The sequence below is a fragment of the Bufo gargarizans genome, chromosome 1 (assembly GCF_014858855.1).
Source record: "Bufo gargarizans isolate SCDJY-AF-19 chromosome 1, ASM1485885v1, whole genome shotgun sequence".
NCBI classification, from domain to species: Eukaryota; Metazoa; Chordata; class Amphibia; order Anura; family Bufonidae; genus Bufo; species Bufo gargarizans.
In genome coordinates, this window is record NC_058080.1 from 560917885 (window position 1) to 560989973 (window position 72089).

Consider the following 72089-nt stretch of genomic DNA (forward strand, 5'->3'; position numbering starts at 1 on the left):
CCGGCATACATACATAATTCCTCTGGGTAGCCATCTTATATGCTTCTGGCCTATGTAAAAAAACTCTGAACTCTCATCTTCCTGAAGCCTGGGTCACCTATGATATAGATGTGTAATATAAAAGAATCCGCAGCACTCGTCAATTAATAGTGAATAGAATGGATTTATTCCATAAAACAGCAAGGAAATGCGACGTTTCGACCGTTCCCGGTCTTTTTCAAGGCTTGAAAAAGACCGGGAACGGTCGAAACGTCGCATTTCCTTGCTGTTTTATGGAATAAATCCATTCTATTCACTATTAATTGACGAGTGCTGCGGATTCTTTTATATTACTAATTGATGGTGGATCAACAGCCAGGATCCCGATCTGCTGGCACCAATACTACCGTGACTAAGGTATAGTGCATGGACTTTCCAAATTGGTTGCTTTTTGGACATAGGAGTGCTGCCGGACCTATCTATATTGTTACTATGATATAGATGGACACTTTTATTACCACTACTCTGTGAGGCCGGCTATAAAAGGTCATAAAGGCTATACCAGGCCCAGCTCATCCTGTCCTATAAGATAAAGATCAGCTCACTGTCAAGCCTGGCTGGAGCGTAACATCATTAATTTCCAGGTCTGGTTTGAGGAGAGCTAATAGCCCCTTAATTAGCTCTGGGCATAAAACCAGTCCACTTTCATATCTCATTTATGAATCAACTTATGCCCTTTCTGACACCAGACCCAGGCTCTACAGAGTATTGTGGTTAATTGGGTATCAAATATGACTAGAGGATGTGATTCCGTAGCTGACCTATGGGTGGTAGAAGAACTACAGGTCCCAGCATTACCGTGTGTGGTCTCATTCTGTAGGTAAATAAATAAGGATCGCAAATATGTATTCTGTATAAAAATATGCCAATGTATCAAGGAGATACGGGCTTAAGTATAATCCTCATTGTAGGAACTGAACTTTGATGGGGTCATAAAACACTTGGAGGCCAATCCCTAGGCTTCACAGTCACTCTGCTGCCATTGGCTGACAGGAGTAAGTCTCCTGCCCATGGGGGAGTTCATAAAAATCCGTGCACAAGGACAGAAGAGAGAGACCCATGGAACATCACCAGACACTTAATTGGAAATTGACAGCATATCCCTGTATCAGAAGAACTTTGAGGGTCTCCCCTGATACATACTGAAAAGGGGTTTGCAAGGATTCAAAAAGGACATATGAACGACCATCTGAAACCCTCCAGAGAAACTAAGTATTCTTTCATCTTTTTCCCTTTCATTTGAACTGTCGTGATTATTTATATTGTGGTCAGGGCTAGGATGGTGGAAGTGGGAAAGGGGAAACCCTTAACCCTGAACCTAGAGGCTTGGGTGTGCCGGGAGCCACGGTCGCGGGTACGCCAAGAAAAGGGGGCATACCCAAGGTGAGAGTGGAGAAAAGGGGAGGGAGGGAGGGGCACGCCGCTGGAACGTCAGGCTGGAGAGGAGGTGAGTGCCGGCCTAAGTACTGCATGCCCCTCCCACAATTACAGGCTGCGCTGCAGCCTTAACTATTTGTGGTCAGGGCTAGGATGGTGGAAGTGGGAAAGGGGAAACCCTTAACCCTGAACCTAGAGGCTGGGGTGTGCCGGGAGCCACGGTCACGGGTACGCCAAGAAAAGGGGCCAAAGACTCTGAATAGGTGACATAGTTTTATTGAATATCACAAGCCAGTGTACGGAAGGCCTGAGAGATTTCTGCCTGGGGATTTGGTGTATAGCGGGCGAAACAGGACGAACGCCAACGCCCCATGCAGCGGATGACATGTGCGGGGACCTGATGCTTGGATGCTGCCGACGCAGCCCCAACGCGGAAGGAATGACCTGAAATGGTACTGGGGTCGTGACCCAACCCCTGCATCAGGGACCGGACGAGGGACATGAATTTTGATGTGGTGAGTGGCTGACCCACGCAAGGCAGAAGAGGGGAGTCTGGTGGAGAGACCGTGAAGCAGTACGATAATTGCCACAGAACCTTGATGGGCACCAACGGTTACCTGAAGGGAAGAACTTAATCTCCGTGGGAGGACCAGACTGGTGGTTTTGGAGGACGGGAGATGGAGGACAAAATGGTCTGTGGACCAGACTGGGTGGCGTTTCTGGAGGAAGCTATGACGCCCGGAGCCCGACGTAAATTCACCAGGCCTGAGGAAGCCGTAGAACCCGAGGTAAATAGCCGCCTTCAGAACCGTGCTGAGAGAGGGCCCAAAAGGACTGCTGTCTAAGGCCGAGGATAGGGCTCTGAACAATTCCCCCGACACCGGCAGTCTACGGGTGCGCGGACACTTTCCCTTCTTCTGCAGACCCCTGAGTGTTGCCTTGACGGCTTGTGAAGCAAGGATGGAACCCCTATCTGGCTTGGCGATCATGCGATAATGCTGGAGCCCTGCTAAATATAGCTTGATGGTGTTGTGCGACAAGGAGAGGCGAGTGTGGCAAAAATGCAATGAACGCCAAGACATATGAGGTTTCCTCCAGCTGACCCCTTGGGAATTCTCGAGCAAACTTGCTGAAAGCTGTGAAGCCGGCCCGATAATTCCTGGCTGTGCTGAGGGAAAGAGAACCCTCGACCAGTCTCTCTGCCTGGACCACCAGGGATGCTAATCCAGGATGAATGAGCTTAGTGGAGGAACCTGCGTACCGGGATGATCTGCTTCGGGCATTTCCTGAAAGAAAGTGGAAAAACAGAAACGGGAGAGGGCGCCAGCGGCAGTATTGGAATCCCCTGGAATGTGAGCACAACGGACGTGGAAGTTGTGGGTGAGGGATAGCCACACTAATTTCCGCAGTAGAGCTATGACCCGGAGAGATCTGGACCTGCCGGAATTGATAATATCGACCAGGGACTGGTTGTCCGTGACGAACAAGACTGGCAAGTTGGACCAGGAGCTGCCCCAGACTAAGGCGGCAGCCACGATGGGATATAATTCCAGTAAAGGAGAAGACCCGATGGCAGCTGGGTCTGCTTGGATTTCCGGGGGCCACCTGGCCACCAGCCAGTGGGACCTGAAGATGGCGGCAAAGCCGATGGAACCGGCTGCGTCCGAGAAAATAATCGGGGAAGCCGAGTCCCGACGGGGAACGAAGAGGGAATGCCGTTCCATTCTGAAAGGAAGGTGTTCCACATGGCAAGATCCGAGATGGCGTGGCGGTCGAGGTGGACAACAGAATCCTGGTCACGAACTGTGGAAAGAAGATGCAACAGGCCGGCCAGAAAAGACCGGCCCTGGGGCATGATCTTCGAGGCGTGATTCAGCAGACCCAGTAAGGACTGAAGCTTCCGCCTTGGTCAGGGACAGAGCGCTGACCGCCCGGGAGATGGCAGAGCGGATCCTGGTCAACTTTTCAGGTGGCAGACTGGCCTCCATCTTGACGGAATCTAATGTGATGCCCAGAAGATCACCCTGGTGGCAGGGCCCTCGGTCTTGGAGGAGGCCACGGGCACCTGGAGGAGGGAGAAGAACTCCAAGAGGGTAGCGGGAATTGAAGGGACCGGATGAGGATTCTCAATGAGCAAGAAATCGTCCAGGTAATGAATTACCATGGGAAGACCTCCGTGATGCACCAGGATCCAATGGAGAGCCCTGGCAAACTGGTCGAACAGCCAGGGGCTGCTCTTGGACCCAAAGGTTAAGCGGTTGGCAAAATAACCCTGTCCGACCAATTGATACCATAGTAGCTCCAAAGATGCGGGTGGACCGGGAGAAGCTTGAAGGCATCAGCTATGTCTACCTTGGCAAGCCAGGACCCAACCCCCGACTGGAGAATGAGCTAAATGGCTTCCTCAACTGACGAGTATTGCATGGAATACTCCTCAGAGGGGATAAGGGAATTCAGGCTTGGGATGGATGACATATGAGGCGCTGACGGGTCGTAGATGAGGCGTTTTAATTGGAGGATTGTTTCACAACCAGCCCGATGGGGTTGATCCGCCAGGACTGAAACGGAATGTGGAGAAAGGGACCGATGATGAAACCCTTTTCCACTTCGGATCGAAGGAGGGCATCCACGGCCTCCGGGTCACCGACCTGCGGAAAAATGTAAATGAGAGGAAAAACGAAGCTGCGGACGCGAAGGAGCAGCCGAAAATGAAGATGAAAAGCGAGGGAAACGAAACTATTTAAAATACTTACCAGAAGACGCCCAAGACCAAGGAAAAGGAGATCTGAATCCGAATGCGAACCGGTAAGCTAAAGAAAAATCCAGACCTGCAGACGAGAAGAGGAAAACAAACAAAAAATACGGTCCTCAGATGGACCGAACAAGACCTGAACTTACCTGAGGAAAGATTTTAAAACCTTTGACTGACGCGAGCCGAAAAAAAAACGGACCGAACCTGCGATCTGAAGATAACGCATATGAGGACCAGATGAGCGACAGCTGGGAAGCGAGATGGGAGGCGAACCCCCAAAGGAAGCAAAGACAGGTAAGACGCCAGAAGAGGAGCAGTCGACCAGACTGGCCCAGGAGATGGGAGAGCCTGAGACAGGACCCAGGGGTACAAGGGACAGCCGACTGGAAGCAAGAAGTATGGACAACCCACACCCGTGAATAGCAGAGAGACCAGGTAACCGAGAACTGAAAAACAGAGCTGGGCGATCCAGGAGGAAGGAGGAACCCCGGGCGAACTAGGGTAGAGACCTGGGCGATCCAGGAGAAAGAAAAAGAACCCCAGGCGAACCAGGGTAGAAACCTGGGCGATCCAGGAGAAAGAAGAACCCCAGGCGAACTAGGGAAGAGACCTGGGCGATCCAGGAGAAAGAAGAACCCCAGGCGAACTAGGGAAGGGACCTGGGCGATCCAGGAGACAAACACGCGAACCGGGCGAACCGGAAAAGAGACGACCCTGGGCGATCCAAGGCTTGAGACAGGATGAACACCGCGAGAGAGAGAGCCCGGGGACCCGGGAAGAATAAGCCACGACAGAAAATAAGGCGAGAACGCTGTGATGCGGAACACTCGGAGAGACCGAGGGCCGCGGTGTAATAGAAAAGGTGGTGTGATAGAAAAAGGACAACCAGAGATGAGGCCCAGAGACATGAACTAGCGACTGCGGAGGCCGACATACTCGGAGCATGGAACAAGACTCCGCAGTGGCTGGAGGAAAAACTTGCTGCAGCTGGGGGACGGCTCGATGGGTTAGGACCTGAGCATTCATGTTGTGTTCTGTAGGCGCAAGCCGCAGGCGTCCAACAGGTGCAGCCTCAGAACAAGCATGCGTTTATTGTTGTGCGCCCCACCAGACTATGGGAATGCGCGACAATAGCCCCAGAAACGCGCAAGTACCTCCAGGGAAGCAGAGAAAAAACCAAGCCCCGGTGGACAGAGGGGGGCAGACAGAAAAAGATGAGGGAGGGTAAGGGACAGGCATTCAGACCAGACAGACGCGGGAAGCGAGTAGTGATGAGCGGCAGGGGCAATATTCGAATTTGCGAAATTTCGCGAATATTTTGGACGAATATTCGCCATGTATTCGAGAATTCGCGAATTCATGATCTCCAGGCATTATTTTCTTGATTTGCGAAAATTCGCATACAAATTTTTTCGCATAAAAATTTGCATGAACTAGTATTTTCGCAAAAATCGAATATTCGCAATTTCGAATATATTTTGCGATAATCAAAATATTCGCGAATTCTCGAAGTGCCGATATTCGCAATTAAAATTCCCAACTCGAATATTCGTGATCAACACTGGAAGCGAGACCCTGGCGGCCGATTCACCCAGGCAGCGTGAGGTGGCAGGCAGGAGCTGCGCTAGACATACCTTGAGATGCCGGGAGCGAAAGAAGGCCGACGCTGGAGACGCAGCAGGAGGAAGCTGAGGGGCGGACCTGGAAGTGAGGAGGCCACAGCTGAGGACCGGAGCGCACTGCACGCGTGGTGTCCTTGACGCCGGGAGCTGAGGAGAGCTGAACGCTGGAGAAGCAGCAGGAGGAAGCTGAGGGGCGGACCCGGAAGTGAGGAGGCCACAGCTGAGGACCGGACCGTACTGCACGCCGCTGGAACGTCAGGCTGGAGAGGAGGTGAGTGCCGGCCTAAGTACTGCATGCCCCTCCCACAATTACAGGCTGCGCCTATTATTCTGTAGATTTATAGTCATTTTCATTAGACTTGTATGCACTGCTTTTTACCTCTTATTAAAGATTATAAAATCTAAATGGCCAAGTCTTCCATATTCTAAGCTGCTGAACAACGTACCTTGCCTTTGAAGAGACGTTACCAGTTAGTTAGTTAAATTGCATTTAGGAATTGTAGCTGGGGGTGATTGACTGCGGTTGGTCAGTAAGTGATATCCGATTCATCCACTGATCTGTGTGACAGTGAATGACCCGGATAGTCGGCTCGTGGACCGGGAACCCACGTGGTGGCAGTTACCGAAGTGTAGTGGCGGGGTGTTAGCCGAATGGTAATACCCCGGTCACGTGAGGTCTCTGTGTGTGCGCAGACTCCGTCACAGACCACTACGTCACAGCTGTGGGATCCGGAGCGATCGGATCCATAGTTCGTGACATTTTTCTGGTGGCAGCTTACGGGATTCTGTATGCTTAGAATATTAGTGCATGAAGTTATGTCCATAAATCTGTACTAAAGGATTGAAAAATTCTGGAAGACGAAGCACAGTGCATTAGTTTTGATAGAATAATAATTCACGACAGTACCCTCCCCTCTCTCTTGTTTTCTGTCCTATCTTTTATTTGGCAATAATGTCCGAATCCGTGAATTATGACGTCCTGAGCGTGTCTGATATCACAGCTCTGTGTGAGCACAAAGGCATCCAAGTATATGGGATAAATAAGACTGTCCTTATCCAGGAGTTATGTGCACGGAGGAGTCAAGAGTCATCCCTGCAGGATTCAGAGAATGGAGGACACTCAGGGGCCCATGAGCCAGGTGCCCCCTCCCAGAATGAGGATGATGAACTGGGAGGAGGACAGCCTGCTGGGGCTTGCAGTCCTCTAGCTGTACATAACTCTGTCTCTATGCCATCCCAAAATGGTCTGGACCAACTAATTCTCAGTAACCCGGACTTATATTTTCGGCTGCTGGAGGCACGTCGGGCAGAGCGCAAGGCTGAGCACGAGGCTGCAGAACGAGAACGGGAAGCTGTCCGCAGGCATGAACTGGACCTGGCCCGAGTACAGCTTCAGGGGTCCGACAGGCATGCTACATCCACAGGCCCATCCCTGATGGTCAAGCCAAAACTGCCTGTGATGGAGTCTGAGAACTGTGACATTGATCTTTTCCTGCATGCTTTTGAAACCTCATGCCAGCAGTACCAGGTACCAGAGCCGCAGTGGGCGGGACATCTAATGTCCGCACTGAAGGGCAAAGCTATAGAGGCCCTGGTCGGACTACCATTAGCAGAGCGTACCAGTTACGCGGTCATCAAAAAGGCTATTCTGGTCAAGTACCAGCTGACTCCAGAGACTTACCGTTTACGGTTCCGGTCCCTGCGGAGAGGGCCCGGAGATACTTTTATGGACCATCTGGGCAAGTTGCAGACCACCTTCCAACAGTGGTCTGATCCCCTCACAGAGGACACCAAGCAGTCCCTGGCGGATCTGATGGTCCGAGAACAGTTTGTCTCCAATTGCCCCACGGATGTGCAAAAATATGTATGTGAGCACAAGCCGAAGAGTGCGCGAGAGGCGGCTGAGCTAGCCGATGAATACGTCGCCATGCCCAGCACTCGGGCATTCAAAGACACTCTGTCCCGCCTGGGAGGAACCTCTTCATCTGCTTCTTCCTCCCGGCCAGCTTTGTCGGTTCCTGTCCAGCGACCCTTTCACAGGCCTGCACAAAGACCCGAAGCAGTCAAGCCAGCACCGACAGACGTGCGCAAGTGCTATGCGTGCGGCAAGCCAGGACACCTCAGCCACTCGTGCCCGGAGAAGAAGACAGCACCCCCTGGCAAGCTTGCCCGCAACCCATCATCTGTGCTGTTGGTGAATGGAGCTGCAAGACACACCGCAGACAACCTACAGTCGGTTACTGTGGGCAACCGCTGCACCACAGGCTTCCGCGATACAGGAGCCGAAGTCACACTAGTTCGGCCTGAACTAGTGGATGACGCAGACCTTATTCCCGGCAAAAGCCTCACCATCATGGGAGTTGGGGGGGTGAGCCCTAATGTTCCCCAAGCTCGTGTTTTCCTTGATTGGGGGGCTGGGAGTGGAGTAAGGGAGGTGGGAGTCTTTGCGGAGATCCCCACAAATGTTTTATTAGGCACTGACCTAGGACGATTGGTCTCGTGCTACGTGCCCCCTGGAAGCACACAGGACTCACCCGTCCCTATGGAGGTCCCTGGACTTACCGAGGTACTGTGCAAGGATGTTTGCGTAACATCAGATAACCTTGGGGATGGACCTCGAGAGGTGGGAGGTGGGGTGTGTGGGAGCAGTTCTCCTATGACAGGAGATGTAGAGGGGATGGTGGGTGTATGTACACAGGTAGCGGACATGTGTTTAACTGATTCAAGTTGTGCAAATGTTAAATGTGATGACATTATTGTGCCTGTGTTGCCCGTCACTCGCAGGGCTGCAAAAGCCGCAGCGGAACGCTCCATTGGGGAAGAGCAAGTGGAAGTGTCCCCTTCCACCGGTTCGGACCCCGTGGACTTAACCGCGTCAGAGCCTCAGCCACTGTCCCTGTTCGCCACAGGACAGCTGGCTGGGACTTGTAGTGCTGCCTTTGAGCAGGCCCTGCGAGATGACCCTACCTTGGAGCCGCTAAGAGGGTTAGCTGCCAGCCCTCCCACTGAGGGAGACAAATACCGAGTGTGTTGGGACAATGGGAAACTGTATAAGGAGGACATCTCCCACAGTGACAGTAGGGTGGGGCCACTCAAGAGGCAGCTCATTGTACCTGTGCAGTTCAGGGAACAATTACTGCAAGTGGCTCATGAGATCCCCTTAGCTGGTCACCTGGGAATAACCAAAACAAAGTCCCGGGTGATGCAGAATTTTTTCTGGCCTGGCCTCGGGGCAGATGTCGCCATCTGTCAGCGAGTTGGCAAAGCAGGAGACCGTCACGAGCTCCATTGAATCCCTTACCGATAATTGATGAACCCTTCAGGAGGGTGGCCGTGGACATCATTGGTCCACTGGCCATCCCCAGCAGTTCGGGTAAACGGTTCATATTAACCCTGGTGGATTACGCAACGCGCTACCCGGAAGCAGTGGCGTTATCCTCCATTAGGGCGGACAAGGTTGCGGAGGCCCTGCTAGGGATCTTCACGAGAGTGGGGTTCCCAGCTGAGCTTCTCAGCGACCAAGGACCTCAGTTCATGTCTGAACTCATGCAGGGGCTCTGTAGGAAAATACAGGTGAACCATATCGTAGCCAGCCTTTACCACCCACAAACAAACGGCCTCTGTGAGCGCTTCAACGGGACGTTGAAGCAGATGTTGAAGACGTTCGTGGAGGCGCAAGGGAAGGACTGGGAACGATATCTACCTCATCTGCTATTTGCCTACAGAGAGGTTCCCCAGGAGTCAACCGGGTTTTCGCCCTTCGAACTCCTGTATGGTCGACGAGTAAGAGGTCCCCTAGACCTAATCAGAGAGTCTTGGGAAGGCAAGGTTGCCAGAACTGAAGTCTCTGTAGTAGACTATGTCCTCAGGTTCCGAGACAAAATGGAGTCGCTTGTAGCTCTGGTACAGGAGAATATGGTGCAGGCCCAAAGCAAACAGAAGCAGTGGTATAACCGCACTGCCCGAGAGAGAATCTACCAGGAGGGGCAGAAGGTCTATGTCCTGCTTCCAATGCGGCAAAACAAACTGCAAGCTGCATGGGAAGGGCCGTACCCCATTGTCAAATGTCTGAGTAAGGTAAATTATGTGGTGGGCCTTGGAGAGGGAGGTAGGAGACAGAAGACGTTTCACGTCAACATGCTCAAGGAGCATCACGAGAGAACGCCACATGTTATGCCGGTTTGCAGCCTGCCCGAAAGGGAGGAGGCCGACCCCCTACTAGATCTGCTAGCTGACACTCGAGAGTTGGAGGTGGACTTAACCCTCAACCCTCAACTCTCGTCCCAGCAGAGATCTCAGCTCTTAGAAGTGTCGACGGCTCACAGTGACACTTTTACAGGGAAACCCGGGAGAACTCACCTTGCAGTCCATCATGTGGACACAGGTACACATGCTCCCACAAAGCAGTCCGCCTACCGTGTCTTAATGGAGGTCCAGGCAGACCTCAGGAGGGAGATCGAGGAGATGAAGCAGCTCGGGGTCATTCAGAAATCCCACAGTGCTTGGGCCTCACCGGTGGTTCTGGTCCCGAAGAAAGATCAGACAACCAGGTTCTGTGTGGATTATCGGAAACTGAATGCCATCACAACCTCGGATGCTTACCCCATGCCCAGGATTGATGAACTGTTAGATAAGTTGGCAGGAGCCAGCTACCTGACAATCATGGACCTGAGCAGGGGGTATTGGCAGATTCCCCTGACCTCGGAGGCTCAGGAGAAGTCGGCCTTCATCACCCCTTTCGGCTTATACGAATTTACTGTAATGCCGTTTGGGATGAAGAATGCACCAGCCACCTTTCAAAGGCTTGTGAATGACTTGCTGGAAGGACTAGAAGAATGTGCTGTCGCCTATTTAGACGACATTGCCGTGTATAGCCCCACGTGGAAGGAGCACCTGGTGCACCTGTCGCAAATACTGGACAAACTTGCTGCGGCTGGACTAACTGTTAAGCCTAGCAAGTGCCAGCTGGGCATGAATGAGGTCACTTACTTAGGCCACAGAGTAGGAGGAGGCACACTGAGGCCTGAAATAGAAAAGGTGAAAGCCATTACGAGATGGCCAACACCTCTCACCAAGAAACAGGTCATGTCTTTCTTGGGAACGGCCGGGTACTATAGGAAGTTCATCCCGAACTATAGCGCCCTGGCCAAGCCTCTGACAGACTTGACCAAGAAGAAGCTGCCCAGGATGGTGTCATGGACGCCGGAATGCGAGCAAGGCTTCCAGGCCCTGAAGGATGCACTAGCCAGTGCCCCTGTGCTTCAGGCCCCAGATTTCACTCGGAAGTTTGTGGTCCACACGGATGCTTCCGCCTTTGGTCTGGGTGCAGTCCTGAGTCAGGTGAACCAGGCCGGGGAGGAGCATCCTGTACTATACCTGAGCCGTAAGTTACTGGCCAGGGAGACCAGCTACTCCACAATAGAGAAGGAGTGTTTAGCTATTGTGTGGTCCCTGCAAAAGCTACAGCACTACCTGTATGGACGCAGTTTCACAGTGATCACCGATCACAATCCCCTCAGCTGGTTGGCACGTCTCGCAGGAGACAATGCGAAACTGCTGAGAAGGAGCCTGATTTTGCAGCAGTACAACTTCACCGTGCAGAACAGAAAAGGTAGTTTACATGGAAATGCCGACGCGTTGTCGCGGCAGGGAGAATCGGCCGGAGACGGCTGGATTGCTGTGGAATAGGCTTGTGGCCATTTCCCCAGGCAACCTTTTAAAAGAGGGAGGTGTGCCGGCATACATACATAATTCCTCTGGGTAGCCATCTTATATGCTTCTGGCCTATGTAAAAAAACTGTGAACTCTCATCTTCCTGAAGCCTGGGTCACCTATGATATAGATGGACACTTTTATTACCACTACTCTGTGAGGCCGGCTATAAAAGGTCATAAAGTCACTACGTCACAGCTGTGGGATCCGGAGCGATCGGATCTATAGTTCGTGACAGGGTCTTCTGGTTTACCTGATGAGGAGAGATTTTCCTCGTCTTTGTCATTTATTTTGTAAAAGATTCAGGGCAATCTGAAGAGGATGAGTGAGAGATATAAGCGTGTGGCGGATAAGAGACGTGTGCCTGGTCCGGACCTGAATGTGGGTGATCCTGTGTGGTTGTCTACAAAGAATATCAAACTGAAGGTTCCCTCCTGGAAGTTGGGTCCTAAGTTTATTGGGCCTTACAAGATCTTGTCCGTCATCAATCCCGTTGCTTTCCGTCTTGATCTTCCTCAGATTTGGAAGATCCATAATATTTTTCACAATTCCCTATTAAAACCTTATGTCCAACCCACTGTTCCCTCCTCTTTGCCTCCTCCTCCGATTATTGTTGATGGTAATCTTGAATTTCAGGTCTCTAAGATTGTGAATTCTCGCATTATCCACGGTTCTCTTCAGTACCTCGTTCATTGGGAAGGTTATGGTCTTGAGGAGAGGATGTGGGTCCCAGTGGCGGACATTACGGCCACTCGTCTCATCAAGGCTTTTCATAGGTCTCATCCTGAGAAGGTGGGCTCTGAGTGTCCGGAGTCCACCCCTAGAGGGAGCGGTACTGTCACCGCCAGTCCTGTGAGAAGGTCTTGCAGACGTTCTTCTCTATCTCTTGTATGATGTTCTTTGTTTTGGTTTCATTTTCTCATCTCCTTTCCTTCTGCCAGGTGCCACTTATTCAGACTAATACTTTTCCTTTATATTCCCTCCCATACTGCCTCACTTTGCGGTTTATTTTACTTCCTGGATGAAGTGGTCATTGCTGGAGGCTGTGTCTGCTGTTTGTTCAGATAAGTCCTTTACTTTATTGCGTTTCCTTGCTGGCTTGGTGACCCTGACTCCGTCCGTAATAAGTGCAGGGAGCCGGTGGTCGTGTCCCCTCACTATTATAGGGTTTTCAGACTTAGGTACGTGGGCATGCAATCGTCTACCATAAAGACCTTTGCATGGGCATAGCAGTCAGGGAGAGCTCTTAGGGTTTTATAGGGCTCACATCTGCGTTCTGGATTCCGTTATGGCTTTCCGTTATAACATGGTTATAATGGAAAATAATGGAATCCATAAGACGGAAGTCAAAACAGAAGCCTTTAGAGGCATTCCGTTTTGATCCGCCATAATAGAAGTCTATGGGAATCATAACGGATCCTTCTGGTTCCCCTTATGCAAGACGGAAAACAAAGTCCTGTTGACAGGACTTTTTTCTCCATTCTGCATAAAGGAAATGGGACGAATCCATTATGATTCCCATAGACTTCTATTAAGACGATATGCCTTTTAAAGGCGCCCGTTTTGCATTCCGTCATAATAAAAGTCTATGGGCAGCATAATGGATCCGTCCTTCTGTCTCATGGATTCCGTTATTTCCATGTTATAATGGAAAGCCATAACGGAATCCAGAACGCAGATGTGAACCCACCCTAAGTAAAGTCAAAATTTAATTAAAAGGGGATTACCAATTTTACCTTTGGGAATATTGATAAAATATAAGTGTATCGCTGAAAGGCATCTAATCTATTATAGTTTGTGAGCCAGCCTGGTTTTTCAGGGTAAATTCAATTACAGTCAAGTGGAATTGTCTTCCAAGCGCCTTTAACCATCATTGGGAATTTTCTAAAAAAAAGGGGTCGTAGTGCTTTCTTCTAGAGTCATGCTCATGTTTCTTCAGCTCCCAAAGCCATTTGCTTGCTTTACTCAGAAGACATGAGGATGACCCACTGGGAGTCATGCACATGACTCAGTATGTAAGAGAATAAACTTGTAACTTGTAGCCCTTGATATGCCCTGTATGTAAAATGGAAATAAAAGTTTAAGACTTAAGATTATGATTAAAGAGAACCTGTCACCACATATGCAGTGCAATCTGTAGGCAGCATGTTATAGAGCAGGAGAAGATGAACACACTGATATATAGTTTTGGGGGAAAACATGTAATTTACACATTTATATATCTGTCTTTTCTAAATTTAAAGGGAGTCTGTCACCACTACGGACGTAGCTAAAGGCTCATGGGCCCTGGTGCAAGAGTTGAGCTTGGGCCCCCCTTCCCTCAGTGTTTTGTGGCCAGGGGCGACTCCTCCCCAGCCTCTTTCTTTCCTCCTATTCCCTTGTATCATCCCTAGATCCGGGGCATGCACACTGCAATGCCCATTGTGGGCACGGCATTAATTCAACTAGTTCGCATGCCCCGGCCCGACGAAGCCTGGGTAGAGCAGCCTGGGCTCCTACACACTAAACGCCGCCCTGGGCACTTGCGAGTGAAATAAACTTTGTTTTTTCTGCTTCTGGATGTCTAAAGAAAATTAACAAAGGCACCACATTTATGTATAGATGGGCTACAGCACCATGTAAGTGTTGTATATGGTCATATAGTGGTGACAGACTCCCTTTAAGACCACCCAGTGTAGAGCTATCAGTGACTGACAGCTATCTCTCTATACACACAGGGAATGTTATCAATCACTGAAAACCATGAGTGCTGTTCCGAAGTGTTCACAAGTTAAATTAGAAAAACCCAGGATATAAAAGTATAAATTACAAGTTTTTCGGCTTTTCAGCTTCTCCTGCTCTATAACATGCTGCCTGCAGATTGCATTGCAGTCTTCTTTAAGTTAAAAGCTGATGTGCACTAGTGTCAGATCATTCCTCTGTTGGACCGGAGTAATCCCAATGTAACAAAGACCTTGAAGAGGTTTAGAACCATCAGATTACAGAGCTTCTGAGTAGACCAATCGGATGTGATGATTTCCTAGAGCGTGAACGTCAATTTATGATGGCAGAATCTCTGATTTTATTTGTCCTGATAAAATTATACTGTAGAGCTGAGTTTTTTTCAGTGTGTCCTTGTTACTTAAAAGGGTTATCTAGGAATTAAAGAAAATTGTCTACAAGCAGAAAATTGCATAAAGTGTAAAAAGAAACCGCCTGCAGCTTGAGCAACACCGCTCTGGTAGTTCCTGCCAGTCCTGCAATGATGACGACACATACATCATTCTTGTGAACACTGCTGCCAATCACTGACCTCAGCGGTGATACTTGCATATATGGTACATGACCAGTGAGGTCAGTGATTGACTGCAACAGTCACATCAATTATGTATATAAGGTCATCTTTGTAGAACCAGTAAGAACCACTGAAGTGGGGACCTTGGAGAGGCAGGGGATTTGATGTGTAAGTAATGTTTTTATTTTATTTTATACCTGCTCATAGGAGAAAAAAAATTCAAATCCAAGACAACCTCTTAAACTTGCTTAGCATTACTGGGAACATTTTGACAACTACATGGATAAAATGACTGATGATACATGTCTGACTCGAATCTCTGGCACCTAATAAGTAAAAATGTTATACTATAATCCTCAAATAGATTTGCATTTCAAAAATTCTATCAAAAATACCTCAATAAATATGGATATGAATATCAATGGCATACTCGTGTATCTCTAACTCAGAACTATTAAGAAAATCCATCTTACCTGTCTGATCTTATTACACGCTTTTTACTCTTTACATAGGACTTTAGTTTTTCTCTTGATATTTCAGTATTATTGCTTTAAAAAGATCACAGCAGTGTGGTATAGTACAATTTAAACAGAATCTGTTTCAACCACTATGCCAAACAGCCAACTTCACCCGGCAGTAATGAAATAGAATAATTTATAGCAGCTTGTGAATTTTGACCGTTCTAAAAAGACATATTTAAAGAGTTTTCCCAACGGAAAGGAAAGGCTTTCTCATGGATGCACATATTTTATTTATTTTTGAATCCATTTGGATTTTTGTTTTCATTCAGATATATATAACTTTTTTACATTTCTTGATCCATAAGTAAACGACTTTGCACATGGTTCTGCACTTGTGGTTCGAAGCCAAATGACACTTACTTCTAGGCACACATTTATTTGAATGCATATGTACAGAAAACGCAAAGCTGAATTGTTTACTTCTTTTGTGCATGATTTCATTTTAGAGTTCACATAACATATCTAAATGATAGATGATAACATATTATAATACACAATGAACAGCACAACATGACAAATTCAGCTCTGCTTCATCTGTATTCTAAATGCATGTCTTATTTACATTGTGTTGTAATTATTACCTTGTAGATAATATATATTTCTATATTCAAGAAACAGTAGAGGCAATAAAAATACAATTCTCTTTAATCTCCCAGGGATAGTTAGAATGGTGGCTAACCAAATTAATCTTTAAGGCCTCATGCACACGACCGTTGTGTGCATCCGTGGCCGTTGTGCCGTTTTTTTTCGCGGACCCATTGACTTTCAATGGGTCCGTGGAAAAATCGGAAAATGCACCGTTTTGCAGCCGAGGCCGTGATCCGTGTATCCTGTCCGTCAAAAAAATATGACCTGTCCTATTTTTTTGACGGACAACGGTTCACGGACCCATTCAAGTCAATGGGTCCGTGAAAGAACACGGATGCACACAAGATTGGCATCCGTGTCCGTGATCCGTGGCCATAGGTTACTTTCATACAGACGGATCCGAAGATCCGTCTGCATAAAAGCTTTTTCTGATCTAAGTTTTCACTTTGTGAAAACTCATTTCCGACAGTATATTCTAACACAGAAGCGTTCCCATGGTGATGGGGACGCTTCTAGTTAGAATACACTGCAAACTTTGTACAAGACTGCCCCCTGCTGCCTGGCAGCACCCGATCTCTTACAGGGGGATATGATAGCACAATTAACCCCTTCAGGTGCGGCACCTAAAGGGGTTAATTGTACTATCATATTCCCCTGTAAGAGATCAGGGCTGCCAGGCAGCAGGGGGCAGACCACCCCCCCTCCCCAGTTTGAATATCGTTGGTGGCACAGTGTGCCAACCACCATCGGCCCCCCTCCCTCCCTCTATTGTATTAAATCGTTGGTGGCACAGTGTGCCAACCACCATCGGCCCCCCTCCCTCCCTCTATTGTATTAAATCGTTGGTGGCACAGTGTGCCAACCACCATCGCCCCCCCCCCCCCTCTATAGCAGTAACATTGGTGGCAGTGTGCGGTCTCAACAGTAGAAGATTCATACTTACCTGCTTGCTGCTGCGATGTCTGTGAACGGCCGGGAGCTCCTCCTACTGGTAAGTGACAGTTCTTTAGCAATGCACCGCACAGACCTTTCACTTACCAGTAGGAGGAGCTCCCGGCCGGACACAGACATCGCAGCAGCAAGCAGGTAAAGTATGAATCTTCTACTGTTGAGACCGCACACTGCCACCAATGTTACTGCTATAGAGGGAGGGGGGGGGGGGCGATGGTGGTTGGCACACTGTGCCACCAACGATTTAATACAATAGAGGGAGGGAGGGGGGCCGATGGTGGTTGGCACACTGTGCCACCAACGATTTAATACAATAGAGGGAGGGAGGGGGGCCGATGGTGGTTGGCACACTGTGCCACCAACGATATTCAAACTGGGGAGGGGGGGGGGCTGCCCCCTGCTGCCTGGCAGCCCTGATCTCTTACAGGGGAATATGATAGTACAATTAACCCCTTTAGGTGCCGCACCTAAAGGGGTTAATTGTGCTATCATATCCCCCAGTAAGAGATCGGGTGCTGCCAGGCAGCAGGGGGCAGTCTTGTACAAAGTTTGTAGTGTATTCTAACCTGAAGCGTCCCCATCACCATGGGAACGCCTCTGTGTTAGAATATACTGTCGGATCTGAGGTTCACGAAGTAGCTCATATCCGACAGTATATTCTAACATAGAGGCGTTCCCATGGTGATGGGGACGCTTCAAGTTAAAATATACCATCGGATTGGAGAAAACTCCAATCCGATGGTATAAAAGAACTCCAGACTTTACATTGAAAGTCAATGGGGACGGATCCGTTTGAAATGGCACCATATTGTGTCAACATCAAACGGATCCGTCCCCATTGACTTGCATTGTAATTCAGGACGGATCCGTTTGGCTCCGCGCGGCCAGGCGGACACCAAAACGACTTTTTTTTCATGTCCGTGGATCCTCCAAAAATCAAGGAAGACCCACGGATGAAAAAACGGTCACGGATCACGGACCCACGGACCCCGTTTTTGCGGACCGTGAAAAAAAACTGTCGTGTGCATGAGGCCTAACCCGAAGTTCATCTGACTAGGTGTTCCATGTAACCAGGTTGTGCAGTTCTCTTGGTCTCTCTGCCTTGGGAGAGAAAGGCATGTCTCTTTTGACATCCTGTGCAAGAAACAGCAAGTATCATAGGTTGCACTATAGACTGTGGTTTTGTTTAAAAACGGCTGGGATTAGCTCAGTAGTCAGTTACCAATATTTGTTTAGTTAGAGCCTAAACACTTAAGTCTAGAAATGTTGCTTCAGTTTCCCTGGAGTGAGTTTTGACTGCAACCTCTGTGATAAATCTGAAGTGAAACTCAGTTTTAAATTTTTTTATGCAAGGGACTCCAATAAGTTGCAAATCTGATATTTTGGCAAGCTGGAAAAGGATATACAGAGAAGCAAAGGGCAACACCTCAGCCATGTACCTCCGCAGAGCTATAATAGCACTTTCCGGATACCAGGCCATATACTGTGTCTTACAGTGACTGGTAGTACATCTCTTAATTAGAAGAGTATATGCGCAACAACTATGGTGGTAGTACATATAACCCACACCTATAGGGGAATATGTTATATGGCACTATAAATTAGCCTGATAATAATCACCAGGCAATGTGAGATCCACAGCATAAGCCCCCAGTAACCAGTTTATATTAATATAAATGAGAGTTAACAAACTCACAGCCCCAGTATGTATCATAGGCCTAATATGGACACTGTGACATAGCAGTATCTTAATAGACACATCTAACAAGGGACATACCTGAAGACATGATCTGACCAATAGAGGAAAGGAAGCCCCAAGCGCAAGACCTCGATGTGCATTTCACCTCAACGGCTTCTCATTTTATTAATATACACTGTCTTTCATGGTTACTGGGGGCTAATGCTGTGGATCTCACATTGCCTGGTGATTGTTATCAGGTTAATTTATAGTGCCATACAACATATTCCCCTATAGGAGTGGGTGATATGTACTACCACCATAGTTGTTGCGGATATACTCTTCTAATTAAGAGATGTACTACCAGCTGACAGCTCATTTTATGAATGGGCAGAAGCAGTGCAAGGAGTACGGGTAGGAGCGCATATTACTGCTCCTGCCCATACTCCCCGGACAATTACTAACTCCTGGCGTAGCATATGGGTACCCTGAACCTATGTACTATCCAGGATTAGCTGAGCGGAGTGGGCTCCTGCTTCTGCCTGCTCCGCTAAACTAATAGATTAGGTGATTAGGTGATTAGAGACAACATGTTAAAAATTATTATAAAACTTTAGTTACTCTTTAACTGTATGTTTTCCAGCATCGCCAAAGACACATCGTTTTGCCACAGACTGTGTCTACTTGTGCCTTTTCTCAAAACAACAGTTGAAAATTTGATTGTAGAAATTCTATTTAGCACAGGCTAGTGTACCTAACCTCACGTATTGGTCTGTTGGTGCAGGCTGAAATGCTGTGCCTAACCTAGGGCAAGCTCGAGTAGTGGTATTGGTAACAAGGTCTCATGTGGTAATTTGTCTCTAGAATTCCAACTGTTATTTTATTGTACTCTGTCCAAGTGGTAATTTTTTAATTCATAAAAATTGTTTTCCAAAAACTGCATGTATCAGAGTTGTGTGCTTGACCTAACATACACTAGTCCATGTGCCTGTGGTGTTTAAAAAGCTGTCTAAAAAGTACCTTACAGCTGTTACAGCCAGGGACAGTTCTTTCAGGACACACTAGGTCAATGTTTTCCATGACAGAGGTGATGTAATACCAGCAGCGGTCCTAATGACACCTCCATGTTTGTGCTGGTCTGGTTTCAACAGCAGGCTCTTATCCAGAACTTCTTCACAGCAATCTCAATGGGGATCCTTCCATCCCCAACAGAAACAGGGCAGGGCATTGCTTCCACTCCCATTCCCTCCTTTCATATGTGTACACTGAAGCACTGTCATGCTGTCTTAGGATTTATGAGCCTGGGCTAGAGATGAGCAAACTTCGGAAAAATTCAATTTGGCAGTTTTTGCCAGATTTCACAAAGAAATTCAATTTGTGACTAATAACTTTGCCACAATGCACATTCCTTTGTATGTAGCAGACACAATGATGGGGAATGACGATCGCACTTTTTCACCCATTATTGAACCCCTCAGATGCCGCTTTTATCGCTGATCACGGCATCTGAGGCTACAATTTTGGCCTTTCAGGGCTTAACCAGGGTAAAAAAAATACGAGGCGTTCCGTTTTGCTCCGTCCAAATAGAAGTCTATGGGCAAGAATAACGAAACCGCCTGGTTTCCGTTATGCAGGACGGAAAAAAAAAGTCCTGTTGATGTCATACGTCACCCCGAGCTAGATTTCACGTGGTTTCTGCAAGGTGAGTATGTTTTTTATGCCATTTCAGGATAAATAGATTTGTTACCACGAAGCACAAGGAAATTTTGTTGATTCGCTCAATGAAACAAGCCACACAGTGAATCAGTAGCTAATTTGCATCAAGCCACAAATTTCTCACTGAATGACTCCCCGCCAACTACAACTAGGCACGGTAATCAGTGACAATGACAGGAACATTGCATTTCTGCTGAATTTGAGGGAAATAAAACACACTGAAGCACACCACCACCACAACAGGCAGCCTGAGTTATCTTGGTCTTTTAAATGTGAAATCTTTTTAAGAGCAACTCTAAGTGCACATATCAAACTATACCATAATGTAATATTATGGATGGAATCCACTCTGTCATCACTGCCTACTGGCCATGACCCATTTTTCTCCTCTGCAGGTATGTCTGTACTGAACATTACTGCTCCAACAAGCTTTACCCAAGTCTGTCCACATAATTAATCTTTTCTTCTTCTCATTCCCTGGTATGTCTGCACTGAACATTAACCTGTAGGATACCAGCACTGTATAAGTACAGCACTGGGAACTGGGTTAGAAATCCCAGCACCGCACAGGTACGGCACTCTGATCGGGCGGGCGCAGGAGCTGCGCCCGCCCAATCATCTGCAGGGGTCGGGCTGTCACTGGTAGCTGGACCCTGCTGTATGTGCCAGCATTGGTGAAAACACTGATGCTGGCGCATTAACCCTTGCACTGCCACGGTCAACGCTGACCACGACATGTTCGGTATCCTGACGGGTCCGCGTGTCCATCGGGTCCCCGCGCAGCCCCTGGATCTCATAGGCAGGAAGGCTGTAAGTGTATTACATAGGAGTTTATTACAAACCACCTAATATACCAGAGTCCACAGAAAATCTACTACTAAACAAGATAGACGATGCAGCGAATCATAATGAGGTGGTTATTATGGGGGACTTCAACTACCCAGATATAGACTGGGAAACTGAAAGCTGTACATCTCATAAAGGAAACAGGTTCTTGGCAATAACCAAAAACAATTACCTTACCAACCCCAACTAACCCTAAAATATTTTTCAATTATATAAATGGTAAAAAGTATAAATCTGAAGGTGTCGGCCCCCTACAGAGCAATGAGGGGGAAGTTGCAGAGAGCGACAAGGAGAAAGCAAAGCTATTAAATATATTTTTCTCCACTGTATTCACTGAGGAAAATAAACTGTCAGATGAAATGCAGAATGTAAAAGTAAATTCCCTATTAAAAGTGACCTGTGTGACCAAGGAAGAAGTACAACAGCGAATTAAAAAGATTAAAATACACAAATCACCAGGACCAGATGGCATTCACCCCCGTATCCTAAGAGAATTAAGTAATGTTATAGTCAGACCCTTATTTCTGATATTTACAGACTCTATACTGACAGGGAGTGCTCCACAGGATTGGCACATAGCAAATGGGGCGCCAATATTCAAAAAGGGTGCAAAAACAGACCCTGAAAGTTATAGGCCGGTAAGTTTAATATCTGTTGTGGGTAAGGCTACTTTCACACTTGCGTTCAGAGCGGATCTGTCTGGGGTCTGCACAGACGGATCCGCTCATATAATGCAGACGATGGGATCCGTTCAGAACGGATCCATCTGCATTATATTTTTAGAAAAAATTCTAAGTGTGAAAGTAGCTCAGACGGATCCGTCCAAACTTTACATTGAAAGTCAATGGGGGACGGATCCGTATAAAAATTGAGCCATATTGTGTCAACTTCAAACGGATCCGTCCCCATTGACTTACATTGTAAGTCTGGACGGATCCGTTTGCCTCCGCACGCCAGGCGGACACCCGAACGCTGCAAGCAGCGTTCAGGTGTCCGCCTGCTGAGCGGAGCAGAGGCCAAACGCTGCCAGACTGATGCATTCTGAGCAGATCCGCATCCACTCAGAATGCATTAGGGATGGACGGATCCGTTCGGGGCCGCTTGTGAGAGCCTTCAAACGGAACTCACAAGCGGAGCCCCGAACACTAATGTGAAAGTAGCCAAAACTGTTTGAAGGTTTTCTAAGAGATGCTATCTTGGAAGATCTCAATGAAAACAAGCAAATAACATCATATCATCATGGCTTCATGGGGGATTGGTCATGTCAAATTAATTTAACCAGTTTCTATGAGGAGGTAAGTTCTAGACTTGACAGTGGTGAATCAATGGATGTCATATATCTGGACTTCTCCAAAGCATTTGACACTGTACCACATAAAAGGTTAGTATATAAAATGAGAATGCTCGGACTGGGAGAAAACGTCTGTATGTGGGTAAGTAACTGGGTCAATGATAGAAAACAGAGGGTGGTTATTAATGTTACATACTCAGATTGGGTCACTGTCACTAGCAGAGTACCTTAGGGGTTAATATATTTATTAATGATCTTATAGAAGGCTTGGACAGTAAAATAGCAATTTTTGCAGATGACACTAAACTGTGTAAAGTAATTAACACTGAAGAGGACAATATACAGCTACAGATGGATCTGGATAGATTGGAGGCTTGGGCAGAGAAGTGGCAGATGAGGTTTAACACTGACAAATGTAAGTTATGCACATGAGAAAGAATCATGCAAATCACCCATACATACTAAATGGTAAAACACTTGGTAACACTGACATGGAAAAGGACCTAGGAATTTTAATAAACAGCAAACTAAGCAGTTAAAACCAGTGGCAGGCAGCTGCTGCCAAGGCCAATAAGATAATGGGTTGCATCAAAAGGGGCATAGATGCCCGTGATGAGAACATAGTCCTACCACTTTACAAATCACTTGTCAGACCACACACAGAGTACTGTGTACAGTTCTGGGCTCCTGTGAACAAGGCAGATATAGCAGAGCTGGAGAGAGTTCAGAGGAGGGCAACTACAGTAATAACTGGAATGGGGCAACTACAATCAGGGGCGTAGCTAAAGGCTCATGGGCCCTGGTGCAAGAATTCAGCTTGGGCCCCCCTTCCCTCTGTGCTTTGTGGCCAGTGGCAGGGGAGGAGAAAATTGAAATGGCACCACCCAAGCCAAATCTTGACCTAACCCCTTCTCTTTAGCCAGAGGTGTAACTTGACCAGCATGTGCTTTCTATAATACCGGTGTCTTCTTATGAAGCACAAGGGTCTTCGGGCCCCCTCAGGCTTCTGGGGCCGATAGTGACTGCTACCTCTGCACCCCCTATATCTACGCCCCTGGGCAGCTGCAATGCAGTAACGTCATGGTTCCTGCTGAGCTGAGAAGGGGGAGAACACAGGATAGGGGGAAGGTGTGCCCCAATCATCTTGGGGACTGGGATAGGTGAGTATTACTTTTTTATTTTATTAAAACTACAGGGCAGCACTATTGTGGGGGACACTAAGGGGGCAACACTACTGTAAGGGGGGCACTAAAGGGACCACACTATTGTATAGGTGGCCTTGTAAGGCTGCACGAAGGGCCAACACTATTGTAAGTGGCATTAAAGGGGCAACATTATTGCAAGACGGTCACTAAGGGTACTTTCACACTTGCGGCAGGACGGATCCGTCAGGCTGTTCACCCTGTTGGATCCGTCCTTCCGCTATTTTGCTGTGCCGCCAGACCGCCACTCCGTCCCCATTGACTATAATGGGGACGGGGGCGGATCTCTGGCGCAGCACGGCAGTTTGCGGTGAGAGGCCGTCGGACTAAAAAGTCGGACATGCAGTACTTTTAGTCCGGCGACCTTTCGCCGTGCACTGCCGTGCAGCGCCGGAGCTCCGACCCGTCCCCATTATAGTCAACGGGGGACGGAGCAGCGGTCCGGCGAAATAGCGGAAGGACGGATCCGACAGGGTGAACAGCCTGTCGGATCCGTCCTGTCGCAAGTGTGAAAGTAGCCTTAAAGGAAGCAAAATTGTGAGGAGGGCACTACTGAGTCAGCCTTAGGCTACATGCACACGACCGTATTTTGTTTCAGTGTCCGATCCGTTTTTTTTGCGGATAGGATGCGGACCCATTCATTTCAATGGGTCCGCAAAAAACAAGGACAGCACACAGTGTGCTGTCCGCATCAGTATGTCCGTTCCGTTGCTCCGCTAAAAAAATAGTGCATGTCCTATTTTTTTCTAGTTTGCGGACAAGGATAGGCATTATTACAATGGATCCGCAAAAAAAACGGATGCCATACGTAACATCATCCGTTTTTTTTGCGGATCCGCAATTTGCGGACCGCAAAACACATACGGTCGTGTGCATATAGCCTTAGGCCCCTTTCACACGGGCGAGATTTCCGCGCGGGTGCGATGCGTGAGTTGAACGCATTGCACCCGCACTGAATCCTGACCCATTCATTTCTATGGGGCTGTTCACATGAGCGGTGATTTTCACGCATCACTTATGCGTTGCGTGAAAATCGCAGCATGTTCTATATTCAGCGTTTTTCACGTAACGCAGGCCCCATAGAAATGAATGGGGTTGCGTGAAAATCGCAAGCATCCGCAAGCAAGTGCGGATGCGGTGCGATTTCCACACATGGGTTCTAGGTGACAGTCTATTCACTGTATTATTTTCCCTTATAACATGGTTATAAGGGAAAATAATAGCATTCTGACTACAGAATGCTTAGTATAATAGTGCTGGGAGGGTTAAAAAAAATAAAAAAAGTTAACTCACCTTATCCCCATGATCGCCTAGTTCCCGGTCGGTCTGTTCTTTAGCTGTGGCTAAAGGACCTGTGGTGATGTCAGATCACATGCTCCATCACCATGGTGATGGACCATGTGATTGGAGCATGTGATCTGACATCACCAAAGGTCATTCAGTCCACAGCTAAAGAACAGACCGGGATCTACACGATCATGGGGATAAGGTGAGTTAACTTTTTTTATTATTTTTAACCCTTCCAGCACTATTATACTAAGCATTCTGTATTCAGAATGCTATTATTTTCCCTTATAACCATGTTATAAGGGAAAATAATACAATCTTCAGAACATCAATCCCAAGCCCGAACTTCTGTGAAGAAGTTCGGGTTTGGGTACCAAACATGCGCGATTTTTCTCACGCGAGTGCAAAACGCATTACAATGTTTTGCACTCGCGCGGAAAAATCGCAGGTGTTTCCGCAACGCACCCGCACATTTTTCCGCAACGCCCGTGTGAAAGGGGCCTTACTGTGAGCAGCACTTATAAAGTGTGTGGGGCACAGCAATGTGTTAATAGTGCAATACTTCCAGCATTAACAAGGACAGAACATGCAGGACCAAGTTGCATCAAAGCCTCCCACTGAACTGGTGAGCACAAATGAAGTCACAGTCCAGCCAAATAGGTGTCAGCTATCCGGGGAACGAAACTTATGGGAAGAGATGTAACCACGCGCTGCTCCCCATACAGAGACAGCTCCTCACACACAGAGACCCCAACTCATATTCAGACAGCTCCTCATTCACAGAGAGACCCCTCCTCATACACAGGTCCTGACCGTGACCCAGAGAGATCTCCAAGTCTCTGCTCGCCACGCCACCACCCTCACCTCACTCACTTGCGAGTCGCATCTTCTCCTCCACGTCCGGCGCATCTTCTCCTCCACGTCCGGCCAGTACTGCCACGGGAGCGGGACCTCCCTCCTCTGGCTGAGCCTGCGCCTGCATACACTGCTCTGCCTCCGCTCCGCCCCTGTGTGAACTTAGCTGCAGCGCGCAAGTGTTGAAAACTACCCGGGCCAGGGCTTTATTGCTTATCTCCTGGGGGGCCCCGTGGGCCCCCCTGACTTAGGGGCCCGGTCGCAATTGTGACCGCTGCGACCCCTATAGCTACGCCACTGACTACAATACCTTGAAATATTATCAACATTAGGGTTATTCACTTTAGAAAAAAGACGACTGAGGGGAGATCTAATTACTATGTATAAAAAATATTAGAGGACAGTACAGAGATCTTTCCCATCATCTATTTATCCCCAGGACTATGACTGTGATGAGGGGACACCCTCTGCGTCTGGAGGAAAGAAGGTTTGTACACAAACATAGAAGAGGATTCTTTACGGTAAGAGCAGTGAGACTATGGAACTCTCTGCCTGAATTTCTGGAGTGTAATAATATTACAGGCTATAGCTATTAAAGAGAGGTCGTTGATCCAGGTAGTTATTCTGATTGCCTGATTGGAGTCGGGAAGGAATCTTTTCCCCCTTAAGTGGGGAAAATTGGCTGGTACCTCACAGGTGTTTTTTTTTTTGCCTTCCTCTGGATTAACTTGCAGGATAACAGGCCAAACTGAATGGACAAATGTCTTTTTTCGGCCTTATATACTGTTACTATGTTACTTACAGCCAATGCATTATAATACAGAAGTATTGTAATGCATTGTAAAGGAGATCAGACCCCCAAAAGTTGAAGGGACAAAAAAAAGAAAATTAAAAAGATGTAAAAATATAAGTTTTACAAAAAAAATTAAAGTTTCAAGTAAGAAAAAAAAGCGTGCTCTTCCCAAAATAAAGTAAATTATTATTTTTTAAATAGGGAAAAAGAGAAAAGTAGAAACATTGGATATCGCCGCGTCCGTATCGACTGGTTCTATAATAATATCACATGATCACATGATTTTATTCTGTTCAAAAAGACTTTCACTGTGTAAAGCCTCATGCAGACGTCCGTGGAACACAGTCTATGAGATACCAGACTGGCATTGCAGGAGCGCACGGCATCATTGTTTGCTTTGACACCATGCGCTTTGTGTCACCGCGCAGTACAGTAATACACTCGCATGATCTATACGAGTGTATTACTGTACAGCAGCGGCAGCACGAAGACTGTGGCGTCATAGCAACCACCTCCTGCAATGCCAGTCTGGTATCTCACGGACAGTGTTCCACTGACGGCTGCATGGGGCTTAAAACTTAACAAAAATAAAAATGATAGACGCATTAGGTATCGCCGTGTCCGTAACAACCTACTCAATAAAAATATCATATTATATGCCCCCTCAGGTGAATTCTGTAAAAAAATGTTTTAAAAACTATGCCAAAACAGCCACTTTTTTCACCTTGCCTCACAAAAACTGTAATACCAAGCAATCAAAATGTTTTATGTACCCCAAAATGGCACCAATGAAAAAGTCACCTTTTTTTTCTGTTAGCCGTTGTGAAAATGAAAAATTTGGGGCAAAAGCAACATTTTATTGGAAGAAATGAAAATTTTCATTTTCACAGCCAAGTGTTTCCAAATTCCGTAAACAGGGTCAAAGTGGTCAGTACCCCCCTTAATATATTCTTTAAGGGTATAGTTTCTAAAATGGGGTCACTTTTTGAGAGTTTCCACTGTATGGGGTACGTCAGGGTCTCTTCAAATACAAAATGGTGCCTAAAAACCATTCTAACAAAATCTGCCTCCAAAATCCATATGGCGCTCCTTTCCGTCTGACCACTGCCTCGTGCCCTTAGGGCGGTTTACCCCCACATATGGGGTATTTCTGTAAACAGCAGAATTACAGTAATATATATTGAGGTTTATTTTGCTGTAAACCCTTGGTATGTTGCAAGAAAAATGAATTAACATAAATCTTCCAAAAAAGTGAAATTTTGAAATTTCACCTACATTTTACTTTCATTCTTGTGGAACACCTCATGGGTTAACAAAGTTTGTAACATCAGTTTAGAATAATTTAAGGGGTGTAGTTTCTAAAATGGGGTCATTTATGGGTGTTTTCCATTACGTAAGCCCATTAAAATCACTTTATAACTAAATTGCTGCTCAAAAAAATTTTGGGGATATTTTGCTGAAAATTTGAAAAATTGCTTCTAAACTTTTAAGCCTTCTAACATCGTAAAAAAAAAATGACATTTACAAAATTATGCCAACATAAAGTAGACATATGGAGAATGTTAAATGATAAATATTTTATGAGGTATCACTTTCTGTTTTTAAGGCAGAGAAATATAAATTTTTAAAATTGCAAACTTTTCAAAATTTTGGGTAAATTTCTGATTTTTTCATGAATGAAGGTGAAATATATTGACTCAAATTTATGACTTTCATGAAGTACAATGTGTCACGAGAAAACAATCTCAGAATGGATTTTATAAGTAAAAGTGTTCCAAAGTTATTTCCACATAAAGTGACTCATGTCAGATTTGCAAAAATCAGCCTGGGATTTAAAGTGAAAAGGGGTTAATGTCTCTATTTCCCTGCTGTGTTTACTTTTTGTTTACACTGACTATTTCACCCTGTATCTGGTTCTGCTTTCATTAGGCCAAATGTAGCACTCTCCCCTCTCGTTTACACCTGATTAAACTCTAAGGCCTCTTTCACACGAGAATGGCGGATGAGGGCCGGATGCGTTGCGGGAAACCCGCACGAGTCCGAAAGCAATTTCAGTCAGTTTTGTCTGCGATTGTGTTGCGTTGTTCAGTTTTTTCTCCGTGAGTGCAAAGCGTTTTAATGTGTTTTGCATGTGCGTGATAAAAAACTGAATGTGGTACTCAGACCCGAACCGGCACTTCTTCACTGAAGTTTGAATTTGGGTTCAGTGTTCTGTAGATTTTTATTATTTTCCATTATAAAATGGTTATAATGGAAAATAATAGCATTCTTTAATACAGAATGCTAAGCAGCGCTCTGCTGTTTCCTGGCCGGGAGGTGGTCGGGACTGTGTCTCATCTCGAGATGAGACAACCCCTTTAAACCTCTTGCTTGCTTTCTGATTCCCTTTTGTCAATCTTTACTATGTATTCCCTCCATGATGCAAATGCTGCTGCCACTTTGTATAACACCACAAAAATTACAGCTCTCGCTTCAGACACCCCTCTCATATATAACAAAACTCAAAAAAATCAATGGAAGAAAACCCATTCTAAGGAGCACTTTGTCATATACAAACATTCCCTCGTCAACTTCAGGTTCCGCGCTTGCTGCAGCAAAACAGGCTTATTTCACATCTCTCATATCCTCCCTGTCTAACAAACCTAAACATCTATTTAAAACTTTTAACTCTTTCCTCCGTCCCCGTCAGGGCCGTCTTTAATATTGATTGGACCCTGGGCAAAAATTTACTTGGGCCCCCTGGATCCCGCCTCCCCACACCTTAGCAGGCAATCACGCCCTCCACCACAACACACACACAAAAAATCCACACATCTGGTAGAGTACAGTGAATGACTGTAAATACTTCCAGTTCTGAAGACTCCAGCGGCTCAGGATCAGTGTTCTGGGCAGCTGGGCTCAGGCTGGAAGTGGGCACCGCTCTGCAGGAAGGAGACCAGGGCTCGGCTCACCCTAGTGTTACAGTGCACCACAGCACCCCACAGTATGCAGTATAGCACCCTATAGAATACAGCAACCCACAGTATGCAGTATAGCACCCTATAGTATACAGCACCCCACACTATACAGTAACCAACAGTATATAGTATAGCAGCCCACAGTATACAGCACCCCACAGTATACAACAGTATACAGTAGAGCAGTATAGCACCTCACCGTATACAGCACCCCAAACTATACATGATACAGCACCCCACACTATACAGTACAGCAGTATAGCACTCCACACTATACATCACCCACACTATACAGGCCTCCCACACTATACAGCCCCCCCCCAGTATACAGGCCCCCCACACTATACAGGCCCCCCACACTATACAGGCCCCCCACACTATACAGCCCCCCCCCACAATATACAGGCCCCCCACAATATACAGCCCCCCCCAGTATACAGCCCCCCCAGTATACAGCCCCCACACAGTATACAGGCCCCACACAGTATACAGGCCCCACACACTATACAGCCCCCCCCCCCACACAATATACAGGCCCCACACACAATATACAGGCCCCACACACAATATACAGGCCCCACACACAGTATACAGGCCCCACACAGTATACAGGCCCCACACAGTATACAGGCCCCACACAGTATACAGCCCACCACACAGTATACAGCCCACCACACAGTATACAGCCCACCACACAGTATACAGCACCCCACTATACAGTAGTTTACAGTATATTAGCATAACAGCCCCTGAGTGTCACCTTTTTCTGATATAATCTTCACACAAAAAAGCTCTACAGTTAAGGCAAACCTCACCTGCAACACTCAAGGACCTGTGATGACCTCATAGCCATGTGACCAGTAATATTGCTAGGTTACTGGTCACATGGTGATGATGTCATTAAGGTCCTAGATCACATTCACAGCTCTAACACAGTACGATGCCGGGACTCACCCCCTGTGAAGCTGACAGCCTGACACCCGGGGCAGTGGCTAGCAGGGCTCAAGAGGCAGCTGCCTTGGGCCCCCCAGGAGCAACTGGGCCCGGGGCAGCTGCCCCTTCTGCCCCTTGGTAAAGACGGCCCTGGTCCCCGTGTGCCCTCACCCTCACCTCTCATCTCAGTGGAGGACTTTGCCACATACTTTAAACAAAAGATTGCCAACATGAGAGAAAGCTTCAACCTTCAACCTATCTATAACCACCTGTGTCTTCCCTCTTGTTTTAAACATGCTACCATCACACCTATCCTCAAAAAGCCTTCCCTCGACCCACTTAATTGTGTAGCTATCGCCCCATATCACTACTCCCATACGCCTCACAGTTACTTGAACAACATGTCCGCCTTGATCTGTCCTCCCACCTCTCTTTCTGTCCCCTATTTGACCAGCTGCAATCTGGCTTCCAACCCCACCACTTCACTAAAATTGCCTTTACCAAAGTAAAGAACAACCTGCTGACTTCCAAAGCCAAATTACATGACTCTGTCCTCCTCCTTGACCTGTCCTCTGCCTTTTACACATTTGACCACTCCCTTCTGCTACAAACTCTCATCTCTTGGCATCACAGACTTAGCCCTCTGCTGGATTACATCATACCTTACAGACTGGACATTTAGTGTCTCCCACTCACACAACACCCCCTCGCCTCATTCCCTCTCTTTTGGTGTCCCTCAAGGCTCTGTCCTAGGACCCCCGCTCTTCTCAATCTACACCTTCTCCCTGGGACAGTTCATAGAATCCCAGGGCTTTCATTATTACTGTTATGCTGACGACACGCAAATTTACCTCTCTGGTCCAGAAATCACCACACTACTATCCAGAATCCTACAATGCCTAGCCTCCTTCTACTCTCACTTTCTAAAACTTAACGTGGATAAAACAGAATTTATTATTTTTCCCCCATCTCACTCAGCCCCCTCATCAGACTTTTGTTTCGCAGTCAATGGCTATACACTCTCCTCAGTCATCCAAGTTCGCTGCCTTGGGGTAACCTATAAAAATATAAAATATATTTCCTGTGCAGTGTACACCATAATGGAAAAAGAATAAAAATATGTGATTCACCATTTTTGGTCACCTTTTTGTGATCAAAAAGTATGCACCCCAAAAATGGTACCAATAAGAGCTACAGTTCATCCTGCAAAAAAACAAGCCATCATACAGCTCTGTGGAGGGAAATATAAAAAAAAAAAGTTATGGCTGTCAGAAAATGACGATCCAAAGAAGATTTAGATTTTTTTTTCAAAGGTTTTTATTTTTGTAATTACTATGATTGCCGTAATCATATTGAACCACAGAATAAGTACATCATGTCATTCTTAGTGCACATTGAATGGGTTTTCAATTTAACCCCCAACATTTATAACATTTTTACTTTGAAATCCTTTCACAACTGCTTCCTAGCCCACAGCTCTTACTCTTATCTACAGATATCTCCTAACCACCCTATCAACTCCTCAGATGATTAAATCTGCCCACACTTTTGACAGATTGGAAAATGACTAAACCTAACATAATTAGTCCTTGCCATTTTGCTCATTACAAAAATGTCTTCCTATTTGGCCAATTAGCCTGGCATGATTGCAAGAACAAACCCACGGATGACTGCTCAGCCGAAATGCACTGATCATTATCTCATTGGTATTTTTTTTCCCATAATCTCCTATCCTGGGCTGTCCCCATTCTCTAGAATGCTCGTCATTCTTACCCCTACCTTATGCCTTAAAGAGATTGTCTCACTTCAGCAGCTGGCATTCATCATGTAAACAAACAAATGTATTGTGATCGTCGATATTGCCTCATTTGCTGGCTTGAATAATTCTTTCTTCGCATTATACACTGCTTATATCCAATGGGTTCTGACCACTGCTGCAGCACAGATACGGAAGGTGGCCAGGGTAGGAGCTGCTGTCCACCAGAGAGGCTAGCTCTTTTTTACCTAGTGTGCAAGTATGGCCACTGCTACTGGATTGCAAGTGATCATAACCCCTGGATATGAGCAGTGTATATGATGTAATGGAAGAATGAATCAAGCCAGCAAAGGAGGCAATACGGACAATCACAATACATTAGTAAGTGTCTTGTACTAACTTTGTCTACATGATCATTTCCATTTACTGAAGTGAGACAATCCCTTTAAAGGAGCCCTGTTACCTCGTCTCCCGTGCAGTGGGGAGCAGGGGCTTTGCTCTGACATGAGAGCTGGGTTCCTGCCATAATGACCCAGGACATTTAATACCTTAGATGCCCCAGTCAATTGCGACTGCAACATCTAAGTGGTTTAGAGGGAGAGAGCTCCCTCTGTCTCCCATCAGCAGCCCACAAATGAGATTGTGCGGTGCTGATGTCTGCGCATGGAACGTGGACAAAGGCTTTAACATGTGAGCCGCACTTCTGCTCTAACCGCCCTTAACCAGTAGGAGTGCTGATCCGGACCTTTTAATCCTTTACATGCGGCAGGCAATAGGTCCTGCAGCATGTATGTGGTTAAAGAGGGAGCAGACTCCCCTCTGTCTCCCATCGCAACCCGCAAATGAGATCACGGGATGCCGATATGAAGGATATATCTGAGCCCGAGCACCGCGTCAAGGTATCTCAAGTAGCTTGGGACCTAACGCTAACCTACCTGTGCCGTATGCCCAATACCAGGAGCCAGTGGGAGAATTTCAGGAGCGTAAGGTCTGACTCACAGCAAACTCCTAGTTACCTCCAGCATGCAGCCATGCTTGCAATGGGAGGAGGGAGGAGGCTATGAGTCCCGCCCAAGACTGACTGATAAGGCCCAGGCCTCATAGGTGCACCTAAATGTTGACTGTGGATGAAAATCAGGCACATTTAAATATGGAGTTTATATGCCTCCAAACATATCTATTGTAAGGGATCATCTCTTTTCAGGGGTCGCAACCACACACTTCTTCACGGACATCAGGATTTAGGGGCCAAACTGTGCTTTATTGTGGCACACAGCATAAAGAAAAGCATACAAAACCAAAATAAAACACTGTGCCGGTCTGGGCACTACCGAAACACATAGGTTTCCCCGACTCACCTCTAAGTACCGCTTAGGGTCAGGTTCTCAGGCTCCAAGCCTTAGCAGGTTCTACTCATCAGGAGTCAGTCCACACAAGGGAGAGATCAGGCTTTGCATAGCCTTGTGGCCCCTCAGTCCTCTTGACTGAGACCACACACCGAACCTCTGCTCCAGTATCACAGACACTCCCCCAAACTGACAACCTGGGAGGTGCTTTATGCCGGCCTGATTAGGGTAGGCTTCACCTGCGATCACCATCCTGCTAGGGAAACACCTGCCCTGGACTGGGGGGGGGGGGGGGGTAGGTGGATTGGGAGGTCCCACTGCTAAAACCTACCATCCCAATCCAAGTAAAATATAGCCCAGAATAAATAAAGAAAATAGCTCCACTAACTATATTTAGTGAAGCCGCATCATTCTGGATTTCACCCACATCAGCCAGTTGAGGAACCTGGGAGAGATACACCCCCCTTCTGTGACTTTCCCATGCATTTTACAGTTCACATCGCCACACTATATACAAACTACAAAAAATGGTGTGGTGTCAAAAGGCAGGAAGTGCTCAACCCCAAATGTAGTTGTACATCTATACCCAGGGGAGCAGATCTTGCGCTTGTGGCCCTTTGCTAATGGCGATCCCCAGCTAAAATACATACAGGATTCCCGCAGCGAACCACAAGTACCACAAAAAGACATCCTAAACAAGATAGAAAAATGTGTGGATGTAAATAGCTATATGAAATAAACATTAATAAGGAAGGTGCACTACTGTGGAAGAAAACAAACAAGTCTGACTAAACCCTCAAACTGGTGTAAAAATTGAGAATTTAGCCAATATATCCTTATATGAAGGACATATCTGAGCCCGAGCACCACGCCAAGGTATCTCAAGTAGTTTGGAACCTAACGCTATCCTACCTGTGCCTGGCAATGCCAGGAGCCAGTGGGCGATTTACACAGGCAACATTTAGGTGCACCTGTGAGGCCTGGGCCTTTTCAGTCAGTCTTGGGTGGAACTCACAGCCTCCTTCCTCCTCCCATTGCAAGCATGGCTGCATGCTAGAGGTAACTGGGAGTTTGCTGTGAGTCAGACCTTACGCTCCTGTAATTCCTGTAACTGGCTCCTGGTATTGCCCATACGGCACAGGTAGGTTAGTGTTAGGTCCCGAGCTACTTAAGATACCTTGGCGCGGTGCTCGGGCTCAGATATATGTCCTTCATATAAAGATATATTTCACATAGCTATTTACATCCACACATTTTTCTATCTTGTTTAGGATGTCTTTTTATGGTACATGTGGTCCACTATGGGCATCCTCCACTGTATGCATTTTTGCTGGGGATCACCATTAGTTGTAGACCTTCCGTATTAATGTTTATTTCATATAGCTATTTACATCCACACATTTTTCTACCTTGTTTAGGATGTCTTTTTGTGGTACTTGTGGTCCGCTGCGGGCATCCTCCACTGTATGCATTTTTTCTGGGGATCGCCATTAGCAACGGGCCACAAGTGCAGGATCTCCTCCCCTGTGTATAGATACACAACTGCATATGGGGTTGAGCACTTCCTGCCTTTTGACACCAACCAGAAATTTTCCCTGTAGGGTACACGGCCAATCCGCTCCTGCTCCCCATACACTGGAGGAGATCAGTGCATCTAAATGCAGGGGTCTCCTCTGCTAGTGATCAGCAGATTGTCAGGAAGGAATCCTGACAAACTGCTTGTACATTGTCCCGTGTTAAAGGCACCTTTACATAGGGAATGTTACCAATCACTGATAACACCTCCCTTGTGTACCACTATTTCTGACTTCATTGCTCACGTGTAAATGGTTATCAGTGATTAATAGCATTCTTTTTGTAATTGTGTATACATAGATGTCACTGATAACTCCTCCTTGAACAATGAAATCAGAACTAGCAGAGTGAACCTATTCAAACACAAAAAAATAATATATAGTGTATATATATATACATATATATATATATATATATATATATATATATATACAGTACAGACCAAAAGTTTGGACACACCTTCTCATTCAAAGAGTTTTCTTTATTTTCATGACTATGAAAATTGTAGATTCACAATGAAGGCATCAAAACTATGAATTAACACATGTGGAATTATATACATAACAAAAAAGTGTGAAACAACTGAAAATATGTCATATTCTAGGTTCTTCAAAGTAGCCACCTTTTGCTTTGATTACTGCTTTGCACACTCTTGGCATTCTCTTGATGAGCTTCAAGAGGTAGTCACCTGAAATGGTCTTCCAACAGTCTTGAAGGAGTTCCCAGAGATGCTTAGCACTTGTTGGCCCTTTTGCCTTCACTCTGCGGTCCAGCTCACCCCAAACCATCTCGATTGGGTTCAGGTCCGGTGACTGTGGAGGCCAGGTCATCTGGCGCAGCACCCCATCACTCTCCTTCATGGTCAAATAGCCCTTACACAGCCTGGAGGTGTGTTTGGGGTCATTGTCCTGTTGAAAAATAAATGATGGTCCAACTAAACGCAAACCGGATGGAATAGCATGCCGCTGCAAGATGCTGTGGTAGCCATGCTGGTTCAGTATGCCTTCAATTTTGAATAAATCCCCAACAGTGTCACCAGCAAAGCACCCCCACACCATCACACCTCCTCCTCCATGCTTCACGGTGGGAACCAGGCATGTAGAGTCCATCCGTTCACCTTTTCTGCATCGCACAAAGACACGGTGGTTGGAACCAAAGATCTCAAATTTGGACTCATCAGACCAAAGCACAGATTTCCACTGGTCTAATGTCCATTCCTTGTGTTCTTTAGCCCAAACAAGTCTCTTCTGCTTGTTGCCTGTCCTTAGCAGTGGTTTCCTAGCAGATATTCTACCATGAAGGCCTGATTCACACAGTCTCCTCTTAACAGTTGTTCTAGAGATGTGTCTGCTGCTAGAACTCATTGGCATTGACCTGGTCTCTAATCTGAGCTGCTGTTAACCTGCGATTTCTGAGGCTGGTGACTCATATGAACTTATCCTCCTGCAGCAGAGGTGACTCTTGATCTTCCTTTCCTGGGGCAGTCCGCATGTGAGCCAGTCTCTTTGTAGCGCTTGGTGGTTTTTGTGACTGCACTTGGGGACACTTTCAAAGTTTTCCTAATTTTTCGGACTGATTGACCTTCATTTCTTAAAGTAATGATGGCCACTCGTTTTTCTTTACTTAGCTGCTTTTTTTCTTGCCATAATACAAATTCTAACAGTCTTTTCAGTAGGACTATCAGCTGTGTATCCACCTGACTTCTCCACAACGCAACTGATGGTCCCAACCCCATTAATAAGGCAAGAAATCCCACACATGTGAAGTGAAAACCATTTCAGGTGACTACCTCTTGAAGCTCATCAAGAGAATGCCAAGAGTGTGCAAAGCAGTAATCAAAGCAATAACTTTTATTAGTGATCAAAAGAGTCGCATGTACGCCGAAATAGTACCAATCAAACCGTCACCTCATCCCGCAAAAAATGGCCTACATGAGACAATGGCCCAAAAAATAAAAAAAACTATGGGGACACTATAACATGATTTTTTTTTGTTTAAAAAATGATATTATTGTGTAAAACTTACATGAATAAAAAAAAGTATACATATTAGGTATCGCCGCGTCCATATCGACTAGCTCTATAATAATATCACATGAGCTAACCCCTCAGATGAACACCGTAAAAAATAAAAAAATAAAACTGTGCTAAATAAACAATTTTTTGTCACCTTACATCACAAAAAGTGTAATAGCAAGTGATCAAAAAGTCATATGCACCCCAAAATAGCGCCAATCAAACCGTCATCTCATCCCGCAAAAATTATACCCTACCCAAGATAATCGCCCAAAAACTGAAAAAACTATGGCTCTTAGACTATGGAAACACTAAAACATGATTTTTTTGTCTCAAAAATGAAATCATTGTGTAAAACTTACATAAATAAAAAAATTGCATACATATTAGGTATCGCCGCGTCCGTGACAACCTGCTCTATAAAAATACCACATGATCTAACCTGTCAGATGAATGTTGTAAATAACAAAAAAAAAACGGTGCCAAAAAAGCTATTTCTCTTTACCTTGCCTCACAAAAAGTGTAATATAGAGATACCAAAAATCATATGTACCCTAAACTAGTACCAACAAAACTTCCACCCTATCCCGTAGTTTCTAAAAAGGGGTCACTTTTTGGGAGTTTTTACTCTAGGGGTGCATCAGGGGGGCATCAAATGGGACATGGTGTCCAAAAAAACTGTCTAGCAAAATCTGCCTTCCAAAAACCGTATGGCATTCCTTTCCTTCTGCGCCCTGCCGTGTGCCCGTACAGCGGTTTACGACCACATATGGGGTGTTTCTGTAAACTACAGAATCAGGGCCATAAATAATGAGTTTTGTTTGGCTGTTAACCCTTGCTTTGTAACTGGGAAAAAAATAGTAAAATGGAAAATTTGCCCAAAAATTAAAATTCAGAAATTTCATCTCTATTTGCCAATAACTCTTGTGGAACACCTAAAGGGTTAACGACATTTGTAAAATCAGTTTTGAATACCTTCATGGGTGTAGTTTTTTAGATGGAGTCACTTTTATGGAGTTTCTTTTCTAGGGGTGCATCGGGGGGCTTCAAATGGGACATGGTGTCCCAGAAAAACAGTCTAGCAAAATCTGCCTTCCAAAAACCGTATGGCATTCCTTTCCTTCTGCGCCTTGCCGTGTGCCCGTACAGTGGTTTACGACCACATATGGGGTGTTTCTGTAAACTAAAGAATCAGGGCCATAAATAATGAGTTTTGCTTGGCTGTTAACCCTTGCTTTGTAACTGGAAAAAAAATTGTAAAATGGAAAATTTGCCCAAAAATGTAAATTCTGAAATGTCATCTCTATTTGCCAATAACTCTTGTGGAACACCTAAAGGGTTAACAACGTTTGTAAAATCAGTTTTGAATACCTTGAGGGGTGTAGTTTCTTAGATGGAGTCACTTTTATGGAGTTTCTACTCTAGGGGTGCATCAGGGGGGCTTCAAATGGGACATGGTGTCCCCAAAAAACTGTCTAGCAAAATCTGCCTTTCCAAAACCGTATGGCATTCCTTTCCTTCTGTGTCCTACCGTGTGCCCGTACAGTGGTTTACAACCATATATGGGGCGTTTCTGTAAACTACAGAATCAGGGCCATAAATAATGAGTTTTGTTTGGCTGTTAACCCTTGCTTTGTAACTGGAAAAAAAAATAGTAAAATGGAAAATTTGTTCAAAAATTGAAATTCTGAAATGTCATCTCTATTTGCCAATAACTCTTGTGGAACACCTAAAGGGTTAACAACGTTTGTAAAATCAGTTTTGAATACCTTGAGGGGTGTAGTTTATTAGATGGAGTCACTTTTATGGAGTTTCTACTCTAGGGGTGCATCAGGGGGGCTTCAAATGGGACATGGTGTCCAAAAAGAACTGTCTGGCAAAATCTGCCTTTCCAAAACCGTATGGCATTCCTTTCCTTCTGCGCCCTGCCGTGTGCCCGTACAGTGGTTTATGACCACATATGGGGTGTTTCTGTAAACTACTGAATCAGAGCCATAAATATTGAGTATTGTTTGGCTGTTAAGACTTGCATTGTAACTGGAATTTTTTTTATTAAAATGGAAAATATGCCTAAAAAGTGAAATTTTTAAATTGTATCTGTATTTTCCATTAATTCTTGTGGAACACCTAAAGGGTTAACAACGTTTGTAAAATCAGTTTTGAATACCTTGAGGGGTGTAGTTTCTTAGATGGAGTCACTTTTATGGAGTTTCTACTCTAGGGGTGCATCAGGGGGGCTTCAAATGGGACATGGTGTCCAAAAAAAACTGTCTAGCAAAATCTGCCTTTCCAAAACCGTATGGCACTCCTTTCCTTCTGCGCCCTGCCGTGTGCCCGTACAGTGGTTTATGACCACATATGGGGTGTTTCTGTAAACTACAGAATCAGAGCCATAAATATTGAGTCTTGTTTGGCTGTTAACCCTTGCTTTGTAACTGGAAAAAAAATTATTAAAATGGAAAATATGCCAAAAAAGTGAAATTTTGAAATTGTATCTGTATTTTCCATTAATTCTTGTGGAACACCTAAAGGGTTAACAAAGTTTGTAAAATCAGTTTTGAATACCTTAAGGGGTTTAGTTTCTAGAATGGTGTCATTTTTGGGTGGTTTCTATTATATAAGCCTCACAAAGTGACTTCAGACCTGAACTGGTCCCTAAAAATTGGGTTTTTGAAAAGTTCAGAACAATTTCAAGATTTTCTTCCAAACTTCTAAGCCTTGTAACATCCCCAAAATATAAAATATCATTCCCAAAATGATGCAAACATGAAGTAGACATATGGGGAATGTAAAGTAATAAATATGTTTGGAGGTTTTACTATGTATTATAGAAGTAGAGAAATTGAAACTTGGAAATTTGCAATTTTTTACAAATTTATGGTAAATTTGGTATTTTTTTATAAATAAAAATTTATTTTTTTTACTTCATTTTACCAGTGTCATGAAGTACAATATGTGCCGAAAAAACAATCTCAGAATGGCCTGGATAAGTTCAAGCGTTTTAAAGTTATCACAACTTAAAGTGACATTGGTCAGATTTGCAAAAAATGGCCTGGTCCTTAAGGTGAAAATGAGCCGGGTCCTTAAGGTGTTAAGAAGGAGAATGCAGTGGTAATTTCCCCATCTCAAACTATTTATTGAAACAAAAGCCAACAATAGTGGTCAATGTCTCAAAAACTTGTCATGTGGCCTTGAGCATCAATTACAACTTGACAACGACATCTTATGCTGTTCACAGGTCGACTTATTGTCTCCTGAGGCATGTCATCCCACTCTTCTTGAAGGGTGGCCCTCAGGTCATTGAGTTTCGGGGGTACAGAATTATGAGCCTCTACGTGGCAACTCAGCTGATCCCATAAGTTTTCAATGTGATTCAGGTCTGGAGAAAGTGCAAGCCTCTCCATTGTTGCACTGTCGTCCATGAAGATGAAATTAGGCCTGTGTTGTTCATGCAGAGGCATAATGACTGGATTAATAATGTTATTCATGTAGTATGGGCTTGCTCTTTAAAGTGTAGGGCAGTTCTGTATTGACTAGACACGCCTGCCCACACTGTAAAACCACCACCACCAAAGGCTCATCTGGTGACGCATGTATAGTTCTATCCTTCACATCTCCAACATCGTTGGCGGCCATCATTACTGCTCAGCGTGAATCGACTTTCATCAGTGAACAGCACTGAGGACCACTGGTCCCTCGCCCAGGAAGCAATTGCAGACAAGAATAGGACATGCTCTATTTTTTTCCGGAGCTGCGGACCGGAAGATTGGGGCCGCGCTCTGGAAATGCGGATGCGGACAGCACACTGTGTGCTGTGAGCATCTCTTCCGGCCCACATCAGATGTCCGGGAAGGTTTTAGACCAGGTCTCTGCTCTCTAGGACGTACCGTTCCTGATATAGTCCCGAAAAAATGCATTAGCCAATAGAAGCTTGGTCACATGACCCTTATCAGCCAATAGAAGCTTGCAGGAAGTTAGCCTCCACATACAGTTTTATTTTCTTCACTGCTGTAGGTGAGCTTTAAAGGAAATCTGTCACCAGGATAATCACTATTGAAGAAAGTCATGGACTAATAGCACTTAGTACCTTATTTCAAGATGTGCCTTTGTTCCAGCAATAGATGTTTTTATCGTCTGAAAATCCAGTTTATTTGGTATGCAAATGAGCCAGGAAGGTGCCCAGAGGGCCATCACTCTTGGAGGAAGGAGTCCAGACACGCCCCCTGCCACAATGTGTCCACCGTCAAAAGACAAACTTAAAACCCCGCCCAAGTCCCACTAAGACACGCCCGATCTGATTAGGCCACGACCCCTCCCACTCAGCCGACAGGGATGGAAAAAATGAAGTTAAAAAATCAACTTCTAGGTCTCACAAAGCCACGCCCCTGATTCGGTTTGGCCACACCCCCTCCCCACTCCTCAGTCAACAGGGATTGAATAAAATAAAGTTAAAAATCTCTTTCTGTCAGCTGCAGAGGTGGGAGGGAGGGTGACTTTCTCCCTGCAGCTTACACTCAGACAGCAAAGTGCTGCTGTTTTAGAGTCAGCTGTTCAAAAGGACACGCCCCCGTCATGTTAGGCCACGCCACCCCCCTCCTCAGCCGACAGGGATTGAATCTATGAAGTTAAAAATCAACTTCTAGGTCCCGCTAAGCCACGCCCTGATCTGGTTAGGCCACGCCCCTCACACTCAGCCAACAGGGATTGAAAAAATGGAGTTAATAATCAATGTCTGTCAGCTGCAGGGGTGGGAGGGACAGTGACTTTCTTCTTGCAGCTCACACTCAGAGAGCACAGTGCTGCTGTCTGAGAGTGAGCTGTTCAAAAGGACATCCTTGTGTCTGTCCAGGCCCTGTGCCAGACAGAGGACAGGGATTCTGAAAGCCGGACTGTCCGGCTTAAAACTGGACCTTTGGCCACCCTAGGGGCAGGCTGCTGCGGAGGTCACAGTTAAGGGAATGGTCCGCTATGCAGGTCAGTGTTAAGGGGCAGATTGCTGTAAAGGCCACTGTTAAAGGGGAAGGCTGCTGTAAAGGTCAATGTTAAAGGGGTGGGCTGCTATGGAGGTCCAATTTTTAGGGACGGGCACTGTGGGGGGGGGGGGGGGGTCAGTGTTAAGGGGGCGGGCTGCTGTAGATGTCACTGTTATGGTGGATAGTGTTGACACACACAAATATTAAATGAAATAGATTAAATATACCCGAGCGTCCTTCTGCTGGTATATATTTATATACAGACGTGGACAAAATTGTTGGTACCCTTTGGTCAATGAAAGAAAAAGTCACAATGGTCACAGAAATAACTTTAATCTGACAAAAGTAATAATAAATTAAAATTCTATAAATGTTAACCAATGAAAGTCAGACATTGTTTTTCAACCATGCTTCAACAGAATTATGTAAAAAAATAAACTCATGAAACAGGCATGGACAAAAATGATGGTACCCCTAACTTAATATTTTGTTGCGCAACCTTTTGAGGCAATCACTGCAATCAAACGCTTCCTGTAACTGTCAATGAGACATCTGCACCTCTCAGCAGGTATTTTGGCCCACTCCTCATGAGCAAACTGCTCCAGTTGTGTCCGGTTTGAAGGGTGCCTTTTCCAGACTGCATGTTTCAGCTCCTTCCAAAGATGCTCAATAGGATTGAGGTCAGGGCTCATAGAAGGCCACTTTAGAATAGTCCAATTTTTTCCTCTTAGCCATTCTTGGGTGTTTTTAGCGGTGTGTTTTGGGTCATTGTCCTGTTGCAAGACCCATGACCTGCGACTGAGACCAAGCTTTCTGACACTGGCTAGTACATTTCTCTCTAGAATTCCTTGATAGTCTTGAGATTTCATTGTACCCTGCACAGATTCAAGACACCCTGTGCCAGACGCAGCAAAGCAGCCCCAGAACATAACAGAGCCTCCTCCATGTTTCACAGTAGGGACAGTGTTCTTTTCTTGATATGCTTCATTTTTTCGTCTGTGAACATACAGCTGATGTGCCTTGGCAAAAACTTCGATTTTTGTCTCATCTGTCCACAGGACATTCTCCCAGAAGCTTTGTGGCTTGTCAACATGTAGTTTGGCATATTCCAGTCTTGCTTTTTTATGATTCGTTTTCAACAATGGTGTCCTCCTTGGTCGTCTCCCATGTAGTCCACTTTGGCTCAAACAACGACGGATGGTGCGATCTGACACTGATGTTCCTTGAGCATGAAGTTCACCTTGAATCTCTTTAGAAGTCTTTCTAGGCTCTTTTGTTACCATTCGGATTATCCGTCTCTTAGATTTGTCATCAATTTTCCTCCTGCGGCCACGTCCAGGGAGGTTGGCTACAGTCCCATGGATCTTAAACTTATGAATAATATGTGCAACTGTACTCACAGGAACATCTAGTTGCTTGGAGATGGTCTTATAGCCTTTACCTTTAACATGCTTGTCTATAATTTTCTTTCTGATCTCTTGAGACAGCTCTTTCCTTTGCTTCCTCTGGTCCATGTCGAGTGTGGTACACACCATATCACCAAACAACACAGTGATTACCTGGAGCCATATATATAGGCCCAATGGCTGATTACAAGGTTGTAGACACCTGTGATGCTAATTAGTGGACACACCTTGAATTAACATGTCCCTTTGGTCACATTATGTTCTGTGTTTTCTAGGGGTACCATCATTTTTGTCCATGCCTGTTTCATGAGTTTATTTTTTTACATAATTCTGTTGAAGCATGGTTGAAAAACAATGTCTGACTTTCATTGGTTAACATTTATAGAATTTTAATTTATTATTACTTTTGTCAGATTAAAGTTATTTCTGTGACCATTGTGACTTTTTCTTTCATTGACCAAAGGGTACCAACAATTTTGTCCACGTCTGTATATATATATATATATATATATATTTGTGTAAGGGGCTTACGGTAGTACAGTGAAAAGCCCTGGGAAAGCAGGGAATGAGTGCAGTCGGTTGTGGTGTGCCGAAACCGAGGATGAGGTAGGCCTGAGAAAGAAGAGGGCCTACCCAAGGAAAAGATATGGAAGAAATGAGTTGTAAATGAGTGGAGTGGTGGGAGGGTCAAAAGCTCAGACCTCAATGATGCAGGAGCCAGGTAAGGGGAGTGCCCTAAATAGGCTGGAGGCGGACCTCAGCCCCTCCCACAAATCCAGGCAATCTGCCTTAATACTTGTGTAAGGGGCTTACGGTAGTACAGTGAAGAGCCCTGGGAAAGCAGGGAATGAGTGCAGTCGGTTGTGGTGTGCCGAAACCGAGGATGAGGTAGGCCTGAGAAAGAAGAGGGCAAAAATGGAAATAACCAGTTTATTGTAACCAATTGATGTATCAATGGCTTAACCCGACATGTTTTGGAAAGCCACTCTTAACTCTTGTGTTGGATTGGGAATGTATTGCGCGTAAGCGGATGACTCCCAGCGCCCCAATCCCCTGATGACATGAGTGAGGATGTTGGCACTGGAGGCCGTGGACGTGGCTCCAATGCGAAAGGAGTGCCCTGAGTAGTTGGCTGCGTTGAGGCCTAGTTGTGTGAGGGATGACCCGGCATGGGTCATGAAGGTGGTGGTGGTGAGTACCGAACCATGTAGTTGAAGTAGCGGTTGAGAGGGTAGAACTTGTGACGCTGATTGTGAGCATCCAGGACCCTGACTGGACACCGTCTGTTGTGCGTGGGGTAATGAAATGTTGACGGGTAAGTGCTGACTATTCTTGGAGTGAGGTAAGGACAGGATGTAGTGAACCATGTGTTTTGACAAGTGGGAGACAAGAAGACAAGGTGAGGTTCGGGTCGTGGAGGCTGTAGTGAATTTCCAGGAACTCAGGAAACCGTAGATGGCCAAGTAAATTGCCGTTTTGATGATGGAGTTGGTATCTGTTTCAAGAGGCGTGGCGTCCAGTAAGTCGGATAATGCTTTGAAGATATGATTGATTATGGGTAGCCTCTGGGCTGGACGTGCGGGTTCCGTTTCCTGAATACCTCTGAGTATGGATTTGATCTGGTGCGAGGACATGAAGCTGATGTTATTGGGGTGTGTGATTAGCATATGATGTTGAAATGCCAGTGAGATATAGTTTGATGGTGTTGTATGACATGATTTTGAGGTGGCAAAAAGAAGCCAACCCCGGAAGAGACGTCATGACAAAAGGGTGCGTGATGTTGTGTTCCAACAGGACCTGTTGAATAGTGTGAACGCTCTGTCGTGTGTTCTATGTGTATCGTCTGATAGTGCTAAGCGGGACAAAGACTGGCTATGCCGCATGATGCCTTCTAATCCAGAATGAGCTGTTTGAAATGATGGAGTGATGGAGGCCGTGGGTGACGCTGATGGGAGAGCTTGATGAAATGCCTGAAATTTGACGCGAGACAGACTGTCAGCTGCCGTATTGCCCACCCCCGGGACATGGAAACAATGTGAGAAGAAATTATTGCAAGCGGCCAACCAAGGAAGTCTCCGCAGAAACCTCACGATTGTGAGAGATTTGGAACGATCCTGTTGATGAACTGGCAGGTCGTATGGTTGTCTGAATAGCACCGGACCGACATGTTTGCCCCTGAATGACCCCACGCTACGGCAGCCGCCCCGATGGGGTAGAACTTGAAAAGCGCTGAGGCAGCGGAGAATCCCTCCAAACCCCGGACCGCAGGAGGCCAGCTGCCCCACAGCCAATCGTTCCCAAAAATGGCCGCGAAGCCTGTGGTAGATGCCGCATCTGACCAGATAGAGGGGGAAGAGTCCGACGGCTGAGGGAGAAACAAGCCCCCGCCCCTCCAGGTGGACAGAAATCTCCCCCACATGCCCAGAGCTGCCTGCAGCGTGGGCATCCAGGGACACCCCGTGCGAGTCGTGTAGGAGAAAGGGGAGAGGTGCAGGAGCCGTGATATAAATGAGCGACCCTGAGGTGGATGCGCATGGCAAAGATCAGGGAGCCCAACAGGGACTGCAGTTCTTTGCGGTTGCCGGTGCTGAGTTGAAGGTAGTTGTCTATGTGGGCGAGAATGTCCTGGATCTTCCCGGATGGCAAACTGGCTTGCATTGAGGCTGAATCCAACTGGGTACCCAGGAAAGGTGATGACCGTGTCTGGCCCTTCTGTCTTCTTGGTGGCGATGGGTACCCCAGGTTCCTCCTCCGGTATTATGTGCGCCGGGCTGACTTCTTGGTCCTCCAGGCTAACGGTCGACGTGATCACTGGCAATCCGGCCGGCGCCGGTGACGCTGCCGGTGGTGGCCCTGCCAAGGAGAGGGTCGCGGTGACTGATTCCAGCCTCTCCAACCTGGCGTTGACTTTAGACATGGATGACATTTAGGGAGGACAGCATGGTATGTATATCCCCTGTGCTGGACTGGCTAGGTCCTTCCCCTGCCTCCCTGTTATCGATTGGAGTGCGCAGCAGCCGGAAAAGCTCTGCTTCCCTCGCCGCGGCGGGGAAGGGAACATGCCGTCACCTTAACTCCGTCGTTATGCGCGGGATTGTCCAGGATCTGATGGGTGCTGGACTGGCTAGACCGTCTCCCTGGGTAGCAGTGACGGATCTAGCAGGGGTGCCAGGTAGGGAGAAGTTCTCTATCCCTTCCAGAGACATGGTAAAACAAAACAGTTGATTAGCTTGGGGAAACACAGGATCGTGCTGGCAAGCTAGCTAGGCCGGATGGCGAAAAATTATACTTGCATGGTGACAGATGAGGCCCTGCTAATTTGCCAAGCGGCTTGAGAGGCTCTACCTATGATTTGGCGCGAGGGGTTAATGAGGCCACTTGTGGTAGTGGCAGGAGCGTTGGCCTCTCGGTGACTGTAAGACAGGACTAGGGGAAGGGAGTGACAGGTGAGGCCCTCTCTATGCAACACGCGAGGCGGCTTACTAACGAGGTGGCGCGTTGGGCGGGTGCCTCTGTACGTTTGAGGCGGGGTGTCGGCCTCGCGGGACCACTTACTGCTGGCGAAGCCAAGAAGGGGGTAACCTAGTGGGATGATGGTGCCCCTAAAGCCAGCACGCTGACCCTAACGGGATTATTCGAAATGTAAGGAAGACTTTTGTTAATGAGCAGGTGAACATACCTGGTGGTAATTCTCCGGATACATGGTAGTGCAAAATACAATATAGGTTGACCGCCTGAAAAAAAAAAAAAAAAAAAAAAAAAAGGGGGGAGGGTAGACATAAGATAGTGTGATGAAATGTGACAATGTACGTGGTACATATGCATGACCCGGAGGATCATGACGGTTGTTCATGAAATGATAGCTTGCGCCTGGTGTGAGAAGAGACCAGCGCGTGGCGCATGGCCATGCACAAGTGGGAATGTGCGTTTTGCAATCCAATGGAACGTATTGGTCTGTGTCCTTTAATTAGCTTTTTTTTTTTTTTTTTTTTTTATATTTTATATTGTGTGGGGCTGCTGTGGTGATGTTTGACTTTGGAGGGGCGTGCTGGAAGGCCCCCCTGCAACCTGCGCAGGAGGGGCCCCCTGTGTGACCGGAGCCCCCTGAGCTCAGCCGACCAGCCGGGCCGGACCGTCCGACGGCGGCCCCCCGCATCAGATGCGGCGCGCACGGCCGCCGGGACACCGCGCACGCGCCGACGGAATCGCCGCGCATGCGCAGAACCCCGGCCGCGCATGCGCAGACCAGGCACCAGGACGCGGCCGCGCACCATCGGCCGCGCTGCAGGAGGAGCGGCAAACAGGCAGGAGGCGGTTTGGGAGGGGATGTCTGTGCAGCGGTCAGCCCAGAGGAGGTTGCAATGAATAGGGGGTGTGCCGGTTGCACCGCCGCTGGCCCCTGTAGCTGTGCACGTGAATACGGGGGGGGGGGGGCATGAACGTTGCTGGCGAAGTTGTGTGAATCATGTGGATCATGCTTGGAAGTTTATGTGATTGTTTATGAAGAGTAACATCTTAGAGCATATAAGAATGAAATGCCATTTATTTCTGTTCCCATCCGTCCGGAGTCCCACCACGGCCGCCGGGACACCGCGCATGCGCCGACGGAATCGCCGCGCATGCGCAGAACCCCGGCCGCGCATGCGCAGACCCGGCACCAGGACGCGGCCGGGCGCCATCGGCCGCGCGGCAGGAGGAGCGGCAAACAGGCAGAAGGCGGTGGGGAGGGGATGTCTGTGCAGCGGTAAGCCCAGTAGAGGTTGAAATGAATGGGGGGTGTGCCGGGTGCCCGCAGCTGGCCCCTGTGCTGTGCACATGAATACGAGGAGGAGGGGGGGGGGAGGGCATGAATGTTGGATGTTGGATGTTGAGGGGTGAAATGAAATAAACCAGAAATGGGGAATGGGGCTGGAACCAGCAGGGTGCTGACCGGAGTGTCGGTCCTGTGGGGAGACGCCAGAATAGGCATGAGAGCAATGAGCTGCCGGTGATTGCTGCGAGAAGCCGTGACATGGGTGCAGCGTGTGTGAAAAGAACAACAGAACTGGGGGATTTAATCCAGGAACCATTGGCCGCATGCTGCCAGAGCTGTTGCCCGGAATGGTGGTGCGGTTTGTGAACAAATGCGCATGAACAGGTGCGACAGAAATGAAAGCTGGTGACTTTGTATGAAAACCGTGACATTGGTGCGCATTGATGAAATGAGATGAACCGGTACAGGGGCAACCGTGAGGCCCTGCTGTACCGTATGAAATAACTCATACGCATTTGTGCTCCTGCAGCCGTGCACATGAACATGAGGAGGGGGGGGGGGGGTGTAACGGTCAGCAGAGGAAGAGACCGTAGAGCAGGACTCAAGTACAGTGCAGCAGACAAGGAGGCTGAAGTAGAAACCGGCTTTATTAAAAGAGAACTCTAACTGCCGGAGAAGCAGATTTACAATATGAACAGCTTGAGAATTCACAATAAAGATAATGGAAATTTGCATAAAGAACACAAATGAATCACAAACACAAGTACAGACAATAGCAGGCTACTCTCTTCTAGGTAGTCCTATCTGTCCCCGCTACCCGGGGTGCACCTCTACGGTGCACTAAACTAAATCCTATTCCACTATGTCCTAGCTCAGGTTAGCATCAGTGCACTCACAGTTCGGTGTCCGGCACATGCAGGCAGATACAGTCTGGGTCCCGTTCTGGTTGCTTGCTTGCTTGCTTCAGCGTGGCTCAGCTCTGGCCTCTCTTTGTAGTCTCTGTAACTCTGGTTAGAGATAATCAGCAGCTCTGGACGTGTAATCAGGCAGGGCCTGGAATTCACTCACAGTTCCTCTAGTAAGTGCCTCACACTACAGCAGACAGCACACAGATACTGTGTCACAGCAGGCAGGGAGAAATCGCTCTAATCTTCCCTGTGGATCTCCCTCTCAGTGCACAGCGTCCTTCTTCCTGTGTACTCAGACACCTTCAGCCCAGGCTCTCTGCTCAGCCCGGGAAAAAACACTTAACTCCTTGTCCTCTGGAAACAACTCCTCTCACTGTCCTACTCAGCCACAGTGGCCTCTGGTGGCTGGAGGGAAACATGACAGTCTGCTATATATATATGTGTTGGAAATGTTGCTGGATGATCAGGGCTGCCTCTTACATGCCTCCCCACTTAAAGGTGGCCGTCCTCGGCCTTGCTATATAGTCCATAGAAATAATGGTTAATGTAACTTTTTATACAGCAGTACAACATTGTCCACAATACATATAGGTGGACCAAATGAACTCATCAGCAGCGTACCTGTTTGGTGGAACCCCTGCAGTAAGCCTACTGGATCTCCGGAGGTCCTGGCTATCTGTTACGACCTGACTCTCTCCACTAGGAACTGCCAGTCTGGATTCATCCACCACAATAGGAGGTTCGGGTGTGTCCGAGGGCCCCTCTCCATTACGGGCTGGCAATGGTTCTGTGACAGTGCCTTCATCACCTGTAACCTGGGAGGCTTCTTCAGTGTTGGGAGCAGTCCACCAGTCTTCACCATAATCTCCATCAGAGATAACAAGTTCTGAGTATGGGGCAGGAGGAGGTGTCCTCTGAACAGGTGCGGGATCTTTGGACCGGCATGGCCGTAACATATTCCTATGTAGAGTCCGTGAAGCAAATTCCTCATTCTCAACCTGCACTTCGTAGACCGGACCATTAGGGTACACTCTCTTGATCACTTTATACAGCTGTACTTCCCAACGCTCACTCAACTTGCCTCTGGGACGTTTCTCTCGTACCAGTACCCGATCCCCAGGCTGCAATGGAACCTCCTGAACTGGAGGACGGTCTGTATGAGCTCTCTCCTGTAACCGCTGACCTGCCAACCGGTGAATGGTCTGGAGACGCCGACGGTGTTCTTTCACCCATGAGGTGGTTGATCGCTCTATTAGGTCTTCTGGCTGTTCTAGGTTTAATTCCACGATCTCTCGACCAGCCCTACCGAACAGTAACATGTATGGGGTGTAACCGGTGGTGGTGTGGACACGATTATTGTAAGCCCAGACTAATTCTGGCAGGTAGTCAGGCCAGTGTGCCCTCTTGTCTTCCTCTAGCGTCCTCAGCATTTGCAGCAATGTGCGGTTAAAGCGCTCACAGGCTCCGTTTCCTTGGGGATGATAAGGAGTTGTCCTGGATTTTTCAATGCCGTACAGTCGATGTAGCTCTTCCATCACTTTTCCTTGAAAGCACGCCCCTTGATCTGAATGGATCCGCTTTGGACACCCATAGACCCGAATGAAGTCTTGACAAATGGCTCGTGCAGCGGACTCGGCCATCTGGTCCCGAGTTGGGGTGACTACTGCAAACTTGGAGAAGTGGTCGATCATGACCAGGCAATACTGTGGACCTCTTGACGATTGTCCCACAAGAAGATAGTCTATCATCAACACTTCCAGCGGTTCTGTGGTCTGGATGGACTGTAGGGGTGCTCTCTGTTCTGTACTCTTCGTGAGTTCACACACTCGACACTGTCGGCAAACTTCTTCAACTGTGGCCTCCAGTCGCGGACAATACACATAACGCTGCAGCCACTGGTATGTCTTGACTGGCCCGAAGTGAGCTCCAAACTCATGAGCCTCTTTGGCTATCTCCCGTGCCATTCTTCTGGGTATCACTACCTGCCACCTCGCCTCTAGGTCGGCAGGCTGTTGCCACTTGCGGAACAAAACAGCTCCATGCACTTCCAGTCTGTCCCATTGATGTAGAACGGACTTCATCTCGGCATCCAGATCAGTCCTTTCTTCTTTGTTGGGTTTCCTGCACTGGGTTACCCAGCTTTTCATTTGCTGCAGTCCAATGTCTTCATTTTGCAATCTGCCCCATTCTTCATTAGTTCTCCCCAATGCTTTGGGTAGCTTACGGGCCTCCCCACTTGTCTGGGCCGCGACTGTTGGGGGAGCGAACTTGCGGAAGTCAGGAGTTTAATCTTCTTCCTTTTGTTCATCCATATCCCCTACTGGAGTTTCAAAAGTAACCCTCGAGAGACCATCAGCATTAGTGTTCTCTGTAGCGGAGCGGTAGCGAATTGAGAAGTCATACTTTGCGAGGCGAGCCGCCCAGCGTTGCTCCAGGGCTCCCAACTTGGCCGTACCCAGATGGGCCAGGGGATTGTTATCCGTCCGTACGAAGATCTTAGCTCCTGTCAGATATCCTGCAAATTTCTCCGTCATAGCCCACACCAGGGCAAGGAGTTCCAGCCGGAAGGAACTGTAGTTATGGGGGTTTCGCTCCGTATCTCGCAAGGATCTACTGGCATAAGCGATCACTCTCTCATGTCCATCCTGTACCTGCGACAGGACTGCCCCAAGTCCGTAGAGGCTGCCATCAGTAGCTAAGATGAATGGTTTATCAAAATCGGCATAAGCCAAGATGGGGGCCGATGTCAGGGCTTCTTTCAGGGCCTGGAAGGCCTCTTCCTGTTTCTGTCCCCAGGGGATACTTTGGCCCTTGGGTTGCCCAGCCGTTCCTCTCAACAACTCATTCAGAGGGCCCGCTATTTTTGCGTAGTCTTTGATGAACCGCCGGTAGTACCCAGTCAGTCCCAGGAAGGCCTTCAACTCACGCAGTGTTCTCGGCACTAGCCATTGTCGTATTGCAGCCACTTTGTCTTGGGACGGTAGCACTCCGTCTTGGGACACCCTATGGCCCAGGTACTCGATCTCCCTCTTGAAGAGATGACACTTCTTTGGCTTTACCTTCAGGCCATGGGATCGCAGTCGCTCGAGTACCTGCCCTAGCCGATTCAAGTGTTCTTGAAAAGTAGCAGAGTATACGATGATATCGTCTAGGTATATCAGAGTGGCTTCAAAATTCAGGTCTCCCAGGCATCTCTCCATCAGCCGCTGGAAGGTTCCAGGGGCATTAGTCAGTCTGAATGGCATCCTGTTGAATTCAAATAACCCCATGGGGAGTATGAATGCTGTCTTTGCCTTGTCCTGCTCAGCCACTGGTACTTGCCAGTACCCACTTGCTAGATCCAGGGTGGAGAAGTATTTGGCTCGTCCTAGAGCCGTCAGAGACTCCTCGATGCGTGGCAGAGGATATGAGTCTCGCGCAGTGCAAGCATTCAACCGCCGGTAATCCACACAAAATCGAATAGTGCCGTCCTTCTTCTTGACAAGCACCACTGGGGCTGCCCAAGGGCTCTGGCTTCCCCGCACCACTCCGGAATCTATCATCTGTTTCAATAGCGTCTTCACTTCCTGGTACAACTTGGGCGGAATCTGTCGATATCTCTCCCGAATTGGTGGAGTGTCCCCCGTCGGTATCTCATGTGTGATAGCATTCGTGCAGCCAAAGTCATCGGCGTGGCGGGCAAACGCAGCCTGATTCTCCCACAGCATGGTTTCAACTGCTCGCTGTTGGTCTAAACTGAGAGCCTTAACATCTATCTCCATTTGATCCAAGATGGTTCCCCCATTCCATTCTGGGGTCGGCGCCTCTTCTGCACTGGCAGTAACTGCCAGGGTCCAACCAGCATCCCCTACCGGAGCTAGAGTCACTTCTCTCTGACTCAGGATTTCTCCCTGATGTAGGTACACACGAGCCAGTTCCACCCCTGGCGTCAAGGGAACTTCTAGATATCCCACATTCACAGCTCTTATGGGTACTCGTCCATTCTGGACCACTCCCAGTGTCCGGGCCACCAGGACGTCCTGACCCAGCTCTCCTAGGCCTGTTGGTTCAACGAACACCTCCATGCCTTCAAGATTACGGAAAGTTCCCACGGGTAACGTCAGCACGGTCTCCCGACCAGGGGGAAGGGTGAAGGTAGCCTTTCCTAGCGCTCGGATCGTTCCCACCGCCTGGTGTGCTGGTACACTTTTCTGTGTTCCACAAAAACGGATTAGCCGTTGAAATGCTTTCTGGGTAGGTTTGTGCTGGGTGGCTTGTTTCCAGTAACCCGGCCCCCGTTTGGTGAACATGATCTGATCCAATTCTCGCAGGATATTCATGCCCATTATCACCGGCACATCTTCTTTGAACGTTTCGGGGACCAACAAGATACCTTTACGCCCCACTTCCTGTCCACACAGCCGTACATTCATCCACACGACCCCTGTGACAGGAATCTGTTGTTGGTTAGCAGCTGTAACCCGGACCAGTGTCTCTCGTTCTGGCTTGGCCAGCGCTTGAAAGTAACGGTAGAAGAATGACTCGGGCATAGTTGTCACCTGAGACCCAGTATCCACTAAGCAGTCGACAGGAACACCTTCGAACTCAGCTCGTATAGTGGGGCACCCTGCGACCAGGTGTTCGGAGCTTTGCTGGGTAACTTGGCTCTCCACCTCCCCTGCAGTACGCCCCACTACTGCAGGGGTCGGTAGTTTAACGGCGGCTCTTGGCGTCCAGCTGGATTATTCCGACACTCTCTGGCGAAATGTCCTAGATCTCCACACCGCCAACACTGTGCCCCTTGACGGCCCACTTTTAGCCTGCGAGTGGGAGGTGCCCTCAGAGCTTGGCTGGATGGCCCCACTGAAGGGTAATGAGGGGCTTGATGGTATGGTAAACTAGCATAAGGGCATTCGGGTGTAGGAACCCACGGAGTCGCCTGATAGGTTTGTTGTCGGGCTGGATAGGCAGCCTCAGTAGTATGGCGCGACTCTATCCGTTTCTCCAGGTGTGTCAACTTTTCGTGCATGGCACTCAGGGAGCTCTGCAAGTCTTGTACCACTCTGACCAGGGCTTCCTCATTTCTTGTAACCCCGGGGGGTGTAACGGTCTGGGTCCGTATTACTCCAGAAGCATAGCCGTCTTCTTTGTTTCGCGTCACGGCCTCTGCCAAAATTTGTCGAAAGGTTAGGGTAGGGTCTACTCTGACTCGTTCCCGCAGAGCCTGTTTCAGGGGATTGCTGTAGAGCCCCAGAATAAATTGTTCCCGCAGTATCCGGTCTATGGGTCCCATGCCAGTAACCCCATCTGCCTCTTTTTTTTGTACCTCGGCCAACACTTCCTGTAGGGCTGTAGCGTACTGAGAGACACCTTCGTCTTCCCGTTGAATCCGGTAAAAAAACTTCGCCCGGAGGTGCCCTGCACTGGCTGTTTCCCCATATATTTCTTCCAGGAATCTCACCATCTCTTGCAATGTATTGCGCGTGGCTTCTGGTTGTAGGAGAACATTTCTTCGGGGCTCACCCTCGAGAGCGGCCAAAGCAATTTCTACTTGTAGTTCTGGGCTGACATTGTAAATCCTAACAGCACTCTGTAACCTTGTCACCCAGTCTGACAGTGTCATGTTCTGGCCATCAAATTTGGGTAGCAAGTTGAACAACGTGCCAATAGGAAGGGCCCTTGCAAGGGTTCCACCATTGCCTGAGGTACTCACATTAACATCATGCACATTGCCTTCAGCCGCCTCCATCTCTGTAACTGTACCCTGCTCGCAGCGCCACTTGTAACGGTCAGCAGAGGAAGAGACCGTAGAGCAGGACTCAAGTACAGTGCAGCAGACAAGGAGGCTGAAGTAGAAACCGGCTTTATTAAAAGAGAACTCTAACTGCCGGAGAAGCAGATTTACAATATGAACAGCTTGAGAATTCACAATAAAGATAATGGAAATTTGCATAAAGAACACAAATGAATCACAAACACAAGTACAGACAATAGCAGGCTACTCTCTTCTAGGTAGTCCTATCTGTCCCCGCTACCCGGGGTGCACCTCTACGGTGCACTAAACTAAATCCTATTCCACTATGTCCTAGCTCAGGTTAGCATCAGTGCACTCACAGTTCGGTGTCCGGCACATGCAGGCAGATACAGTCTGGGTCCCGTTCTGGTTGCTTGCTTGCTTGCTTCAGCGTGGCTCAGCTCTGGCCTCTCTTTGTAGTCTCTGTAACTCTGGTTAGAGATAATCAGCAGCTCTGGACGTGTAATCAGGCAGGGCCTGGAATTCACTCACAGTTCCTCTGGTAAGTGCCTCACACTACAGCAGACAGCACACAGCACACAGATACTGTGTCACAGCAGGCAGGGAGAAATCGCTCTAATCTTCCCTGTGGATCTCCCTCTCAGTGCACAGCGTCCTTCTTCCTGTGTACTCAGACACCTTCAGCCCAGGCTCTCTGCTCAGCCCGGGAAAAAACACTTAACTCCTTGTCCTCTGGAAACAACTCCTCTCACTGTCCTACTCAGCCACAGTGGCCTCTGGTGGCTGGAGGGAAACATGACAGTCTGCTATATATATATGTGTTGGAAATGTTGCTGGATGATCAGGGCTGCCTCTTACAGGGGCATGAATGTGGATGATTGTGGGGTGATATGGACTGAAAAGGAAATGGGGAACGAGCCTGGAAACCACAGGGGTGCTGACCGCAGTGTTGCCTGTGGGAAGATTGCTTGAACGAGACATGACAAAATGAGATGCTGGTGACTGCGAGAAAGCCGTGACATTGCGCAGCGTCTATGAAATGAAATAAAACAGAAATGGGGGATTAGGCCAGAAACCATGCCGCATGCTGCAGAGGTGTTGACCGGAATGGTTGTACGGTGTGGACAAATTGCGCATGAACAAGGCGTGACAGAAATGAATACTGGTGACTTGTATGAGAAAACCGTGACATTGGTGCAGCGTATGATGAAATTAAATGGAATAGTGGTATGGTGTAGACAAATTGTGCATGAACAAGGCGTGACAGAAATGAAATACTGGTGACTTGTATGAGAAAACAGTGACATGGTGCAGCGTTTGGTCAAATGAATTGAACCGGTACAGGGGGCAACCGTGAGGCCCCGGCTGCACCGTATGGATGACTCGCAATTTAACGGGCAAAACGTGACCCCCAGGCGTGACAGAAATGAATACTGGTGACTTGTATGAGAAAACCGTGACATTGGTGCAGCGTATGATGAAATGAAATGAACCGGTACAGGGGCAACCGTGAGGCCCCGGCTGTACCGTATGGATGACTCAGAAACCACTGCCTGCAGCCTCAGGGGTGTTGTCCGGAGTGGTGATACGGTGTAGGTAAATTTATGCATGAACAAGACATGACAGAAATGAAATGCTGGTGACCTGGGCGAGAAAGCTGTGACATTAGTGCAGCGTTTGGTGAAATGAAATTAACAGAAATGGGGGATTGCCCAGGAAACGACTGCATGCTTGCCGCAGGGGTGCTGACCGGAATAGTGGTATGGTGTAGACAAATTGTGCATGAACAAGGCGTGACAGAAATGAAATACTGGTGACTTGTATGAGAAAACAGTGACATGGTGCAGCGTTTGGTCAAATGAATTGAACCGGTACAGGGGGCAACCGTGAGGCCCCGGCTGCACCGTATGGATGACTCGCAATTTAACGGGCAAAACGTGACCCCCAGTGAACCTGAGTAAAGCCGGAAAAATAGAACCGAAATGCTCCAAATCCAGAACTGATGGCAACGAAAAACTCCCAGAAATTCAGCGACTCGCAGGCAACTCTCCAGACACTCCACAAGCGACCTCCTCTCTCAAAAGCTCAGACCTCAATGATGCAGGAGCCAGGTAAGGGAAGTGCCCTAAATAGGCTGGAGGCGGACCTCAGCCCCTCACACAAATCCAGGCAATCTGCCTTAATACATATACACACTCAGCTCCTCCTGCTCTATAACCTGCAGATTGCAGTGCATTTTGTTGTAACAGCTCCTCTTTAACCCTTTCCCAATATGTGACATAATAGTATGTCACATATTGGGTCTTTAAAGACGGCACCCACTCCGGAGTGGAGAAGGCCCCATAGCCACCATGTTCATGCTCTTTCACACAGTGGACACCCTGGGCTAATGTAAATATCTAATGAAAATGACGATCACAAACGATTAACCCTCAAATGTGACCATGGCATCTAAGAGCGCAAAACCCAGAAGTGCTGAGCTCCCAGGCCTGGAACTGCTCCCCCACGCAGCAATTGGGGGAGCCGTTCATTGTCTGTGAAAGACCAGCGCTTGCTAAGGCTCAGACAGGGGCGTAAGTGCCTTAGTGGCAGACCATGCGACTGCTATGGGGCCCAGGGCTAGAGGGGGTCCAGTCTTAGTTGGGATTATCTCCTCTTCTACTGGAAGAGAAAACTTGGTCAGGACTCTACCCTCTAAAAAGGGTTTAGGCAGAAACCCTTCTGTCCTATCTGGGGGGCCTGGTTTGATCTTTGCTATTAGGCCCTTACTTCTCTATGTATGCCACTGGGCTCATATGCCTTTTATACTCCAATGTAGGCCTGCAGGTGGCAGCACTGCATTGTAATATACAGATCTTTGTATATTGTAATGAATAAAAGTCCATTACGTTATACAAATTGCAATCCAATGATTGCAAGTTGTAGTCAACTAGGGTGACTTTAAAAAGTTTTAAAAAAGTACTAGCTGCACTATTAAAATATATAAAAAAATGTATCTCCCATACGGTGAATGGCATAACAAAAAAAAATATAAAAAAATGGCTGATTTGCCATTTTTTCATTGCTTCTTCTCCACAAAACAAATGGAATAAAAAGTGATTAAGGCTACTTTCACACTAGCGCTTGATTGGATCCGTTCTGAACGGATCCGATCATATTAATGCAGACGGAGGCTCCGTTCAGTACGGATCCGTCTGCATTAATAACTTAGAAAATTTTCTAAGTGCGCAAGATGCCTGAGCGGATCAGTCCAGACTTTCAATGTAAAGTCAATGGGGGACGGATCCGCTTGAAGATTGAGCCATATGGTGACCTCTTCAAGCGGATCCGTTCCCATTGACTTACATTGTAAGTCTGGACGGATCCGCACGCCTCCGCACGGCCAGGCGGACAGCTGAATGCTGCAAGCAGCGTTCAGCTGTCCGCCTGTCCGTGCGGAGGCGAGCGGAGCGGAGGCTGAACGCCGCCAGACTGATGCAGTCTGAGCGGATCCGCTCCATTCAGACTGCATCAGGGCTGGACGGAGGCGTTCGGGTCCGCTCGTGAGCCCCTTCAAACGGAGCTCACGAGTGGACCGACGGACGCTAGTGTGAAACTAGCCTTAAATGTCATATACACCTAAAAATGATATCACTGAAAAGTACTGATTGTTCCAAAAAATGAGCCCTCACACAGCTCTGTAGATGTGACTATAAAAAAGTTATGGGGGTCAGAATATGATAATAAAAAGTTTTTATTTGTTTCAGTATTAAAACCCAAGAAAAACTATACATATGTGGTATTGTTGTAATCATACAGACCTGGAGAATGAAGAGCACAACTCAGTTTTAGTGCAAAACCCATTAAACTGTGGCAGAATTGCGTTTTTGTTTTCTAATTCCTTCCCATTTGGATTTCTTTCCAGCTTCCCACTACATCCTATGCAATAATAAAAGGTGCCATTATAAAGTACAACTTGCCCTGCAGAAAAACAAGCCCTCATATGTCCATGTAAATGAAAAAATAAAAAACAAGGCAGGGAGTAAAAAACTAAAATAGAAAATCGACCGTGGTAGAAGGGGTTAAAGAGAACCTGTCAGCACGAAATGCAATGCAATCTGCAGGTGGTACGTAGGAGCTGAGCAGATTAATATATGGTTTTCCGGGAAACGATTCTGCAAAACTTGTCATTTATATGTATAAATGTCTGGTGTTTCAGAATTTATGAGCATGCCGTGTAGAGCTATCAGTGACTGACAGCTTTATCTGAATGCACATACTGAGAATGCTATCAATGACTGATAACACCTCCCCATGTACAACTGAGATCAAAAACAGCAGAGATTTAAATGTCTGAATTACACATTTTACTGAATCGTTTCCCACAAAACTATATATCATTCTGCTCAGCTCCTCTGCTTTTACAACAATTATCTTTTAGTAAGGTCACTTCTGAGAATGAAGTTTAGGTCATTTATATTATATGAGGATATTGTGTAGACTCAGGAACACTTTTAGATTATGGCTAAAACATTTTTTTATCTAAAGAGTATCTTTTATGCCATTGTTTGAGAATATACTTGTACACTACAACATTGTGCTATTACAGGTGGTTTCATTTTTCAGCAACACAAGGTAGATCTTTAAAGCTGAACGTGTAAAAGATGCAGCCTCATTTTTGCTCATTTTTTGTATTCTCAGTTTTCTGTCTAGTGTAGGCTCTGAGGGCGGTGGTTGTGTGCTGCTGACGGAGTTTAAACAGGGAACCATACGGACATAAAGACAGTTTGTTCACAGACCAGCAGGGGGGATTCTCGAACCAGAATGAAGCACAGTCTGTGCTGTAAAAGGTCTGATCACGTCTTTCTTTCTTTTCTCTGTGCTGTAGAGTTGTTTATGTGCATATTTGGCTTTAAGCATTGTCATTAGCTTACTGATACTAATTTGGTACACTTTTTGAATGGTTTATTGTCCAGAAGTAATGCAGGTAAAATGCTATAAATTTTGAAAAAAGATATTTCGTTGCAGAAAAAAGTCTAATTATGCTATTGTGATTGTTATCAGTTGTTTACCAGAAAATTGTTGTTAACAGCTTTCTTGCCTAACGCCTTGTAGGAACATAGAGGGGGACATTTGTTACCTCCTGTATGCCAGAACACTAGCAGCAAAAACTCACTAAGGCTACTTCCACACTCGCGTTTTGTGCGGATCCGTCATGGACAGATCCGTTCAGATAATACAACCGTCTTCATCCGTTCAGAACGGATCCGTTTGTATTATCTTTAACATAGCCAAGACGGATCCGTCTTGAACACCATTGAAAGTCAATGGAGGACTGATCAGTTTTCTATTGAGCCAGATTGTGTCAGAGAATCCCCATTGACTTACATTGTGTGCCAGAACGGATCCGTTTGGCTCAATTTCTTCAGATGGACACCAAAACGTTGCAAGCAGCGTTTTGGTGTCCGTCTCCAAAGCGGAATGGAGACTAAACTGATGCATTCTGAGCAGATTCTTTTCCATTCAGAATGCATTAGGTTGCAAACTGATCCGTTTTGGACTGCTTGACAGAGCCCTGAACGGATCTCACAAATGCAAAGCCAAAACACGAGTGTGAAATTAAAGTTTGTCGCACACTATGGTTTCCCAAAACGGCAACATTTTGGGGGGGTTTGGAGACCTGCTCACCACTTTTTCAAAAAGTGTGCAGAGTGGGGCCGGCTTAGCCAGCCCACCACATTTGTTGTAATCTAAGAAACTTTCATAGATTATAGAAGAAATCTACACTCGCTGTCTAGCTGGTGTAGATTGCTGTTTTGATGCATGGTCCGTCACACATCCACAACATTTATAAACAGAAGTGTACCTCTTAATATTTGTGGCACATCTTACCCTAGCGGGGGATAGATTAAAAGTCAAAGTGTAATACGCTGGTCTTGATAAATGTTCCCTACAATATTTACAAAAATAAAAAGATCCACATCCAGCATTTCTTTCACCTATACCTTGATTCTTTTTTTGTCTCAAATTACAACTAAAACTGAGCAATTGATCTCTGTGTTTCAGAAGATCAGTCACATGGGCAGACATACCGCCCATGCAGCCGGTTCAGCTACGCAGGGGCCCAGTGTGGGAGGGGCCCGCCCGTGCTGTATTAGGCTACTTTCACTTTACTCTGCTGGAACAACTGCCGTAATTCACCAGATCCGGCACTGCTGGATGCAGACGGAATGCCTGCCGGCTCCATTAACTATAATGTCACAATCTGACAAAAATACAGAGAATCGGCGGGACACAAAACGTTGCATGCTGCGATTTGTGTCTGGCTGATTCTTTGCATTCTCTGTCGCATCAGGTGGCCGGATCGTAGAGCCGCAGGTGTGAAAGTAGCCTTACCCTGTATGTTTTTTATTTCTATATATAATGTTAGTTGGGAATAGGTTAGGTTCAGAATTTGGCATGGGAGGTGGTGGGGCTCAGCCACATTCTTTGCACAGGGGCCCTCTGCTTTCTGTGTCCGCCCCTGATCAGTCATATCCTCAGAGCTGTAGCCATGATTTTCTCCACCCTAGGCAATGGTTCAATGTACTTTCCTCATCCTATATCTAAATATTCTGGCCCAGCCACACTGGCTTGTAGGCACCCTCTCTGGTAACCAGCACCTAGGGCACATGCCTAGTTGCCATTCTCTTGCTACAACCCTCCTCCTCCTGACTATCCCAGACCTGGTTGTAACACAACTGTCTGGAGCAAAAGCCTAGTCTGTGGTAGGACAAAAAGATTGTTAAGCCCTGCCTAGTTAGCTAAGCTACACCCCTCAGTCATTCCCCAGTCGAAAAGGCCTAGTTTGACCTTGAAGGTAATCTGTCACCACGCTTCTAGATGATTATCTGTAGTAATAAATTAGTAGTACTACACATTAGTAGTATATTAATACCGTTGCCTTGCTGTCAACACTCAAACCTGTACTTTAAAGCACAGTCTAGACTGCTGTGCCATGCCAACATAATAGGGAGGATTCCTGTGTGCTCGCGTAGCAGCCCTGAATGGGTATTTCAAGGCAGCTTTAATTGCTGACAGCCGGAGAACAGGGGGCAGCAGGAAAATAAAAAATAGCAGTCTAGACTCGTACTCATGTATTAATGCAGATAGTAGTCCAAGATCCTGATGACAGATTCCCTTTAGTTATTTATTCCAAAGGCCATAATTCTATTGTTTTGGGAGATTTGTTTTTACTTCATTTACGGTTTCCCACATTGCTCCATTACAGTGCAATGTGGGATGTGATGTACAGCACAACAGAACTTAGATACTGAGATGTATGTGGGGCCTCATTGTACCTTTTAGACTTCCAGTAGGCATAAAGACACTTTATTCTGCTGGATTCTTTATAAATCAGATGCTGTATGTAGGATCTATTTTTCTTTTTAAACAGTGTAATATAGTTCTGTTCATATACGCTGTTCAGATGCAGCTGTGTAATATGGAAGCTCAGTGTCACCATAGTGTTCCATTCACATAATTCTGCCATGTGTATTATGGCTAAGGTTTCTACAGACAAGACAATAATTCTGCCAGTCCTTCAAGATTTACGGTGACCTTCCACATAACATTTATTGTAATGGCGTCTTCAGAAAAAGTGATAATAATAGTAATAATTAGCATTTTGTCTATTCTGTCAGAACGACACTTGTCTTTAATTCACCTCAGATAACAGCTATTAGCCCCTTTGTTTGACATTTTGCACCTCTGGTAATTTGACAATTTTTGCACTTTTGACACATGCAAATAAAACCTACGGTAAATTAGAAAATAAAAAAAATCATATCAACCCCCCATATCTGTAAGTAGACACCTGGCACATTGTAAGGATGCCAGTCAACACGTTAGATGCACAGGCACCTTTATGTACGTAATTCTGCAGCAAAGAATTTTTCTTAAAAAATTGCATAAAACTTAATATTAACCCCTTAAGGACACAGGGCGTACAGGTACGCCCTTGTGCCCTGGTACTTAAGGACACAGGGTGTACATGTACGCCCTGTGCATTTTCGATCACTGCCGTGCGGCTGGCAGTGATCGGAACCCGGTGCCTGCTCAAATCATTGAGCAGGCACCTAGGCTAAATGCGCGGGGGGGTCCCGTGACCCCCCCATGTCGGCGATCGCGGCAAACCGCAGGTCAATTCAGACCTGCGGTTTGCTGCGATTTCTGCAGTTTCTGATCCCCGCGGTCCCTGACCGCGGGGATCAGAAACTTTAGGATTAAAAATGGTTTCCTGTATCCCTCCCCCCTGCACCCCTGAGTTATTCGAGCACAGTGGGAGATGCAGGGGGAGGGTTGCGGGCGGTGCGGTAGGCGGGATCGCGATCCCCCGCCCGCCTCCCATTGCGTAATCGTTGGCGTCTAGTGGGTATACCAGGGTGCCAGCACATTGCTGGCACCCTGGTATAAACGGCTGACATCGGTGATGCGATGTCAGCCGTTTAACCCTTTCCATACAGCGGTCCGTACGGACCGCTGTATGGAAAAGGTTAACAGTAAGAGGGAGCTCCCTCCCTCTCCGATCGGGGGGCTGCTGTGCCTTTGCAGTCCCCCGAATGGAGAGGGAGAGAGCTTCCAGGCAGCCCCCAGGCCCCGTCCTTACCCTTCCCCGTCTGCAGAGTTCTGGCCTTCTCAGGCGTCCTGCTGTCCATGGTTCTGAACAGATCTGTGCTGAAAGCATAGATCTGTGCAGACAAAGTGTAAGTAAAATACAGTACAGTACAATATATATTGTACTGTACTGTATTATGCAGACATCAGACCCACTGGATCTTCAAGAACCAAGTGGGTCTGGGTAAAAAAAAAAGTGAAAAAAGGGAAAAATAAAGTAAAAATCAAAAAACACATTTATCACTGATTAAAAATGAAAAAAATAAAATTCCCTACACATGTTTGGTATCGCCGCGTCCGTAACGACCTGATCTATAAAACGGTAATGTTACTTTACCCGAACGGTGAACGCCATAAAAATAAAAAATTAAAAACTATGATGAAATTGGAATTTTGCCCACCTTACTTCCCAAAAAAGGTAATAAAAGTGATCAAAAAAGTCGCATCTACGCCAAAATTGTAACAATCAAACCGTTATCTCATCCCGCAAAAATCATACCCTACCCAAGATAATCGCCCAAAAACTGAAAAAGTTATGGCTCTTAGACTATGGAAACACTAAAACATGATTTCTTTTGTTTCAAAAATGAAATCATTGTGTAAAACTTACATAAATAAAAAAAAAGTATACATATTAGGTATCGCCGCGTCCGTATTGACCGGCTCTATAAAAATATCACATGACCTAACCCCTCAGATGACCACCGTAAAAAAATAAAAATAAAAACGGTGTAAAAAAAGCAATTTTTTGTCATCTTCCGTCACAAAAAGTGTAATAGCAAGCAATCAAAAAGTCATGTGCACCCCAAAATAGTGCCAATCAAACCGTCATCTCATCCCACAAAAAATGAGACCCTACTTAAGATAATCGCCCAAAAAGTTAAAAAACTATGGCTCTTAGACTATGGAGACACTAAAACATTTTTTTTGTTTTAAAAATGAAATTATTGTGTAAAACGTACATAAATAAAAAAAATTGTATACATATTGGGTATCACCGCGTCCGTGACAACCTGCTCTATAAAATTACCACATGATCTAACCTGTCAGATGAATGGTGTAAATAACAATAAAAAAACTGTGCCAAAAAAGCAATTTCTTGTTACCTTGCCGAACAAAAAGTGTAATATAGAGCAACCAAAAATCATATGTACCCTAAACTTGTACCAACAAAACTGCCACCCTATCCCGTAGTTTCTAAAATGGGGTCACTTTTTTGGAGTTTCTACTCTAGGGGTGCATCAGGGGGCTTCAAATGGGACATGGTGTCAAAAAAACCAGTCCAGCAAAATCTGCCTTCCAAAAACCGTATGGCATTCCTTTCCTTCTGCGCCCTGCCGTGTGACCGTACAGCGGTTTACGACCACATATGGGGTGTTTCTGTAAACGACAGAATCAGGGCCATAAATAACGAGTTTTGTTTGGCTGTTAACCCTTGCTTTGTAACTGGAAAAAAAAAATTAAAATGGAAAATCTGCCAAAAAAGTGAAATTTTTAAATTGTATCTCTATTTTCCATTAAATCTTGTGCAACACCTAAAGGGTTAACAAAGTTTGTAAAATCAGTTTTGAATACCTTGAGGGGTGTAGTTTCTTAGATGGGGTCACTTTTATGGAGTTTCTACTCTAGGGGTGCATCAGGGGGCTTCAAATGGGACATGGTGTCAAAAAACCAGTCCAGCAAAACCTGCCTTCCAAAAACCAAACGGCGCACCTTTCACTCTACGCCCCGCTGTGTGGCCGTACAGTAGTTTACGGCCACATATGGGGTGTTTCTGTAAACGGCAGAGTCAGGGCAATAAAGATACAGTCTTGTTTGGCTGTTAACCCTTGCTTTGTTAGTGGAAAAAAATGGTTAAAATGGAAAATTAGGCAATAAAATGAAATTCTCAAATTTCATCCCCATTTGCCAATAACTCTTGTGCAACACCTAAAAGGTTAACAAAGTTTGTAAAATCAGTTTTGAATACCTCGAGGGGTGTAGTTTATAGAATGGGGTCATTTTTGGGTGGTTTCTATTATGTAAGCCTCACAAAGTGACTTCAGAGCTGTAGTGGTCCCTAAAAATTGTGTTTTTGTAAATTTCTGAAAAATTTCAAGATTTGCTTCTAAACTTCTAAGCCTTGTAACATCCCCAAAAAATAAAATATCATTCCCAAAATAATTCAAACAGGAAGTAGACATATGGGGAATGTAAAGTCATCACAATTTTTAAGGGTATTACTATGTATTACAGAAGTAGTGAAAATGAAACTTTGAAATTTGCTAATTTTTCCCAATTTTTGGTAAATTTGACATTTTTTAATGCAAAAACAAATATTTTTTTTAACTTTATTTTACCAGTGTCATGAAGTACAATATGTGACGAAAAAACAATCTCAGAATGGCCTGGATAAGTCAAAGCGTTTTAAAGTTATCATCACTTAAAGTGACACTGGTCAGATTTTCAAAAAATGGCCTGGTTCTAAGGTGTAAAAAGGCTGTGTCCCTAAGGGGTTAATGGTTAAAAGTGTGACTCAAGCAGAAAGTTATACACACCAATCCTCCTAAAAGTACAGTAAATGCTCAACACGTGCAGAGTTCATACATACCACCTAGTCCCAAAGTTACTTGCACGTGTCTTCATTAAATCATCAGAACTGTAAGGGCTGTTTCACACGAGCGGATGCCGTGCGTGACATCCGCTCCGTGAATGACAGCCAATACCCGATGCAGACTGCAGAGGCACGGAGCATTAACATGATTGATAATGCTCCGTGCCTCTCTGTGACCTCTTTATTACGAAATCACAATGACAACTTTATCTCACTGTGATTTCGTAGTAAAGAGGTCACAGAGAGGCACGGAGCATTATCAATCATGTTAATGCTCCGTGCCTCTGCAGTCTGCATCGGGTCTTGGCTGTCATTCACGGAGCAGATGTCACGCACGGCATCTGCTCGTGTGAAACAGCCCTAAGGGTATGGCCACACAGTCAGGTTTCTTGATGCTGTTTGAGAAGCCAAAACTAGGAATGAATTCAAAAAGAGAAGATAAATCTGTCCTTTACACCTTCTCTCCATGTGTGATCAACTCCTGATTTTGTCTTCCAAAACTGCATAAGTAAACCTGACCATGTGGCCATACCCTAAATACCAAAATCTAGTTTTAAGCAATCTTGTCCACTGCAGATGTCACTTGGTAGTTAAAAATCAATCAAAGGTTCTTCAAAAAGTCTAGGTGTAGCTTCAGCCTAAAACTAAAAAGGCTGACAGGTGAAGTGAATAAAAGTTCCTATCACTATTATTTTTACGTTCTGATCCGTCAGAAGAACAGAATAAAAAAAATAATATGGATCCTGTAAAAAAAAAAAAAAAAAGGATCCTGTGCATCAGTTATGCACATTTGGCATCCGTTTGAACTTTACTTTTTTCCCGTCGGATGGCTCAAATGCATGGCAAATGTGCATAACTGATGTACAGGATCAGTTTTTTTAAGGATCTTGCTTTTCTTTTTGCTTTTTTTTTATGGATCAGAAGAATGGAAAAATAATGGTGATGTGGATTCTCCCTTACATTAATTATCTTATTACAATTACAATGACACTTTTTAAGGGTGGGGAGATATTAGGGTACGGACAAATGTTCAGGTTCCTTGATGCAGTTTTAAAAGCCAAAATTCAAGAAAGTGAAGAAGTTGTATATGCCCTTTATGCGTCCTCTGCTTTTATGATCCACTCCTGATCTTGGTTTCCAGAACTGCTTCAGGAAACCTGACTGTGTGGGCATACCCTTAGGCTAAGGCTACACATTTGTCGCACGACTATTTGTTGCAGCAAATGATAGTCAATGGTGTCACACTGCGACATGCTGCAACTGTGGCACAACAGTTGCATAAAAATCCATTGTCTCGTGACAAATGTTGTTATGTAGATTGCTGGTGGCCATTTTAAATCAGACAACCCATTTGAGTAATTAACCCCTTCAAGGCATGTGAAGTAATAGTATGTCACATTTCGGGTCTTTAAAGATGGTGCCCGCTCCGGAGCAGAGCAAGCGCTATAGCAACTGAGTGCCTGCTGTTTCACACAGCAGACACTCAGGACTAATGTCCGCGATCAGCGGTAATGATTATCGCAAACATTTAACTCCTCAGATACTGTGGTCAAATATAAGCGCACTGGAAGCACATGCTTGTTGGGCAGGAACACCAACCCTGGGAGGAGATCAGGGAAGATGTTCATTTGAAGTTATAAGCTAGAGCTTGTACTAGGCTTCTAGGATAATTACTTGTATTTTACAATTCAGGCCAACAGGTGGCAGCACTGAATTGTAATATGCCAATCTTTGTATATTGTAATGGATAAAATTCCAATATTTATACAAATTGCAGTCTAATGATTGCATGTTAGGGTCCACTTAGGGGTCTAAAAAAGGTTATAAAAAATCACCCCCTTTCCCCAAAATCAAAAGAGAAGTAAACAATAAAAAAAATAATCATAGGCATCTTCTTGTCCAAAAACACCTGTACTATTAACCCCTTAAGGACCCTGCAATTTTTCAACCCAAGGACCAGGCCATTTTTAGCAAATCTGACATGTGTCACATTGTTTGGTAATAACTTTAAAACACTTTAACTTATCCAGGCCATTCTGAGACTGTTTTCTCGTCACATATTGTACTTCATGACAGTGGTAAAATTGAGTCCCAAAATTTCATTTTTATTTATAGAAAAATACCAAATTTACCAAAAAATTTGAAAAGCTAACAAATTTCCAAATTTCAATTTCTCTACTTTTATAATAGATAGTAATACCTCCAAAAATAGTTATTACTTTACATTCTCCATATGTCTACTTCATGTTTGGATCATTTTGAAAATGGCATTACATTTTTGGGGGATGTTAGAAGGCTTAGAAGTTTAGAAGCAAATCTTAAAATTTTTAAGACCATTTCCAAACCCCAATTTTTTCAGGACCAGTTCAGTTATGAAATCACTTTACATATTAGAAACCACCCATAAATCACCCCATTTTAGAAACTACACCCCTCAAGGTATACAAAACTGATTTTACTAACTTTGTTAACCCTTTAGGTGCCCCACGAGAATTAAATTAAAATTGTAATCTATTTTTTCTGCAACACATCAAAGGTTAACAGCCAAACAAAACTCAAAATCTATTACCCTGAATCAGGAGTTTACAGAAACACCCCATGTGTGCTCAAAAACTGATGTATGGGCGCACAGAATGTTTCAGAGTGCAAGGAGCACCATATGGCTTTTGGAGAGCGGATTTAACTGGAATGGTAATTGGGAGCTATGTCTCATGAAGACACCCTGAGGTGGCCCTACAGTGGAAACCCCATCAGGCTTTTCACAGAATTAGAAAACGATTGGCTGTGAAGATGAAAAATAAAAGAAAGGGAAACAGGACAAATTGCACCCCACATTTTGTTCCCCACTTCCCCCCGAATACACCAAAACCCCATATGTGCTCAAAAAATGATGTATGGATGCATGGCAGGGTTCAAAAGGGAAGTAGACCCATAGGGCTTTTGGAGGACAGATTTTGCAGGATTGGCTTTTGGGAGCTATGTTGCATATAAAGACACCCTGAGGTACCCCTAGAGTGGAACCCCCAAAAAAGTGACCCCCATTCTGGAAACTACACCCCTCAAGGAATATTTCAAGATGTGTAGTGAAAACGTTGTCCTCAAAAGTGATTCATGGAATTGGCTGTGAAAATGAAAAATTATTTTTTTTTCCAGAAAAATTGACTTTAGGCCCAAATTTTTCACTTTCACAAGGGGGAACTGGAGAAAATGCACCCCTAATTTATTGCCCATTTTCTACTTATTACTGCAATACCCCGAATGTGTTTGTATACTGCTATATAGGCATACCACAGGGGTCAGAAGGAAAGGAGCACCAAATGGCTTCTGGAAGGCAGATTTCACTGGAATAATTGACAGGCGCCATCTTGCAATTGAACACACCCTGAGGTACCCCTACGGTTGAAACCCCCAAAAAGTTACCCCATTCCGGAAACTACACCCCTCAAGGAATATTTCAAGGTGTGTAGTGAGCACTTTGACCCATCGGGCGATTCACAGAATTAGGAAACGTTTGACTGTGAAAATGAAACATTTTAATTTTTTCCATAAAAAGTTGCTTTACACCCACATTTTTCACTTTCACAAGGGGTAACAGGACAAAATACACCCCACATTTTGTTACCCATTTCCCCCCGAATACGCCAACACCCCATATGTGCTAAAAAATGATGTATGGGCGCATGGCAGGGCTCTAGAGTCAAACAGCTAAATAAGGATTTTGCTGACCTGAATTGGCAGACATGGATTTTAGATGCCATGTCGCATTAAATAAGTTCCTGAGGTCCCCAGAAATGAAAACCCACAAGAAGTAATCCCATTTCAGAAAGAGCACCCCCGTACAAACATTTTAAGTGGTAGAAAGGGTACTTTTCAGCAAACAGGTGTCTCACAGAAAATTTCAAGTTTTAGCAGCAAGCACCCTTGCTAAGCGGAGAGCATTCAAGCCGCTAACAGATCTCAGAAAGAGAAGACATCCCTATCGCTGGCTTTTTCCATTTGGCCTATATACCTCCATTAACGGAAAAAAAGTCATAATCCGCCATCTGGATGACCTTTCCAAAATCTGGGATGCCCTGCAAACCGAACCCCTAGACATTCCCTCATGGCTACCTTTAGCCGGAAACATGAAAATGCCATCTCTGCCTATAGTTGAATACTGGCAAGTCGTCAAGAAGTTTAAATCACCTCAAGCAAAGAAACACCAAGCGAAGCTTAAGGACACTTGAAGATGAAGCTTCACTCTAATTTGCTTATCTGTTTGTCCCTTAGGACAGAGTACCGGTAACACCATACCTGTTTAGATCTCCACTATGCCCCGATGTTTTCTTATCTATGTGTCATGTCTGCTGTTCCCAACCTTACTTATTAAGGGTTTGCCTCACTATTAACATTTCCTACATGGTTATCTTCTGCCCATTGTCTAACTTTTACTGTGATCTGTAAGCTGGGTAGGAACCGTCTTTTTATGCCAGTTTATACCTCCTTATTAGCTGTTGTGCGGCAATGGCTCTTATTCATTTCTGTATGTGTAACAGCTTTATTATGTGCTATATCCCAGGCACTAGGGAAGTAGAGATACACAGGAACCCCCCATCCCTCCTGCCAGTTAAGGGTGTGTGTATTTTTAGTTATACTCTGTCTCTCTAACATTACAGATTTTTTCCCCAACCTGCTGAGTTAGATGATTCTGTCCACAAAAGGAAGTAGCGCATCAGCTGCTTCCTTTATGGGAACCCATTAAGTGGCGCCTGAGGGGGGGGGGAGAGTGGCGAGACATAATACACTTGGTGTCCGCTTCCCCCCTGCTCCCCCCCCCCCCCCCCTCCGGAATGCCCTAAAAAGCCAAGTGCTGTGTGGGCTCACACAGGCTTTGTGTACCTCACAGTTTCTCCACCATCACATCTATTTTCCTTTAATATTCCTTTCGCTTCATAATCCTTCCCCTTCCTCTTCCCCCCCCCCCCCCCCCCCACGGGATGTTTTTATTCCATGCTACCGTTCAACTGCACTTTCATGTGCTCTATTTTGTACTTAATCATTCTGTACATAGTTTCTCAGAATGGGTCTTGTGTTTGGAAACACTTGTTTTATTGGGATGTAGCTCCTTATACCCCTTTGTTACTGCCTATACTTCATGGATCCCCTAAAGATAACCTCACTCAATGGTAATGGCCTTAATGTTCCTCAAAAAAGAAGCCAGGTCTTCCAAATACTCAGGAGAGAGAGGGCAGAACTTTTGTTTCTTCAAGAAACACACTTTAGACATAACCACATTCCAGTTCTTCTTTATAAACAGTACCCAAAAGGGTTTCACAGCACGCACTCCTCAGCTTCTAGGGTAGTCTCTATTGGAATAGGTGCCAATGTCCCTTTTCAAATGCAGGCACAATTCATAGACCCAGAAAGCAGGTAAATATTCTTAAAAGGTACACTTTTTAGTAACTAGAACTCTAGTTAATGTGTACTCCCCCAACTCCAAACAAATACCATGGCTAATAAAGATGTTAAAATCTCTACAAGACTTTAGAGAGGGAATACTGCTACTTTGAACTTAGTACTAGACCATCCTATAGACTCCACTTCCACTGTTCCCAAACACTCCACTACACAAATTCACAAATTACGTAGAGCGCTGTCTGTCCATCAGATTTCAGACACTTGGAGGCTGTCGCACCCAAGGGACAGAGATTATGCGTTTTATTCAGCCGTTCATGGAACTTATCAAAGTTTGGACAATCTGTCTCCAACCATGTGCTGGAGAGAATGAGATCCTCCGCTATTCGTCAAATTACGATCTCTGATCATGCTCCTGTCTCTCTGGTGCTCCAGCTAAAAGGTCTACCCCCCAAAATATGGTCATGGAGACTTAACGAAACCCTTCTGGAAAATGAAATCCATAGGTGAAGATGAATATCTTCTGAAATCTAAAGAGCCAAATTAGAGAATAGAGGGTATTTGGATCCCTAGGTATTAGATACTGAAAGAACACCATTTAATGGGGA